The sequence below is a fragment of the Vigna unguiculata genome, chromosome 3 (assembly GCF_004118075.2).
Source record: "Vigna unguiculata cultivar IT97K-499-35 chromosome 3, ASM411807v1, whole genome shotgun sequence".
Classification (NCBI taxonomy): domain Eukaryota; kingdom Viridiplantae; phylum Streptophyta; class Magnoliopsida; order Fabales; family Fabaceae; genus Vigna; species Vigna unguiculata.
The window spans coordinates 51544861-51616949 of record NC_040281.1 but is presented as its reverse complement, the minus strand read 5'-3'; the positions used below and the strand labels follow the sequence as shown (position 1 = coordinate 51616949).

General features: G+C 27.9%; 3 protein-coding genes, 1 long non-coding RNA gene and 1 pseudogene across 10 annotated transcripts; 1 reads left to right on the top strand and 4 right to left on the bottom strand.

Moving 5' to 3' along the window:
- The first annotated feature begins 34530 nt into the window (after positions 1-34530).
- Positions 34531-36372, top strand: LOC114177160 (annotated as a pseudogene).
- A 4909-nt stretch (positions 36373-41281) lies between these two features.
- Positions 41282-44796, bottom strand: LOC114178044 (ARM REPEAT PROTEIN INTERACTING WITH ABF2-like). Its single transcript, XM_028063721.1, has 2 exons — positions 42705-44796; positions 41282-41768 (listed from the first exon to the last, which is right to left on the bottom strand). The coding sequence occupies exon 1, from the start codon at positions 44551-44553 to the stop codon at positions 42739-42741; it is 1815 nt and encodes a 604-aa protein (XP_027919522.1). The 5' UTR covers positions 44554-44796; the 3' UTR covers positions 41282-41768; positions 42705-42738.
- A 3974-nt stretch (positions 44797-48770) lies between these two features.
- Positions 48771-52291, bottom strand: LOC114179649. Of its 5 annotated transcripts, none has more exons than XR_003603509.1 (9): positions 52226-52290; positions 52097-52122; positions 51325-51345; positions 50431-51164; positions 50151-50268; positions 49771-49819; positions 49633-49691; positions 49436-49541; positions 48771-48952 (listed from the first exon to the last, which is right to left on the bottom strand). It is a non-coding gene; the product is annotated as an uncharacterized LOC114179649 (long non-coding RNA). The 5 variants fall into 5 exon arrangements; XR_003603511.1 differs by having other exon boundaries at positions 48771-49541; positions 50431-50477; positions 50941-51164; positions 52226-52286; XR_003603510.1 differs by having other exon boundaries at positions 48771-49541; positions 50151-50250; positions 50431-50477; positions 50941-51164; positions 52226-52285.
- Positions 52292-59313: 7022 nt separating this feature from the next.
- Positions 59314-60020, bottom strand: LOC114174971 (60S ribosomal protein L27a-3). The gene has a single exon (XM_028059706.1). The coding sequence runs from the start codon at positions 59946-59948 to the stop codon at positions 59508-59510; it is 441 nt and encodes a 146-aa protein (XP_027915507.1). The 5' UTR covers positions 59949-60020; the 3' UTR covers positions 59314-59507.
- A 3472-nt stretch (positions 60021-63492) lies between these two features.
- On the bottom strand, positions 63493-68927 carry LOC114176819 (DEAD-box ATP-dependent RNA helicase 20-like). 3 transcript variants are annotated; one of them, XM_028061989.1, is made up of 10 exons: positions 68615-68927; positions 68018-68523; positions 67735-67914; positions 67485-67646; positions 67235-67389; positions 65552-65644; positions 65281-65366; positions 64978-65204; positions 63976-64209; positions 63493-63890 (listed from the first exon to the last, which is right to left on the bottom strand). In XM_028061989.1, exons 1-10 carry the CDS (start codon positions 68668-68670, stop codon positions 63784-63786), a joined length of 1806 nt encoding a protein of 601 aa, XP_027917790.1. In that variant the 5' UTR covers positions 68671-68927; the 3' UTR covers positions 63493-63783. The 3 variants fall into 3 exon arrangements, with proteins under 3 accessions (XP_027917790.1, XP_027917789.1, XP_027917793.1); XM_028061988.1 differs by having other exon boundaries at positions 63493-63896; positions 68615-68925; XM_028061992.1 differs by lacking the exon at positions 63493-63890 and adding an exon at positions 64356-64443.
- Between the last annotated feature and the right edge of the window lie 3162 nt (positions 68928-72089).

The following is a 72089-nucleotide window of genomic DNA, read 5'->3' as shown; positions in this document are numbered from 1 at the left end:
TTTTTTAAAGTTGTTATCAACTTCTTGATTTTTTTTAATCTCTCAAGTTTCTTATTTCTTTATTACTCATTTTTTTTCATTAACTCCTTGAATGGTTTATTTTTATTGTTTTATTGAATTTTATTTTCTCAATTTTTTTGAATAATTTTTTAAATTTTGTATCAACTTCATATATTATTTTTGAAACTCTAATTATCTTCTTGTATTTTGTTTTGTGAAATTTTAATTATCGTATTGAGTTATTCTCTTCAACTTTTTAAATTCTTTTTCTTAAATTCTATTTTCTCAATTTTCTTAATTTCTTTATAACTCATTTTTTCATTAACTCCTTGAATTGTTTATTTTCTTGCTTTTTGGTTTTTTATTCTTTTATTGAATTTTATTTTATCAATTTTTTGAATAATTTTTTAAAATTTTTATCAACTTCATAAATTGTTTTTGAAACTCTAATTATCTTTTTGAATTTTTAATAATCTTATTCAATTATTCTCTTAAAGACTTTAAATTAGTTTTCTTTAATTTTATTTTCTCAATTTTTTAATTTCTTTTTAACTCTTTATTTTCTTTAACTTCTTGGATTATTTATTTTTATTCTTTATTTATTTATAATTCTTTTCTTAAATTTTTTTTACATTTTTTCTTGTCCTTCTTGAATATTTTATTCATTAAATTTTTTCTTGTTCTTGAATCTTATCCTTTTGAATATTTTTTGTTTTAATCTTGTTTTCTTGAATTTAATGTTTTCAAAAAAATTCTTTAAGAATTTTTAATTAATTGTCTTGTTAATTTTTTCTTGAATATTTTTTTTACCAATATTTTATTTCTTTCTTGAATTTTGTTATCATCTTCTTCAATTCTTTTTGAATGTCTAAATTCTTGTTTTTTTTTTAATAATCTTAATAACTTCATCTTTCAAAGTTTTTAAATTATTTTTCTTGAATTCAATTTTGTGAATTTTCTTAATTTTTTTAACTCATGATTTTATTTAACTTCTTGAATTATTTATTTTTACACTTTTTATATTTATTGTTATTTTCTTGAATTATATTTTAAAGTTGTTATTATCTTCATCATCCTTTTTTAATCTCTAATTTTGTTATTCAATTTTTATTTTGAGAAATTTCAATCATCATATTAAGTTATTCTCTTAAAATTTTTAAATTCTTTTTATTGAATTCTGTTTTTTCAATTTTTTTAATTTTTTTAAACTTGTCATTTTCATAAACTTCTTGAATTATTTGCTTTTACACTTTCTTTACTTATTGTTCTTTTCTTGAATTTTATTTTATTAATTTTTTTAATTCTTTTTTAAAGTTGTTATCAATTTCTTGATTTTTTTAATCTCTCAATTTTCTCAATTTCTTTATAACTCATTTTTTTCATCAACTCCTTGAATTGTTTATTTTCATTGTTTTATTGTTTTTTATTCTTTTATTGAATTTTATTTTCTCAATTTATTTGAATAATTTTTTAAACTTTTTATCAACTTCATAAATTGTTTTTGAAATTCTAATTATCTTCTTGTATTTTGTTTTGTGAAATTTTAATTATCGTATTGAGTTATTCTCTTCAAGTTCTTAAATTCTTTTTCTTGAATTTTATTTTCTCAATTTACTTAATTTCTTTATAACTCTTTTGTTTCATTATCTCCTTGAATTGTTTATTTTCATTGTTTTTTGATTTTTTATTATTTTATTGAATTTTATTTTATCAATTTTTTGAATAATTTTTTAAATTTTTTATCAACTTCATAAATTGTTTTTGAAACTCTAATTATCTTCTTCTATTTTGTTGTTTGAATTTTTAATAATCTTATTATATTATTCTCTTAAAGATTTTAAATTATTTTTCTTTAATTTTATTTCCCCAATTTTTTTAATTTCTTTTGAACTTTTTATTTTCTTTAACTTCTTGAATTATTTATTTTTATTCTTTATTTATTTTTAATTATTTTCTTGATTTTTTTTTACATTTTATTTCTTGTCCTACTTGAATATTTTATTCATTAAATTTTTTCTTGTTCTTGAATCTTACCCTTTTGAATATTTTCTGTTTTAATCTTGTTTTCTTGAATTTCAAGTTTTCAAAATTTTTCTTTAAGAATTTTTAATTAATTTTTTCTTGCTAATTTTTTCTTGAATATTTCTTTACCAATTTTTTATTTCTTTCTTGAATTTTGTTATCATCTTCTTCAATTCTTTTTGAATGTCTAAATTCTTGGTTTTTTTTTAATTTTTAACAACCTTAATAACTTCATCTCTCAAAGTCTGAAAATTTTTTTCATGAATTACATTTTGTAAATTTTCTTACTTTTTTTTAAACTCTTCATTTTCATTAATTTACTGAATTACTTATTTTTAGACTTTCTCTTTTTATTTTTATTTTCTTAATATTTTTGAATTATTTTTTAAAGTTGTTATCAACTTCTTAATCCTTTCTAAATCTCTAATTATATTCTTGAATTTTGTTTTATAAAATTTTAATCATTATATTGAATTATTCTTTTAAAGTTTTTAAATTGTTTTTCTTGAATTCTGTTTTCTTACTTTTCTTAACTTTTTTAAACTCGTCATTTAAATAACTTCTTGAATTATTTATTTTTATATTTTCTTTACTTATTGTTCTTTTACTGAATTTTACTTTCTTAATATTTTTGAATTCTTTTTTAAAGTTGTTATCAACTTCTTAATCCTTTTTTTAAATCTCTAATTACGTTCTTAAATCTTGTTTTGTAACATTTTAATCATGATATTGAATTCTTATCTTAAAGTTATTAAATTCTTTTTCTTAAATTCTATTTTCTTACCTTTGTTAACTTTTTTAAACTTGTCATTTTCATTTATTTATTGAATTATTTATTTTTACACTTTATTTTTTAAACTAACTATTATCTTATTGATCCTTTTTTTAATCTCTAATTGTGTTCTTCAATTTTGATTTTGAGAAATTTTAATCATCATATTGAGTTCTTCTCTTAAAGTTTTTAAATATTTTTTTTTTGAATTATATTTTCTCACATTTCTTAATTTTTTTAAACTCGTCATTTTCATTAACTTCTTAAATTACTTAATTTTACACTTTATTTTTTAAAGTTGTTAATATCTTATTGATCCTTTTTTAATATCTAATTGTGTTCTTCAATTTTTATTTTGAGAAATTTTAATCATCATATTGAGTTCTTCTCTTAAACTTTTTAAATTCTTTTTCTTGAACTCTATTTTCTCACTTTTCTTAACTTTTTTAAACTCTTCATTTTTAATAACTTCTTCAAAAACTTATTTTTACACTTTCTTTACATATTTTTCTTTTCTTGAATTTTCATTTCTTAAACTTTTTGAATTCTTTTTTAAAGTTGTTATCAAGTTCTTGATCCATTTTAAATTTCCAATTATTTTCTTGAAATTCGTTTTGTAAAATTTTAATCATCATATTTTTTTCTTTTCTTTAAGTTTTTAATTTTTTTTCTTGAATTCTATTTTCTTAATTTTTTTAAATTCTTCATTTTTATTGACTTCTTGAATTACTTATTTTTACACTTTATTTACTTTTTTTTTCTTGAATTTTATTTTCTTAAACTTTTTGATTTTTTTTAAAGTTGTTATTAACTTCTTGATCCTTTTTAAATCTCTAATTATGTTCTTGAATTTTGGTTTGTAAAATTTTAATCATCATATTGAGTTCTTCTCTTAAAGTTTTTAAATACTTTTTCTTTAATTCTTTATTCTAACTTTTCTTAATTTTGTAAACTCGTCATTTTCATTAACTTCTTGAATTACTTATTTCTACATTTTCTTTACTTATGGTTCTTTTCTTGTATTTTATTTTCTTAAATGTTTTGAATTCTCTTTTAAAGTTATTATCAACTTCTTGATCTTTTTAAATCTCTAATACGTTCTTGAATTTTATTTAGTAAAATTTTAATCATCATATTTAGTTTTTCACCTATAGGTTTTAAATTCTTTCTCTTGAATTCTATTTTTTCACTTTCCTTAATTTTTTTAAACTCTTCATTTTCATTAACTTCTTGAAAAACTTATTTTTACACTTTCTTTACTTATTTTTTTTTCTTGAATGTTCTTTTCTTAAACTTTTTGAATTCTTTTTTAAAGTTGTTATAAACTTCTTGATTCTTTTTACATATTTTTACACTTTCTTTATATATGGTTCTTTTCTTTAATTTTATTTTCTTAGTCTTTCTGAATTCTTTTTTAAAGTTATCATCAACTTCTTAATCATTTTTAAATCTTTATTTATGTTCTTAAATTTTATTTTGTAAATCTTTAATAATCATATTTATTTTTTCCCTTAAAGTTTATAAATTATTTTTCTTGGATTCTATTTTCTCACTTTTCTTCATTTTCTTAAACTCTTTATCTTCATTAACTTCTTGAAATACTTATTTTTAAAATTTCTTTACATACATTTTTTTTCTCAAATTTTTATTTCTTAATCTTTTTGAATTCTTTTTTAAAGTTGTTATCAACTTCTTGATCCTTTTTTAATCATCATATTTTGTTATTCTCTTAAAGTTTTTAAATTCTTTTCTTGAAGTCTATTTTCTCACTTTTCTCAACTTTTTTAAATTCTTCATTTTCAATAACTTCTTGAAAAAATTATTTTTACAATTTCTTTACTTATTTTTCTTTTCTTGAATGTTCTTTTCTTTAACTTTTTGAATTCTTTTTTAAAGTTGTTATCATCTTCTTAATCTTTTTAAATCTCCAATTATTTTCTTGAAATTTGTTTTGTAAAATTTTAATCATCATATTGAGTTCTTCTTTTAAAGTTTTTAAATACTTTTTCTTTAACTCTATTTTCTCATTTTTCTTAACTTTTTAAACTTTTGATTTTGAAGAACTTCTCGAAAAACTTATTTTTACACTTTCTTTACTTGTTTTTCTTTTCTTGAATTTTCATTTCTTAAACTTTTTGAATTCGTTTTTAAAATTGTTATAAACTTCTTGATTCTTTTTACATCTCCAATTATTTTCTTGAAATTTGTTTTGTAAAATTTTAATCATCATATTGAGTTCTTCTGTTAAAGTTTTTAAATTCTTTTTCTTGGACTCTATTTTTATACTTTTCTTAACTTTTTTAAACTCTTCATTTTCAATAAATTTTTGAAAAACTTATTTTTACACTTTCTTTACTTAATTTTCTTTTCTTAAATATTATTTTCTTAAACTTTTTGAATTATTTTTTAAAGTTGTTATCAAATTCTTTATCCTTTTTAAATCTCCAATTACTTTCTTGAAATTGATATTGTAAAATTTTAATCATCATATTGAGTTATTCTCTTAAAGTTTTAAAATTCTTTTTTCGTGAACTCTATTTTCTCACTTTTCTTAACTTTTTTAAACTGTTCATTTTCGATAACTTCTTGAAAAACTTATTTTCACACATTATTTACATATTTTTCTTTTCTTGAATTTTCTTTTATTAAACTTTTTGAATTCTTTTTTAAAGTTGTTATCAACTTCTTTATCATTTTTAAATCTCTAATTATGTTCTTGAATTTTGTTTTGTAAAATTTTAATTATTATATTGAATTATTCTTTTAAAGTTTTTAAATTATTTTTCTTGAATTCTGTTTTGTCATTTTTCTTAATTTTTTAAAACACTTCACTTTCATTAACTTCAAAAATTATTTATTTTAAAACTTTCTTTACTTATTTTTCTTTTCTTGAATTTTATTTTGTTAAACTTTTTGAGATCTTTTTTAAAGTTGTTATCAACTTCTTGATCCTTTTTGAATCTCTAATTATGTTCTTGAATTTTGGTTTGTAAAATTTTAATCATCATATTGAATTCTTCTCTTAAAGTTCTTAAATTTTCTTTCTTTAATTCTTTTTTTCTCACTTTTCTTAATTTTGTAAACTCACCATTCTCATTAACTTCTTGAATTACTTATTTCTATACTTTATTTTCTTATGGTTCTTTTCTTGAATTTTATTTTCTTAAATTTTTTGAATTCTTTTTAAAATTTTTATCAACTTCTTGATCATTTTTAAATCTCTTATTACATTCTTAAATTTTATTTTTAAAATTTTAATCATCATATTGAGTTCTTCACCTATAGGTTTTAAATTATTTTTCTTGAATTCTACTTTCTCACTTTTCTTAATTTTTTTAAACTCTTCATTTTCATTGACTTCTTGAATTACGTAGTTTTACACTTTCTTTACTTCATTTTCCTTTCTTGAATTTTTTTTCTTAAACTTTTTGAATTAATTTTTAAAGTTGGTATGAACTTCTTGATCCTTATTAAATCCCTAATTACGTTCTTCAATTTTATTTTGTAAAATTTTGATCATCATACTGAGTTCTTCACCTAAAGTTTTTAAATTTTTTTTTCTTGAACTCTATTTTCCCACTTTTCTTAACTTTTTAAAACTCTACATTTTCAATAACTTCTTGAAAAACTTATTTTTACATTTTCTTTACTTATTTTTCTTTTCTTAAACTTTTTGAATTCTTTTTTAAAGTTGTTATCAACTTCTTGATCCTTTTAAAATCTCTAACTATTTTCTTGAAAATTGATTTTTAAAACTTAAATTTTAATCATCATATTGAGTTATTCTCTTAAAGTTTTTAAATTCTTTTTCTTGAACTCTATTTTCTCATTTTTCTTAAATTTTTTAAACTCTACATTTTCAATAACTTATTGAAAAACTTATTTTTACATTTTCTTTACTTATTTTTATTTTCTTGAATTTTCTTTTCTTAAACTTTTTGAATTCTTTTTTAAAGTTGTTATCAACTTCATGATCCTTTTAAATCTCCAATTATTTTCTTGAAATTTGTTTGGTAAAATTTTAATCATCGTATTGAGTTCTTCTTTTAAAGTTTTTAAATTCTTTTTCTTGAACTCTATTTTCTCACTTTTCTTAAATTTTTTAAACTCTTCATTTTAAAGTTTATAATTTTTTTTTCTTAAATTATATTTTCTCACTTTTCTTCATTTTTTTTAACGTATTCATCTTCATTGACTTCTTGAAATACTTATTTTTAAACTTTCTTTACATATTTTTTTTCTTGAATTATTTTTTCTTAATCTTTTTGAATTCTTTTTTAAAGTTGTTATCAATTTCTTGATCCGTTTTTAATCATCATATTTTGTTCTTCTGTTAAAGTTTTTAATTTTTTTTTCTTGAACTCTATTTTCTCACTTTTCTTAACTTTTTTAAACTCTTCATTTTCAATAACTTCTTGAAAAACTTATTTTTACTCTTTCTTTACATATTTCTCTTTTCATGAATTTTCATTTCTTAAACTTTTTGAATTCTTTTCTGAAGTTGTTTTATAGTTCTTCATCCTCTTTAAATCTCCAATTATATTCTTCAAATTTGTTTTGTAAAATTTTAATCATCATATTGAGTTCTTCTCTTAAAGTTTTTAAATTCTTTTTCATGAACTCTATTTTCTAACTTTTCTTAACTTTTTTAAACTCTTCATTTTCAATATATTTCTTGAAAAACTTATTCTTACACTTTCTTTACTTATTTTTCTTTTCTTAAAATTTTTTAATTATTTTTTAAAATCTCCAATTATTTTCTTGAAATTTATTTTGTAAAATTTTAATCATCATATTTTGTTCTTCTCTTAAAGTTTTTAAATTCTTTTTGCTGAACTCTATTTTGTCACTTTTCTTAACTTTTTTAAACTCTTCATTTTCAAGAACTTCATGAAAAACTTATTTTTACACTTTCTTTACTTATATTTTTTTTCTTGAATTTTCTTTCCTTAAACTTTTTAAATTCTTTTTTAATGTTGTTATCAACATCTTGATCCTTTTTAAATCTCCAATTACTTTCTTGAAATTTGTTTTGTAAAATTTTAATTATCATATTTTGTTCTTCTCTTAAAGTTTTTAAATTCTTTTTCTTAACCTCTATTTTCTCACTTTTCTTAACTTTTTTAAACTCTTCTTTTTCAATAACTTCTTGAAAAATTTATTTGTACACTTTGTTTACTTATTTTTCTTTTCTTTAATTTTCTTTTCTTAAACTTTTTCAATTTCTTTTTAGAGTTGTTATCAACCTCTAGATCCTTTATAAATCTCCAATTATTTTCTTGAAATTTGTTTTGTAAAATTTTAATCATCATATTGAGTTCTTCTGTTAAAGTTTTTAAATTCTTTTTCTTGAACTCTATTTTCTTTTTTCTTAACTTTTTTAAACTCTTCATTTTCAATAACTTCTTGAAAAACTTATTTTTACACTTTGTTTACCTATTTTTCTTTTCTTTAATTTTATTTTCTTAAACTTTTTCAATTCTTTTTTAGAGTTGTTATCAACCTCTAGATCCTTTATAAATCAACAATTATTTTCTTGAAATTTGTTTTGTAAAATTTTAATCATCATATTTAGTTCTTCTGTTAAAGTTTTTAAATTCTTTTTCTTGAACTTTATTTTCTCTTTTCTTAACTTTTTTAAACTCTTAATTTTCAATAACTTCTTGAAAAACTTATTTTTACACTTTGTTTACTTATTTTACTTTTTTTTAATTTTATTTTCTTAAACTTTTTCAATTCTTTTTTAGAGTTGTTGTCAACCTCTAGATCCTTTATAAATCTCCAATTATTTTCTTGAAAGTTGTTTTGTAAAATTTTAATCATCGTATTGAGTTCTTTTGTTAAAGTTTTTAAATTCTTTTTCTTGAACTCTATTTTCTCACTTTTCTTAACTTTTTTAAACTCTTCATTTTCAATAACTTCTTGAAAAACTTATTTTTACACTTTCTTTACATTTTTCTCTTTTCATGAATTTTCATTTCTTAAACTTTTTGAATTCTTTTCTGAAGTTGTTTTATAGTTCTTCATCCTCTTTAAATCTCCAATTATATTCTTCAAATTTGTTTTGTAAAATTTTAATCATCATATTGAGTTCTTCTCTTAAAGTTTTTAAATTCTTTTTCTTGAACTCTATTTTCTAACTTTTCTTAACTTTTTTAAACTCTTCATTTTCAATATATTTCTTGAAAAACTTATTTTTACACTTTCTTTACATATTTTTTTTCTTGAATTTTCATTTCTTAAACTTTTTGAATTCTTTTTTGAAGTTGTTATCAACTTCTTGATTCTTTTTAAATCTCCAATTATTTTCTTGAAATTTGTTATGTAAAATTTTAATCATCATATTTTGTTCTTCTCTTAAAGTTTTTAAATTCTTTTTGCTGAACTCTATTTTCTCACTTTTATTAAGTTTTTTAAACTCTTCATTTTCAATAACTTCTTGAAAAATTTATTTTTACACTTTACTTTTTTTTCTTTTCTTGAATTTTCTTTTCTTAAACTTTTTGAATTTTTTTTAAAGTTGTTATCAACTTCTTGATTCTTTTTACATCACCAATTATTTTCTTGAAATTTGTTTTGTAAAATTTTAATCATCATATTGAGTTCTTTTATTAAAGTTTTTAAATTCTTTTTCTTGAACTCTATTTTCTCACTTTTCTTAACTTTTTTAAACTCTTCATTTTCAATAACTTCTTGAAAAATTATTTTTTACACTTTCTTTACTTATTTTTCTTTTCTTAAACTTTTTGCATTCCTTTTTAAAGTTGTTATCAACTTTTTGATCGCTTTTAAATCTCCAATTATTTTCTTGAAATTTGTTTGGTAAAATTTTATTCATCGTATTGAGTTCTTCTCTTAAAGTTTAAAAATGTTAAGAAAAGTGAAAAAATAGAGTTCAATAAAAAGAATTTAAAAACTTTAAGAGAAGAACTCAATATGATGATTAAAATTTTACAAAACAAAATTGTAGAAAATATTTGGAGATTTAAAAAGAATCAAGAAGTTTATAACAACTTTAAAAAAGAATTCAAAAAGTTTAAGAAAAGAAAAATAAGTAAAGAAAATGTAAAAATAAGTTTTTCAAAAAGTTATTGAAAATGTAGAGTTTAAAAAAGTTAAGAAAAGTTGGAAAATAGAGTTCAAGAAAAAGAATTTAAAAACTTTAAGAGAAGAGAACTCAATATGATGATTAAAATTTTATAAAACAAATTTCAAGAAAATAATTTGAGGTTTAAAAAGAATCAAGAAGTTGATAACAACTTTAAAAAAGAATTTAAAAAGTTTAAGAAAATAAAATTCAAGAAAAGAAAAATATGTAAAGAATGTGTAAAAATAAGTGTTTCATGAAGTTCTTGAAAATGAAGAGTTTAAAAAAGTTAAGAGAAGAACTAAATATGATGATTAAAATTTTACAAAACAACTTTTCTTAACTTTTGTTTTTCTTGAATTCTAATTTCTCACTTTTCTTAGTTTTTTGAAACTCTTCATTCTGAGGAACTTCTTGAAAAACTTATTTTTACACTTTCTTTACATATATTTTTTTTCTTAAACTTTTTGAATTCTTTTTTAAGGTTGTTATAAACTTCTTAATTCTTTTTAAATCTTCAATTATTTTCTTGAATTTTGTTTTGTAAAATTTTAATCTTCATATTGAGTTCTTCTCTTAAAGTTTTTAAATTCTTTTTCTTGAACTCTATTTTCTCACTTTTCTTAACTTTTTTAAACTCTTCATTTTTAATAACTTCTTGAAAATTTAATTTTTACACTTTCTTTACTTATTTTTCTTTTCTTGAATTTTCTTCTCTTAAACTTTTTGAATTCTTTTTTAAAGTTGTTATCAACGTCTTGATCCTTTTTAAATCTCCAATTATTTTCTTGAAATTTGTTTTGTAAAATTTTAAGCATCATATTGAGTTATTGTCTTAGAGTATTTAAATTCTTTTTCTTGAACTTTATTTTCTCACTTTTTTTAACTTTTTTAAACTCTTCATTTTCAATAGCTTCTTTAAAAACTTATTTTTACACTTTCTTTACTTATTTTTCTTGTTTTGAAATTTGTTTTCTTAATCTCTTTGAATTATTTTTTAAAGTTGTTATCAACTTCATGATCCTTTTTAAATCTCCAATTATTTTCTTGAAATTTGTTTTGTAAAATTTTAAGCATCATGTTGAGTTATTGTGTTAAAGTATTTAAATTCTTTTTCTTGAACTTTATTTTCTCACTTTTCTTAACTTTTTTAAACTCTTCATTTTCAATAACTTCTTTAAAAACTTATTTTTACACTTTCTTTACTTATTTTTCTTGTTTTGAAATTTTTTTTCTTAATCCCTTTGAATTATTTTTTAAAGTTGTTATCAACTTCTTGATCATTTTTAAATCTCCAATTACTTTCTTGAAATATTTTTTTGTAAAATTTTAATCATCATATTGAGTTCTTGTCTTAAAGTATTTAAATTTTTTTTCTTGAACTCTATTTTGTCATTTTTCTTAACTTTTTTAAACTCTTCATTTTCAATAACTTCTTGAAAAACTTATTTTTACACTTTCTTTACTTATTTTTCTTGTTTTGAAATTTGTTTTCTTAATCTCTTTGAATTCTTTTTTAAAGTTGTTATTAACTTGTTGATCCTTTTTAAATCTCCAATTATTTTCTTGAAATTTGTTTTGTAAAATTTTAATCATCATATTGAGTTCTTGTCTTAAAGTATTTAAATTCTTTTTCTTGAACTGTATTTTGTCACTTTTCTTAACTTTTTTAAACTCTTCATTTTCAATAACTTCTTGAAAAACTTATTTTTACACTTTCTTTACTTATTTTTCTTGTTTTGAAAATTGTTTTCTTAATCTCTTTGAATTCTCTTTTAAAGTTGTTATTAACTTGTTGATCCTTTTTAAATCTCCAATTATTTTCTTGAAATTTTTTTGTAAAATTTTAATCATCATATTTTATTCTTCTCTTAAAGTTTTTAAATTCTTGTTCTTGAACTGTATTTTCTCACTTTTGTTAACTTTTTTATACTCTTCATTTAAAATAGGTTTAATTACTCGGATCATACCCTGTTTGACTCGAAAATTTCAAAATGGTACCCGCTTTGAACTTTGTCTCAATTTGGTACCCAGGTTTTTCTTTTCTTGATTTTTCTTTTCTTAAACTTTACACGACCCAAACGGGCTTGTCGACTTAGACTAGTCGAGTGAACTCGAAGATAGAGACGAGTCGAACCGATGGCCCAAGTAGGACGGGCGAGCCCGATGACCTACACTAGTCGGGCGCGCTAGATGACCTAAAGGTGTCAGGCAGGCCTAATGACCCAGAACTTTTAAACAGGCCTAACGACCCAACCAACCCGTTGACCCAACAAGCCTAATTGACCCAATGACCTAGACGGGCTCGACGACCTTGTTGGGTCGGGCCGGCTATACGACACAGACTTGTTGGGGGTGCTCGATGACACATACAGGCCCGACAACCCATATGGGGTCGGGCGGGCTTGACGATCTAGTGGGGCCAAGTCGGGCCAACGACCTAAATGGGTCAGGTCAGGCTAGGTCGACGAACTTGACAAGGCATGACTGGCCCGTATGGACCGTCAGGCTGATTAGGCTTGTCTGGATTGTCAGGCTGACCCGGCCTAGCCCATTTGGGTTTCCTGATCGACTCGGCCTGATTGGGTTGTCGAGTCTATTTCCAAATTTGTCATGAACTCAAAACATAATTAAACCTAAAATAAATATTGTTAAAATGAAATTTTATCTCACAAGAAATTCAATTATTTTATCCAAACAAGAAATTGAAATGTAAGATATTTTAATTTCTTTATCTAAACAAGTTATTTAGAAAATGAAGGGAATCTAATTGTAAACAATTTAGATACAATACATTTCAATTTCTCAACATTGTTGAAATGCTTCATTCACATAAAGCCTACCATTTGATTTATACGGTTTCCTTTCGAAACTAGGTCAAGAATATAAAAAATCAATCTAAAAAATGGTCAAAATAATTGATTGTTTAAGAATTTTCATCGATTATTCCGATAGTATCATAGAAAATAATTTTTTTTCAAAATAATCGATTATTACTAAACATAATTGATTATTCCGATGACGTTTGAAAAGAAATATTTTTTCAGGATAATCCATTTTAGGTTTTCTGACTAAATTTAAAATTATTTTCTTTTTTTAATTATTTTTTCTTTTTATGTGGTTGCCTTTTGTGTTTTCTCAATTTTGTATTATTTATAGATAGGAAGCTCGTATGTCTCATCACACATTTATTTTTTTTCTTTTCATTCTTCAAGAAACGAGTTCCTTTTTTAAAAAAAAAAGAAAAAAAACCTATAATGTGTTTAGGTATATAATTAAACACATTTTTTTTATAATGTGTCTACTACTAAAAACTTTTTCTATATATTCCAGAAGTCCAAATTTTATTGTTATAACCTCCAAAAATAAATTTAATTCTAAGTTACCCAATAATAGTTTTCCTTGATGGAGAATTGAAAATAAAGAAGAAAAATGAATGAATATAATATAAAATATATAAAAACTTATTCTCATGAATAATTTGTTTAACATATCTTTGATTCATCCGTTGCCATGTCTTTAAGGTTATATTCTGTTGTGAAAATAAATAATTCTAAGACTTAGAATCATTTTGAAATTTGAAAAAAAAATTAGATAAAATTTATCTTGTGAAATTTTTATTAGAATTTTTAGTCTTTATTATGTTAGTTTTCAAATCAAAATGATGAACTTTCCTATATTCTTTTTAGATTAATTGTGAATATAGGTAAATTAAAGTTTATTTCCTTTTCACATTTTCAGATTTATCAATTTTTCGGTTAAATTTTTTTAAACATACAAAAGATTAATTTTCTGATTTTCATGTCTAAATCATTGAAGGACATTAAAAATATAATTCTCCATTATGTAAATACAACTCAAAATTTTAATTTTCAGATTGAATTATGTGAAAATATTACCGATCAATCAATCAATCTAAATATTTTTACACTATATTAGAGTGCATGCAGAAGTTATATAGGTGCAGGAAGAAATAGCATAGAACAAAATTTTGAGAGGCTTGAACCATATTAGCCCATGGCTAAAAGCCTGATAGTTTAGTCCAATTTTAGGTCCAATACGGATATATACATGATACTAAGTGGTGTGGCGAACTAAGTTCATGTTAGTATGTACTAGTTTTTTTACCCATGCGAATGCTGTCTACTTAAATTTTAATATTTTAATATTACAATAAATATATTTAGATAAGTATTAAATTATAGTATATGATAAGTATTTCAATAAAGAACGATAAGTATAATCAATGAGCAATTTGTATTAAAATTTAATACTTGAATCATATGATGATCTTTGACTTTGAATAATTTTAATCAATTTTTGAGTCATTGATTTGGTTTTCTTATTCAATATTATCATAAAAGAATATACTAATGTAAAAAAATTCTAAAAAATAGATTTGAAATAAATCATATATAACTGTTAATATAAGTATGGGCAGCCGATAAATGTGCCCGCGGGTATTTTTTTTCACTGTTATAAATATTAATAATAACTTTATTATGAAATTGATTCACTTTATGTATTATATTTTTGAATTAAAATAAAAAATTATCAAAAAATTGTATACATATTAATTTGAATCATAATTAATTTTTTTTTGAACAATTTGATGCAATGCAATGTGTTAGGTTTAAAATAGATTAAAAAAATAAATAATTTTATATTAAAGAATCATTATATATTAGTTGTAATAAATAATTCAATATTATTCATAATAAATTATTTAATGTTTTAAATATTTTTTTGTAATATTTTGTATATTTTTAACTAAATGTGTTTTTTAATATTTATAAATGAAAAAAAAATTCATATTTGTACATTATATTGTAAAAAAGTCATATTGGTATCGAATTTGTTCATGTTATTCTATGTATTTTATAAATACTAAAAAATATGTTTTTTTAATTAATTATCATGTATATGTATTTTAAATATTATTATTTCTTTTTATCTAAATACAATTGTTTTATAAATTTTTAAGCTTAAAATGATTACTTGAACTAGCACACACATATGTTAACATATCCGTATATACGTATGATTTTATATTAGTAAGCGATGATATTATAATGATAATGTCATTAAGTTAATATACAAAGCAAAATTATATTTATTAAGAGCAAAATAGAATGAATAGAGAAGAGAGGAGAAAATAATTATTGATGAACTGAGAAAAAAGAAAAAAAGAATGTAAGAATCGTTTTCTGAAAAATATGTAAAATTAATTATTAATTTTTAAAAAGTAAATAAATATTATAAAGGGTAAAGTATGAATAATAATTGTGAAAAAAAAAATTCTTTTTATATATACTTATAAATAATTATAAATATATAGTTATAGATAAACTAATTTTGAGGAGGATTTTTTCTGTATTCACTTACATCTACGTGTAAATCATTAATTTATTATCCCAGATTAAAAGAATTATTAAAATTATATCTAAAATTAACAAACCAGTGCGTAAAGTTATATATTTCTGATTAATTTAATCAATTAAATTACAAACCAACCAAATTAGTTCCTAGAATTAAAAAAATGGCAAAAAGTTCCTAAAATGGTAAATTATCAAATAATTTACTCTTTTAACACGCTAAGGAAATATTTTACTTACTTATTTGTTTTTAGTTTTAAAAATATGAATTCACAATTCTAGTAGAAAATTATGATTTTTTTTTTTATAATTACTTATTTAGTCTCATATTTTATTGGTTTGGTTCCTTACTTAATTGTTGGTTCCATTTAATCTTATAATTATTTAAAATTATTCAATTTGGTCTTCTCTCATTCGTTAAGTTGGAATAAATATTGTGTCCATATATATGATATGTTTCAACCCATGAAATCTTCATTTTTTTTTAATTTTTTCTATTTTTAAAAAAATATATATAATGTGGTTAAATTACATATTTAACATGCTAAGCAAATATTTAACTTACCTATTTTCTTTTTTTAGTTTTGAAAATATGAATTCACAAGTATAGTATAAAGTTATGATTTTTTTTTTTTTTATATTTCAAGAATGTTATATTGTTACTGTTTAAATAGTTATGTTTTCAAGAATGAGTCTGAGTTAAGGCTCATGTCATATAATCTCAATAAACTTATATGAATATCATATAGTCTTTTACAAAATTTTAATGGTAGGTATTTGCCGGATTTTAGTAGTTTTTTTATTTATTATTATTATTATCATTCGTATATAAATATATTATTTTTCCTTTTTAAAAATGAGTATGAGAAAATGATTATTCACCAACAGTTCAGACAATACATTGCAATGGTTATTGTTTCTCAATCTCTTTTACTTTTAAAAAAATTTTCAAGAATATATATGTTTTGGTAAAAAAATACAATAAATATCATACATATTAATTCGAGCTATATCAATAATTTGTGGCTCTTCTTCAACTAACACAAATCGATTTCTCTTAACACACTTCTAACAATTTCAGGACCTCATGTGATAATTTCAATGATATCATGTAAATTTAGGTAAAATCAAAACTTTTACTATTCTTTGTTCTCAATCACACACAAGTATTCTAAAATTCAAGTGTCACTACCTAATGATAACAAAGAATGTGTTAATGTTGATAGAAAAACTTATAAGTTTCTTGAATTGAGTGATGTGTTATATATTCGTTTTTTCTCCATCAATCTAGTTTTTATCTCTAGATTGTCATAAACAAATGATAAAAACAATTAGCTATGTTATTCTTTCATTCTTCAAACTATTTTATTTTCTTAGAAAAACCTATGAATATTAATTGGTATATATGAGAGGGTGAAAATTTTATATATGGTGAAAACTTCCAAGTATTTATTTTATTCTTCTACACCAATATTTGTATGAAAAGAAGTAAAACTAAAAATCGTAATATGAGTCTTTCTTTACAATGTAAGAATTAAAACTAGCTTATATCTTGAAATAACAAAGTTCTGACATTGGGATATGCTTCATATGATTATCTAACACACTTTATTTTCTCATATTAATCTTCAATTTGTTCTCCTTGTGATATATGTCACTTTGCAGAATAAAAGAAGTTATCTTTTTCTCTTAACAATATCATGTTTACGAAATTTATTGAAATATTACATGTTGATATTTGAGAATCACTTAAAATTTCCTTATAGGTTACAAATATTTTATTACCTTGATGGATGACTTTACCAATTTTAATTGGATACGTTTGTTAAAAGGAAAAATACGAAGTAGGGACAAGTTTAGAAACAATTATACTTAAACTAGTTGTATTGAAATTCTGCATCAAAATGACATTGTAGGATGGAAAAAACATCAACACGTTCACATTATGAATGTTAGTTGTGTTCTCATCTTTTTCGATCAATTTTTTTCCACAACTCTTTAGTCATTTGTTCTTATACACGTTGTTCATCTTATTAATATGAAACCAACTCCTTTATAATAAACTCCATTTAACACTATACATGGTCATTCACCAAATTTTAATCATTTAGTTTCTTTTCTTTACATCTAATCTTTATTGACAATTTCAATGTCTCAAGTGATTTTAGGTATCGCATGGTGTTGTTTCTTTTGTGGGATGCCTTGATTGGTTGGAAACCCAAAAAATAAAAGACTGTATTTAAATCCCTGTATAAAAGTAGTGTTAGAATTAATTAATGAATTAATTGTGTTATGTGATTTATTTGAAATATTATAATGAATCCAATTGTGATTTAATAAAATATACGAACATATCGGTTATTATGGAAAATTATAATAAAATAAAATAAATTTTTTTTGATGGATGTTGGTTTACAAGAAAGATTGGGTCTGGTCATAAGATTTTTTCACAGCAAGTCATACAAAATGTGTGAGAGAAGTAAGAACGACAAAGAGATAAATTAGAAAATGGTGATTGAAAAACAAATAAATTGAAGAACGCATCCTCGTGAAATCTTTGAAATCTTTTATAAATCAAAGTTAATGTTCTATTATGTTTTATTGTATGAAAATCTTGAATCTTAAATATCCTAAATTAGTTTTCTATAAATAATAAATTATGATCTTATGAAAATTACCAATTTATTGTACATATGAGTCTAGATGATTATAGTTTCACTCATCATTGATCTTCCATAGTAGTATTATTTGTCCAGTAACTTTCATTCTCTTAATTCCTATTTCTTTTGCAACCTTTCTAATAATAAAGCAACAACTATATACATGGCCAGAAATCCTACATTTCTTGAGCTTACAAACAAATTAAAGTTAATTGTGATTAATAAAAAGACAAACTTGAATATGGTCTCATTTTAAATTTTACAAATAAAAAATGCTGCTACGTTCCATAAAGTAAAAGCATGTGTACAGTAGAAAGCAATGAATGGGAAATTTGGTTATTGGGGATAGAGAAGGAAGTTTAATAAGGGGGACATAATTATCTCAGTAATTTGATGTTTCGTTAGACCACATGAGAAATGATTATGTTGGTAAGAAATACAACCAGAGACATGTTTACTGGGGATTTGTGTATGGTTAGAGGGAGGGACCAGGGAATCTTCAAACTCTTAATCTCAATCAAGAGGTTGACACTTGTTGATAACCCCAATTTGAAGTTAACTAGGCAATTAATGTGACAAGATGGATCATGTGCATTATATTCCACTGAAACAACCCAAGAGAAACCAGACGAGACTATGACGTCAATCCCACATATGGTCCCATGCGTGCACATCGACATGCATAACATAACCTAACAATTCATAATTGTATTTTAATATTTTCTGTACACACAGACACATATCAACTTTTTCTTTAATCGAAATAGAAAAATGATATTTTAATCTATTTCTTTTGATTCACTTTTAATTCATTATTTCAATTATTATTAAATTATTTTTTTCAATTTTTTGTAGTGATATGATGTGATAATTTAATGGTGATTGAAGTGGTAGGTTAAAAGTAAATTTAAATATCATTGTCTATCGAAATATCTCTCCATCACATTTATTATCTTTTGAGTTATTGATATTTGTTTAAAGGAACTATCTCTTGTAAATATATAAAAAAACCTGAGAATCAAAATTTTAATTACATGTTAAAATCTATTATTACATGTTAATTTTTTATCAGAATAAATTTTAATTTATAACTTTGATATTATGTTAAAAAGTAACTTTTAAATTAAAAAATGAAGTTTGTTCCTATTCATATATTATTAGTTGACTATATTTTTAATCGATGTGAAACTTTAGACACACCTCCTCACACTAAGACATATACATATTGTGTGTAAAATTATATATTAATGAGTGATCTGATAGCGAGTTGAACAATAGACCCAACAAATAAAAAATGTTTTTCTAAGGTAAACTCTAACCCATACTATAAATAGTATCATGTTAAGTAAATTTTAACCCTAATTCAACCTTAAAAATTGACTTATAAAATGATATTTACACACATTTATAAACTATAAATTAGTTTTATCCTTCGCCAAAGGGACTTCCAACATTATTTTAAGTAGTGCATAAATTAAATTAGTTTTAAGGATGTGACCAGAAATAATGTATTATTATATAGTCGAGCTTTTTCATTGTTAGTCCCTTGTATTTTAATGAAGAGAGGCAAAAGTTTAAAGGGGAGGCAAATGGCTTAATCATTTGGGGGAAGGATGAAGGGAAAGAAATATGGTTTTCCAAGCCTTTACTTTCACTATCATTTTGTGATCATCATCACTTGAAAAGGAAGCTTTATAGTTGGTCTTGCTTGGGAGTACTGTGTGAAAATGACAATGCTTTTATATAGGAAAGACCAGTAGCTTCCAATCCTAATCCACCCCTCTCATACTTCTGTTTTAGGCTTCAATCATACAAAAATACTCAAATATATATTATCAATTAATTTATTGCATTAAAAAAATTATATGATGTAAATTAAGTTTATAAAATTTGATCCCATGAAGGCATTTTTATGAGAATTAATGAGATGAAGTATTTTGATAACATGAATGAACATAAAAGTTGATCATGGACATGTCCTACATAGTGTCGCATCGTTGAGTAGGACAAGGTAGATGGTTAAATCACATACATGTCTCTGGATTTGATTGTCAAAAATGCAGGCTGGAAATTGCTGATAGATACATTGAAATGTACTGCCATAGCAGCGTTGTCATTTTCTCATTTATAAACACTAAATCAACTAAATAGTACTGCTACAAGTAAACCAAATTAATTTGGAATAATAGTCAACTTTCCCAAGAGAAAGAATACCCCATTCTCAATGTACTTGTCCTTGTTTCTTTTCCTTACTTTTCAAAACAATCAATGGAAAATTGTGTCTAAAGTGGAGTTAACAAAATTTTCCCTCCTCTTCTTACTGTCTACTTTTGTTAACACTGAAAGACAAGGGATAAGGTGTGCATCAAAGTCCATGCCAAGATCCAGGACTTGTTTGTCACCGCATGCAAAAGTAACCCTAACACAAGAATGGGTTGAATACACGTTACAAAAGTTTCAAAAGTTCAACCAAACAAACTACACCTTCTTATAATTCTACATTACATATAATTAATCCTTCTATTTATTATCAATTATATATGATAAAGTACTTTAATTGTATACCTAAACCACTAATTAATATCTTAATTTGGATTTAATACACGAGTTGATTTATTTGTTCCCTATTTTGCAGCACTGAACACGCATTTAATATACCCTAAATATATATCGTGTTTATACCCTTGGAATGTGATGGATAGTGTTTAGAACGAAAGTGAACTTGCTCCAATCTTGCTTTACCGAAATTACCATCAATTAAAGAATCATAAATGTGGGAGAAAAATGTGGATGAAAAGGAAATGTTTTTAAACATGTTGATGTCTCTTCCATTATGTCTCTATTCAATAGTCTTACCTTAACCTAACCCTTTTCTGATTTTTATTAACACATAAATTTTGATATCGTTCAACATTTTTTTAATGCGGAAATAATAAAGTCATGCAAAATTTCTTGGTACATTATACAAATAATTATGTCTCTTATATGACCAGGAATTTTGATATTCAAATTTAGCACGAAAAATACATAGATAATGAAGATGAACTTTCTGATGCTAAAGTTTTAACAGAGGATATGAGTAGATGTAAATATAGTTCTTCTAAAAAAAATTGGAATATTGTTTAGAAAAAGAAGAGTTCGAATTTGTTTTTTTTTTCTTTCTACGTCTCATTCATGGATTACTATTAGAAATATATGCACTAAGTGAATGTATATCTACTTTTATCTCAGGATAATAAAACAATAAAAATGAATTTTTATTATTAAATATATTAAAAAATATATGAAAATGGAAAGTAAGCATAAAATAAATAACTTTTATAACTTTATTATAAGTAGGTAGTTTTTGTTTTCGAGATAGTTACTAAAATTAAATAAACGGTTCCAAAATTAGAAGTATAGAATAATAAAATTATTTAACTTAAAAATTGACATTGAAATAGTTATAAATATCAATCACAAAATTAAAGTAGTCCCTGACACCAACCTACCTAATTATTTTTATATTAATTTTAAATTGATTTTTAATCATGAAGATAAATTGTAAAATAGCAAAGCTAACCATGTATTTTCATTTTAATATAAGAAAAGAAAAAACTCAAGTCAAAGGCGAGAATATTTCAAGTGTGAGTGAAAATTTTATATTGGATAAAATAAATAAAGTTAAATATTATATAAAAATAAAAATTCATAACACCATTGTCTTAAAATTTTTGAGTAAGAATGGTGTCAAATGACTTATATGCATAAGACTTATGGCATATATATATATATATATATATATATATATATATATATATATATATATATATATATATATATATATATATATAATCCACAATCTCTCAGTGACAATAATCATAACCCATATACGAAAAAATATACACCCAACAGTGGTATCAGAGTCGATGGTTCAGAGTGACTGATCGCATAACCATAATCATAACAAAAAGAGATCATCGAAGTAACTGACCGCATAACCAATTACTTATAAAGATTACAAACCATAACACATTACATGTAATCAACGTTATAAGGAGTCAAGTCAAGTATAGCACCTACTTGCTACTCGAGTTGCCAAAAAAAAAAAAATCAACCTATTATCCATCTATTTACTCGTCGGATACTCATTTAGAAAATATTCGAAGATTTTTTAAAAATTCATGAGTATTCATAGATACCTATAAATATTTTAAAAAAAATATTTTATAAATGTTTTAAATAAAATTATAAATTAAATATAAATGAAATTTTAATTAAATTTAACCTAATAAAATACAAATTAAATTTTTATTTTAATTAAATTAAATTTAATAAAATATAAATTAAATTATATTTTTATTTTTATTTTTACATATAATGGATATATGTGAATACGAGTATTTTGATACTTGCACCCGATCCGTTTACAAATGAGTATTAAAATATATCCACGTATATGTGTCCACTTATATTTAGCATACTCACACATCAAACAACAAAGGTGAGATAACTTCTATAACTCAAAAAGGAAGGGTGTTCCCAGATTAATGAAATAATTGAGTTTTCTCTTTGATTGCTATACGAGGGAGTGACCTTTGGTAAAAAGAAAAAATGTGATCTTCCATAGTAAAAGTCGTTTCGTTGTATAACATGTTTAATCATTCTCCTTCAGTTTTTGTCCTCGAGTTTTTGTCCTTTAATATATTATGAAAATAAACATTACAAAAGAAATCATTTTAATTTTTTTATAGAAATTAAATTAGCGAGAAATTTAAGTACATAATAAATGACATTTTTTAATATTATGGATGAGAGTTGGATCTCTATTTTTTTTTTTTTAAATTTATACATGCTAAAAGAGGATGTGTGCACAAAGATTCGTTGAATGGTATCACATTGTTAATATGGCAAATAAATTTGTTCTGGTAGATATTCTTTAAACACATTGAATTTATAAATAATCTAATCTAACATTGATTAGGTACATATGAGTAATATTTTATTTTTTCAATATGATAAATATATATATATATATATATATATATATATATATATAATTATTTTATTGATTTTTATTTTTATAAGAAAATTTCAATTAGATCCTTTTTTTTATTTGTCTCAATTTAGTCTTTATTTTGATAAATTTGTTATAAAAAGAATGGTCATATGTCAAGTTGACATTGTGTCACATGATAGAGGTAGTGTGATGTGACAGTGTCACATATCACTACTGAATGTGAAAATTCTCAATTTAGTCATTGTATTTGTTTTTTTTTTTCAATTTAGTCCCAATTGTTTTTAGAATTGAAACAATTTCATCCCTATTCAAACTGAGACAAAATTTAACCTTTATATAAATGTTACAATAATATTTTTAACCAGATTGAGTTTATATTTTACATAAAACTTTATTTGAATATTGTTTCAAATATTTATATATCAATAATTTTTAGACAAATGTTGTAGTTGATTTAAAAATAACAACTTTATAAATTGGAATGTAAAATTTTAAATAAATATATTTATTTTAAATTGTTATAAATTTTTTTAAAATTTTATATTTGATATAAAGTTTTATTTTTAAAACAACTCTAACATTTATCTATAAATTATCGATATGTAAATATTTAAAACAAAATTTAAATAAAGTTCAGTGCAAAATATAAATTTAAATAAACTTAATTTCGCTAAAAATATCAACTATAATGAAAATACCATTGTAAAATTTAAATAAAAATTAAAGCACATGTCAATCTGAATAGGGAAAAAATTGTTCTAGTTATAAAAAAAATGAAACTAGATTGAGACCGAAAAATAAATACAGGGTCCTTATTGAGATTTTTCACATTAAACAGTAACACGTGGCATTATTACATCACATTACATAGTGGCAGATCTTGACCATTTATTTTGGAAAGTCAAAATAATATACTTACAATTTATATATTTTATCATTATTACTAACATAATAAAGATGATTGTGTAATTTAATATAATTATAGTTATAAAAGTAATCGCTTGTATCTAATATATTGTTGTTTGTTTTTTCAAACTATTGAGCCTATCAATAATTAAATATAAAATTTTCAGCTATTTATTTTTTCAATGTAAATAATCATCTTGTCTACAGGAAATTTATCTCTTATTTTATTTTTCAATCTTGTTTTGATTAATTATTATAGAATTTTTTTTAAGTAAAATGTGGTTTCTACTCTTAACAAAGATTGACATAATTAAAATATAATTGGTAAATTTTTTAAAAATTTGATAGTTATTTTAAAAATTTGATAGTTAGGAGCATCTATAATAAAATAATAATGTTAATTTTTAAAATAGTTTTTTTTAATATGATATTGGGAACTTAATAAAAAATTATTAATCGATAACAAGTAAACAAGTAAAAAAGTAATTATAAATGTTATCATCTTACTTCATGTTTTTAACTTCAATAACTATTTGAGTTTTATTTATAAACAATTTTTTTGGATATTCATATTTTAAAATAATGAGAATATATTATTATATTTTAATAAATAGTGAAAATTTTAAGGGTGTCAAGACTTTCTTATATATCAACACAGCTCTGTCACTGTCATTTGATATGAAGATGAATTTTTACTTCAAAAATCGGAATGAAATAACGAAATTCGTCTCTAATCATGTCGTGGTGTCATCGTAAAATCTAATATCTAATAATAGATAGAAGGTATATTAGAAACAATAATATTGGAATGAGATAATGAGAATAGTCTCCGATCTGATTGTACTGTCATCGTAAAATCTAATATGTAATAATAGATAGAAGATATATTAGAAATAGTAAATCCAAAAGAACATATAAACTTACCGGAATATGTTGATGAATAATGGGATAATTAAAAATTCGTCCTTATCCCACTTTATTGTTATCCTAGAATTTAATATCCAATAATGAATATTTAAAACATTAAATTCAAGGGACCATGGAAACTCACTAGAATATGTTATTGAACAATATGTGTGGCCCCTTCAATCTAAGGAGACGTCTTCCCTTTTTATCTCCATTCAGTTGAACAAATTATAATAATCTATCTATGATATATTATTGGATATATTATTGGGTTAAATATGTTTTTAGTCCCTTAATTTTCAGTTAATTTTGAAATTAGTCTATTTTGAAACTTTGGACCAATTTAGTGTTTCATCTTTCGAAATACATGAATTTAGTCATTTTAATCAAATTTTATTAGGTTTATTTGATGTTTGTACGCATTTCAAGATTGTATTTGAGTTGTTTATACTCTTTAACACATTTTTGCTTTAATGTTAAGTCAAATATTATTATGAAACACGTTTGAAATGTCAAATAAACTTTACAAATTTGATTAAAAAGATTAAATTTACGTATTTTGAAAGATGAAATACTAAATTGATTTAAAATTTCAAAAATGAACTAATTCCAACATTAACTGAAAGTTAAGGAACAAAAACATACTTAACCCTATATTATTTTATGAAATACATCATATATAAAATTTATATATAGGAACATCTTGAAAATTTTAGGAAACAGGAAAACTTATTTAAAAGGACAAGTTGATGTGATTATTACATTGGTTTTACATATACAATCTTCGTACTAATACCGAGACAGTGAATAATACAAAATAAAAATACAACACAAGAAGATTAATATAGAACTTCCTAACATAAACTAAGAACAATTACAGTTTTGACAATTGTCAATTTATATTATTTTCACTTAAATATCTAACAAACTTTTTCTTAACGCTTCAACATGTTCCAACACTTCATTATTTTATTTTTTGTTTGCTATTTTCCATAGAATTTCTAAAAGTTATATTTTTTAACTCGTTAACCTTCAATTAGTCAAGAGCGTGTTGTAGAAATTGGATTATGGTAATGTATGGTTCAGAGAAAATATTTAAAAACTCAGAAAGTTAGATAATAACATCGAATATAAAAGTCAAATAAGAAAAATAAATAAAAATCTTATTTTCATTGATTGAACAATGATTATACAATAATAATCAATGATCATAATTAAATATTTTGATTTAAAAAAAAAAATTCAACATCCTAATTGAATATCTTTTTTTTTTTTAATTTTCAAAAACCTTTTTAACTGAATGCTACAATATATAAAAAGTCTTTTAAAGATATAAAAATCTAATTGAAAACACATCCCTCATAATAATTTTAACACTGAGAAATATAAAAAAATTTATTTTTTAAGCTAACTATATTTAAACTAACATCTAGTTTTTTAAAATGAAGAATTGATTATAATTTAAAATTCACAACTAAAGTTGATCTGAAATACTTTCTATTATTTGTTTTATTGATGTTTTTAGACTATGATTTAATTTGCTAAAAAGTGATTGTTTTTCCATCATATAAAAGGAGGCATTTACGTAACAGAGGCGTCGATTATTGTTGCATTTGTTTGTTTATTTGTTTATGGTTATAATCACTGCTCACATCCCCTAATTCTAATACCTAATTGTCTTAACCATTATTATTTTTCAAAGGTGTGAACTTACGTGTCGGTCATAGTGACCGCGGTGACGTCTTCAAAACAACCCTCAGATCCAATCATTGGAATCCACCTGAGAGAGAGAGAGAGTTTATTCTATCGTTCTGATGGAAAAGAAAAGAAAAGTAAAAAAAAAAATTAATGAAGTCGTCCAAAATGAGAGACAATTGAAAATTTATGGTGTAATGAGTGTGGACTTATTTTCTTTCCTATGATGAAAGTGGAAAAGATAAGAAAGTTTTCCATTTTTTGTTAAAAACGAAACACTACCTACTCCCTCTAAGTGCTGAACAGATGGAGCAAATTTTAGTGTACTACTTTTCTTTTCCACTGCTCAAAAGCACCGCCTCTTCTCCACATTTCATCACACCAAACTAATTCTCTTCAAATTACTCACATTATGTTTTCATTATTTTTTCTCATATATTTTCTTGTCTTTCCGGATTGTTTGAAAATATTTTCTTCATATTCACTCTTCAATTTTTTGAAAGTGCAAAAAGTGACATATAAGAGATATACAATAGTTTCATCTATACGTGTTTATTTAAGATATTTATTATCTAGAGAATGAGAAATGAATGATTTGAAGATAATGAATGTGTTCATTTGTAGGGATTTGAGAAAAAAAAAATGAATTTTAATAAAACTAATGACTAAATAAAAGTTAATATAAATTTTGTAATCACTTAAATAATTGAAGGTATTTTAATAATTTAAAATGATGACAATATGACGATGGAGATAAATATAGAGATAAAAATAAAAATAGGATAAATAAATACATACTATTTTTATTTCTATATTTAATTTAAATTATTTGTATTTATATTCAAATCCGGTCAATAAATATTTTTCATCAAAATTAGACTAAATTATAAAATATCCATAAAAGTAAGTTTATCTACCATTTAATTGAATAAAAATATTTTATTTAATAAATATAGTTGAACTTAGAATAAACACTTTTTATCATTTTCTTGTGCAATCTATGTATATAAATAATATTTTTTAATGAATTTTAATTTTAAGGAAAGCAAATCTTTGATACATATATATATATATATATATATATAAATGTTTTCTACACAATAATTTAATTTTAGTTTTTCATCTATTTAGCTTTTTTATATTAATTATTTTAAAATATATCTATTATGAACTTTTATTGATTAATGATATACATATTTTTATATTAACAATGAACCAATTTAATATTTTTAAGAGATGAAATTTAAAAATTTGCTTTATCATATATCAATACAAGAAAATGTCTCATTAACAATCAATTGTGGTGATAAAAAGTTATTATTCACTATATTGACCAAGTTAGATACCAATTTAAAAAATAAAAATTATTGATTACTAAAATAATCATTATTATGAACAAAAAATTATAATTGACTTATAAATTTGGTTTCTAAAATTTAACTACCAAAATTTTAACTAAGAAAGAAACTGATACTAAACATTAGTTATCAAAGTTTTTATAGCAAAAAAATTAATATTTAATTAATTAATACCAATTATAATTTTTATTTATTTATAATAGTGACTATTTCGATAATTAAAATTTTTTATTTTGTAAATTAGTATCGAAGTTAATCACTATAGTAACCAACAACTTTTACACACTAAAATTTGTTATTAACCCTACATTATAATTTGTAGTAATGTAAAATTTATTATATAGATAGATAATTTTTTTTATAACATTTCTCCATACTTTCTCTATACAGAGGACATAGGGAACAAATCATTTATCTTCAAAGGGTAGATGATGGAAGAGTAACTATTGGATCCAAATCTTCTATCTAAATTGAAAACCTGGTTGAGTAACATTCTATCCAGTTTTGGTGTCTTCTTTAGTTATTTTTATTTTTATTATTATTATTATTATTTTACTTTTGTGGGAATAAAAAATATTCGGACATCTCAACATTTACAATCTTAATGTTTTTCATCTGATTAGTTTCGTATTCGATTGTTAATTGTTATAATTATGAAGAAATAGTAGTAGCTATTTTCCACGGGTTCACATTCTTCAATGTTCTTTGGGAAGCGACTTAATTATTGATATAGTATATTGGTCAATGGGTTCCGGATTCCATGTACTTGTGATGGAAAATACATAACAACTTCCTTCTAATTAAAAAATTAGTGACCGATAGATAACACGTATTACTTCCTTCTTCTTCTTCTTTTTTTCTTTTTTTTATTAGTTATCGTTCCTTACTAATTTTTCTTCTTTTTTTTATCAGTTATTTTTTAAATTTATAATAATATACATACATATATTCAATTATATCCTTATTTCTATTTTTTTTATTATATACTAGTATGTCACGCATATGTGTAAGTATTTCTTAAATATACGTAATATTATATTAGTAGATGATGACAATGTAATGTTATTAAATTAATATATAAAATAAAATTATATTTATTAAAAATAAAGTGAAATATATAAAAAAGATGAGAGAATCATTGTTGATAAGTAGAGAAAAAGAGAAGAAGTAGAGATAGACGATTTTATAAAAAAGAGTATAAAATTAACTGTCAATTTTCAAAAATTTAATAAATAATTATATTTTAAAGGGTAAAATTAGTATTTTAAAATATGAACACAACAGAGAGAATCATCTTTATATATTCTTATAGATTATAAAATATTTAAACACAAATGGAAAAGGGAAAGAGAACACTAAACAAATATAATAAATAACCTATTTAAAATTACATTAAAAATAGAAAAATTAAATGTTTTTTTAAAGACAACCAATTATTATATGGAAAAAAAATAGAACATTTATTCACACTAACTATATGATGTTTACGTCAAACTCATTAACGTAAGTATGATTAAATAAGTACAATATATCATTTAACATGATCTTTTATTATACCTCTCTTGCTAGTGCTTGAGTATCGGTGTTGTCTTGCTATCCCATTGATTGGACTATAATAACTATAACTTAATCATCCCATTCATTATAGCACTCTCTATTTATAATTGAAAAGTATATTTAAACCGACTATACACCGTTTAAAATATTTCACTTCACATTTAACCAATTCTATTTATGTTTTTTAACAAATTCCAAAAAGAAAATATACTATTTCAAATTATTATTTCATTTATTCGACTAATCCGAACTACTAAAACTAAATCAGTTCAATATGATTAAGATGAGTCACCGATTAATTGTTTTATCAAATTTTAATATCACTGTTAAGTACTAATCAATTCTATGGGTCGAGTACTTTCCTTTCCCTTCTACTTGGGTTGACTTTGCAAATTTTGCAGATGAAGTTGCAAACTTTCCTATTGTATTGTATTTTCACAATGAACAAGTTATTCACTTTATATAATTATATAAAGTTGGGGGAATTATTATAAAAATTATTTAGAAATCGATATCAAGTCCCAAAGTTATGATAATTTCCAATACCTCTTAATAAATTCAAACGTCAGAAAGTAAGAAGATAAACAAATTATTCATACCTCTTAACGACCATTAATTGTTCAGACAAAAGAAAAAACGTAGTGTAAATAACTTAAATTTTATTGTTTGCATGAACTTTTCTACACATGCAGAATGATAAACTCTTGGTTTAAAGAAAAATAAAAGATAGAAGAAAAATACACACACAATATCTCTATATATTAATGCCTGTAGTTATTCTTTCAATTTCCAAGTCCCTGCTTATGAATGTCTTGGAAGTTAGCGTTATGTTCTATTTTCTAAAGAAAGGGTCCCTGCAAAAAATAGGAAATGTCGATGGCATTGTCCGGTACACACATGAAATGCTTACACATTAAATCACATTAATAAAGGTAGTGTATGATATGTCCTCGTCATAGTAAAACTCAAGAACACTTAGAATTAGTGAAAATGTTTTGAGATAAATGGGTGGGATAATTTGTCTTGTTATCTAAAAGTTCGTGATAAAATCCAACTTACAGTAGTGGAAGAACTAATAAGAATATAAGTATAAGTTAGAAAGTTTTATATTGAATAAGAATAATAAAATTGAGTGATATAAAAAAAATAAGATCCACAAATACTAAAATTTTAATATCCTATGGTGATTCATTATAAGATCCACAAATAATAAAATTTTATGTTGAATGTGGTATCAAATCTATTATGGACAACTCATAAAGCTGTCAAAATGGGTTGGAATCCGTGAGCTAACCCGATTCATCACGGACTTGGGCTGGGTTGGGTTGAATTTTTTTTACAAATTTTAATACGGGTTGATTTTTTACCCGGCTCACCTAGAATCTGGCTCACCCGGATTGAACCCGTGGTGAGCCGAATTGGCTTACAAACCCGCAAATAAAGGGTCACACAAGTATTTTTTGTTAAGTTGGACTTTGTACTTAGGTCATGTTAGATTGTTTTTTTAGCAACACATAGATAATTTGTATTTTTGTGATTTTGGTTTGTATTTGGATTGTATTAAAGTTTATTTAAATTTTAATTAGAATTATAATCTAGTTTTGACTAAAAAAATAAAAAATAAATTGTATTTTTTGTAATTAAGTGAGACAAGTGAACCAACCCATTTAACCCATCAACCCGTGATGGGCCGGATCAAGTTGAAACTTTTTTGGCTCGCTAATAATCAGTGAGCTGGGTTGGGTTGACTCACTAAGTGATCAACCCGTGGTGGGTCAAGCCGGGTCAGACCGAGTTACCCATTTTGACAGCTCTATATTTAAGTGGTAAATATTCTCGGTCTATCTTAACTAAGAACTATTAAACTATTATTATAATTAATTTTGTTAGTTTTTACTATAATAATATGACATAATAATATATTAACAAGTCGTTATACTCGTATACAAATATATTTTTATCTGTTCTTTTCATAAAAAATATTGGATACATCTTTTAGCTTAAGAAATATATGGATTTATTTTTATATGATGTTAAGTACTAGTTTTTTGTTTTTTTTTTTGTTTTTTTTTAATTTTTTATATCTTATTAGGCACTCTGTGTTAACAAGATTATATAACATATGGTAATAGAGATTAAAATAGTCTCAGCTCAAAACCCAATCTCACGTTTGACATTTCTTTTTCAGAGTAGATATAAGAGTTGATGTTGTTGAAGATTAAAATAGTAATTTTTTTCATATCCTTTATTTATATATCACTAAAGATTGAAATAGAGAAAGAAAGGAAAGCAAACAAAATGAAATATAGAATCCTAATAAGCATAAAAAAATAAAATAAAAATTATACACATTAAAATTTGGCTTAATTAAATTATAAGCTCCTTATAAATTTTGGTATTTTTAATTTAATTTCTATTAATTTTTGGGTTAAATATGTTTTTGGTCCTTAAATTTTAGTGAAAATTAGAATTAGTTTTACTTTGAAATTTTGGACTAATTTAGTTCTTTATCTTTTGAAATGTGTGGATTTAGTCATTTTAACCATATTTTGTTTTATTTGACGTTTCCAACGTATTTTTCAGCTAATATTGAAACATAAATGTTTCAAATAGTGTAAATAACTCGAATGTTATTATGAAATGTGTTTAAAACTTAAAATAAAATTAAAAAAATTTGGTTAAAATGACCAAATTCATATTTTTAAAATTGAGGAACTAAATTATGTCAAAAATCGAAAATAGACTAATTCCAATTTTCATCGAAAGTTAGAAGATCATAAATACATTTAACCCTTATTTTATTTTTTTTTGTTTAGTGAGTACCGAAAATTTTACATTTTTATTTGAGTATCTACCATTTAATTGTTTTTTTGTTAATTGAGTAAAGTGACTTTTATGTTATGTGGTTAAGGTAAAATAACAAATGGTTTTTTATTACATTTACTTGAAGATGGTTGGGATAACAAGATATTCTCATCGTTATCCAATATATTTTTAATTAAAGTAATAAAAATTGTTTATTGATTATATCATTTTGCATTAACGAAAATCCATCACATTTCTTAATACATGGAGATAAATAAACAAGATGATAAAATATGATAACAATTACATCACCTAATTAAAAAAACAATTAAACGGTGATGACTTAAATAAAATATATAAAAATTAAAATATTTAACAAAAAAAGAACTCAATTGAAAATAGACCAAGAACTTAAAATTTACATTAAAATTAAGAGATTTGAAAATAAAAGTATACATAATCAGTTCTATAATCTTTCTGTACAATTAATTATTCTTTGCATTTATAATTGATTATTTAGTAATGTTTATTAATAAATATAATATCAGAAACACGTAATAGTTCATATTTAAATAATTAAAATAATATGATTTAAATAAAATAAAATATTAGTAATATATAAACTTGTTTAATGTTTTTAATTTTCAATTATATTATTTATGTAAATAACTTTGTTTACCCTCATTTTAATGCAAATTAAATATAAATGACTAGTTTAATTTTTTTTACATCAAAATTGGTTATTGGTAAGAAAATAATCACGTCTTAGAATTAGAAGGGATTCAATTAGTGTGTTGATAAGAAATTGCTCAAACCATTTAATTAATAATAAAAATACTTTAAAATAAAACTTAAATTTATGGTACTATTAATTAAAATTAAGCATTCTTATTAATTTTAATAAATTAATTATTTGTTTCTTACGATAAAAGTTAGAGGATATATACGATATTAAATACATCAAATATACTGATATACATTAATCTATTTGTGCATAAACATTGTAATATTTATATTAGTATTTTAATTGTTGTGAAACAAAAGTTGTATTGATTTACAAAACAACTTAATGTTTAACGTTGTTTTATTTATTAGTAAATGATAATTTTATATATATACCAGTAACAAGCATGAAACATTACGGACAAGAATCTTTTCTTATTATCTATGTCAATTGTGAAGGCTAATTTTGAAAGGAAAAAAAGAATGCTGAATTAGATGATTGCTTGGTGTTGGTTCGATGCATGGCGACAAAAATCTTCTCTGAAAGATAAAGAGGCTTTATTTAAAAATTGAATGATCAACTAACTTGTATTATAAGCTAACATAATCAGAAAAACGCAGATTATACAAAAACATTGTGCTAGGTAGCATTGTCATACATGATCTATTATTGGTTGGAGAAGAACTTATCTGTAAATATGATTGCCATCATTGGCCAAACTCGCTGAGAGAGAAGTTATCATGGCAATTGCAGAAAATGGTAAATTGGTAAGATAGAAAAGATGTTAGGGAAGAAACCAGGGTTGAAAATTGCATAGCTTTACTCTTTTTATCGGACTCTCAAATTAATAAACCACCATTTCACTCTCTTTTTTCTTTTTTCTTTTTTTAATTTAGAGTCAATATGTCCTCCTTCGACCCCACAAACCTTTCCATGAACCGCTGTCGGTTGATTTTATAGTATTCTTAACGTTCACAGAACTAAAAGCAGACATAACCAACAAATATGAAGAAATAAAAAACTACGAGCAAAAAAAGTGATTTTGTTCTCATTATTTTTCCCATTTCAAAGACGGAATTTTGTGGCAACTCTAAGTTGGTATTGGTAAGAAGATTATAATATAATAGTGTTTTGAAAGGCAAAATTAAAACAATTAACAAAGTAAAAGTGAATCCGTGGTAAAAGGAAATGACAGGTAACAGTTATCTACGTCTTAACATCTCTTGTCCCACACTAAACATAAGTACCTTAGCCTCCTTATTACATCTTAATTAATTCTAATAATCCTAAGACGCAACCTTCTCAAATGACACATGCATTGGATCACATTGTCAAAGGGTAAAACTGAAGATGAATTATGTGGTATGAGGTCATGATTGGTCCATATTGTTATTAATCAAATAAAGCGCCAAAAGGGTCGAAATTTAACATGCAGAATATGTACATGATTATCATTTGCTATATGAGGTTATATTTCAGACGGAATCGAAAATAAAACAGACTCAGTAGTTAGTGCTTAATTGGTAATTAATAAAAATCAGGAATCACACACAGTGGATGTTTATAGACTCATTCCCTTTAATTATTTATTTTTTTTAATTTTCTAGAAATAGAGATATCTTAAAAACCAATCTATTCCAATGCAAAAGCAGCACCGGATTTGCGTAAAACCCACTTGATTGCTGCACCTTCCTCAGGGTTCTACATTCTCTCTCTCTGTCTCTCTCTTAACTTGAATCCTAAGTATGATTTATGATTTAGCCTCCTCTCTTTAAATGAACACAATTAGTTTGGGTTACTCGTTTTCCACCCCACAACATAACAATATTTCTACCTCGTGAAACATTTATAAATGACAGAAGCACTGGGTAATATTTCACGCTATATAGAGCCACTCACCACTTCAAAGCTCACATTCTTCCTCCAATATTAAGTAACATCGGCATTCCCTCTGTTCTCTCTCACAGATGGGTCGCCATTCCTGTTGTGTAAAGCAAAAACTGAGGAAAGGTTTATGGTCCCCTGAAGAAGATGAGAAGCTCTTCAACTACATAACCAGATTTGGAGTTGGATGCTGGAGTTCGGTTCCCAAACTAGCTGGTAATTAACAACTTACATATGTTTCATAATACACAAACCTTTCTCCTCTCTACTATTCTTTCTTCTCTTTCATTGCTTCAAAACAAAAACATTTCATCAATCGCAGGACTGCAGAGATGTGGAAGAGTTGCAGGTTGAGATGGATAAACTATCTGAGGCCTGATTTAAAGAGAGGGATGTTCTCACAGCAGGAGGAGGATCTTATAGTCAGTCTCCATGAAGTTCTTGGAAACAGGTAATGTATATTCAAGGATGTTCAATATGATATAAGTAAAACATATTTTTTTTTCTTGTGAAAATGGTTAACCATGATTGGTTGTGAAATTGTTTTGTTCTGAATATCAGGTGGGCTCAAATCGCAGCACAGTTACCAGGGAGAACAGATAATGAGATTAAAAACTTCTGGAATTCATGTCTAAAGAAGAAGCTTCTGAAGCAAGGGATTGACCCAAATACACACAAGCCTTTAACAGAAGCCCATGTTAAGGAAGAAAAGAAAATCACAGAGACAGCAGCTATGCAGACACCACTGTCTCAAGGCCTTTCAGTTCCATTAACTTTCCCTTCATCACAGGGATCAACACTTCTAATAGATTCCAATTACTATGATGGAGGACTAACTGAAGCTTCAAGAGAAATTTTCTTGAACAAGCCAGCATTGGACCCGTTATCCTACTATGATTTTCCAATGGGTGGTGCGCAGTCTGGTTTTAGCTTACCCATGAGTCAGTATCAGACAAGCCTTAAAGCATCTGATCAGAGTCCTTTTGGACCCAATTCAAGCTACGGATTCCTCTCATTGCCAAGTCTAACCAATTCTGATCATGGGAACGTGTCGGTGACGGAGTTTTCAGACAACAATTCAGCTTCCAAAATCAGTTCATTGCTCATGAACGACCAGGTGAAAGAAAGTTCCAGCAATAGCTCAAACATGAGCACCATTTACGCTGGTGGAGGGTGTCATATCAGCAGCATGATGGAAAATGCAAGTTTCTCGTGGGAAGGTGACAACAAATTTGACCCTTTGTTTCAGTTCCAAGTAAATGCCACAAAATCCGAGGATTTCAAGACAAGTCCATGGGAAGAGGGGCAGCTTCAGACTCGCAATTCGATAGATTTCACTAGCTTTCCATTAACTTCCCTTTCAGAAGATCTAACCGGGGAAAATTTTGATGTATTTCAGCACATATGAACTGTAAATTCTTTCTTTTTGATTTTTTGAACCCTTTTTCATGTTAGTAAAAAATAGAATGATGTTGATAGTACAGGAGATTTGTAGCTAAAGATTTGTGACGATCCCCCTCCCCCGCACCTATTATTCCTATTGATGTATTTGTTTTCATCAGCCAAAGTTTGAATAACGATATATTCTCCATGATTATTGAGTGCTGCTAAATTTGTGCAAGTCAGTGAATAGTTTTTTTTTCTTTTTATCAGATGCAGTTATCTTCTTCTTTTTCTTTTATCTCCTTTATCCTTGTAGTAGCTGTCTTCTATATCAGGTGGTCAAAGAGTAGAATACGATAAAGAGGAGAAGCACCCATACAGTGCACCAAGTTACGAATTCCATTTAATTTTTGGCTGATCCTTCCTTTTATAATATATATGATATTATTATATATCACACATGGGGACACACGCTCGTGTGTTTCTCAAAATATACACGATGTATATAGTGGGTTTTGGTAGATATATATTAGCGCTGGCAGTGTTTGAATAAGAAGATTATCCTGTCCTATCGTATAATGAGAGGATGATGCTTTCGCTGGCATATGACAGCACCATGCATTTGGTGAATCCCTCCAAAAGGCTAAAATTGGCTCCCCAAAATCTCCATTATTGGAGAGAGAGAAGTTCATATATAACTGATTAAAGTCTAAAGCTATAGGGTCCTCTCCTTCTGTGTAACATATACGGTTCCAAATTTAAACCACCTTTAAAATCATCTTTAATATAGCAGTCACCCGAGTAACCACTCCATGCTTATGCATGCGGCCATGATCTTATTTATTATATACACATATAATAACAGTTGTTCGGGGTTCTAAGGGTTTGAAGAAAATTATGCTTTTCAAGCGAGAGAGGATGTGACTGCACAGTTTATAATAACAGCTGAATTTAATTGCCTATGAGTTTGGTTGTGTTTCTTATATATACATGTTCTCTAATTATGAAAAAGATAACCAATTAAAGCAAATGAAATGAGAGAAGAACCCACACAATGACGTACACCAACTACTCTAGTACTTGTTACAACCACATATGCATCAGGCATAACATAGGCCATTATTGAGTCATAAATCAGGAAAGATTAAAGCTGCTCTCAATTCTCACGCAAACCCTTCCAAAAAAGTCAATCGGTCCTATGGTGATGGTGATGATGATCGATGAGATGAGAGATGATGGATGATGCTAACTGTTTGGACATAGTGCATGTAATTTTGATCCACTGTGTTGACTTAGCTAGCAAACAAAAGTGTGCAGTAACTCCGGTGAGGACCACAGATGGTCCTACCCTAGGTTCCTACTTTGCCATATACCAAATTAAGACGGTGAAAGTCACTATTACTTCAATTAGAACAGCTGTGAACTCAGGCATAACCACACCATAAAAGCAAGAGAGGGACAGTGCATAACCACATCATAAATTAATTAGCTTAAGCGTTTACCCTATGCTCACGCTTCTGATAGCCATAGCGTAAAACATGCATAATTATGCTATCTATAATCATAAATTAGAGTGTTAAGTTTTACAGTGGTTTATCATGTATGGCTGTTTGGGCAAATTATGATAGCCATAGCCAAAAACATGCATAATTATGCCACACCTAGCTTCGCATATACACATATATATTATTGCAAATCACCAAAGCTCCGGAACCAGGCCTCGCTAATTACCAAACACCTTCTCATTGTGGAGGCACTTATACGTTCTCTAGGATCAGAAGTCATTTAGATTCTCAGCAAAATCAGAACATTGCTGTCAAAAGCACCTTCTAATTTATGATTATAGAAACCACTGTAAAACTTAACACTCTGGATCTTGAAATATAATTGTCCAAATAACCATATCCATATCATATGATGGATAATATTTTAAAGGTGATACACATATGTTGAAGTTAAATAGCACTTGGTATTTTATTTTCACATATAAATAAGTGTGAGTGCCGACGCGGTTGGTAGTTAGCTACCTGGAAACTGGAGCAGCATTTGAAGTGTGATGATAAAAGTGAAAAAAAGAAGTATAATTAAGAAAGACAATGTGGGAAAAGGGAAGAGAAATATCAAAGATATGGTTGAAGCGAAATACTAAGTAATGTGGTAGCCTTTTCGGGTCAACTAACGGTGCATCCGACAAGTGATATCAAAATGCTTTTGGTGAATAATGACTTTTGAACTTAGCAAATTTCTGAACAATATGATATAGGGACACCGACAAGCGCTGTCTCGTGCGTAAAAGGAAAAGAAATATTGCCAACTTCTTATGATGTTAGTCAAATATATACATTTGTTTTCTTGATCATATTATACACTTTTAAATCTCAATTTCAGTCGTACGTAAATTAATTTTTCACATGCTCTGACTTTACAAACACTAAAAACCACGCCACATCCTAAACAATGAAGATGAATTAGTTAATATATATTACGCATCCACATATGTAAAAAGTGTGCATACATTTGTTGACTGTCAAATATTTATCTCATGCAAGCTAAAGCGCAACTTTGGAAACTTACAGAAGAAATAAGATAGTTTTTCTTTTAATTCAAGAAAATGGTAAGATTCAAAGAAAAATAGAAATAGGTAACTTTTGCAACATTAATATGCTTTGGAACTAAGGTTTTGTTTTGGAACACAACTTATTCATTTATATAGTTTTTCTTTTTTTAATATTGTTATTTTAATAAGAATTTAAGAAAAATGCCCCAATCACGTGATAAAGCCCACAATTTTGATTAACTAGTCAAATTTTGATTGGTGGAGAATACTCCTGAATAGATTCTTTGATCCTTACCTATGACTAGTAAAATTATTTGTAGTTTAAGCGTCTTCTGTAGCAAGGTTAGACTTTTATTGACAATTCTAAAATGTGATTTGCTTCTCTGGGCTCACCGTTCTACACTTGCCGTGAATAAAATATGAAAAAGTTAGCACAATTTACACGTTGAGGTTGAAATGATAGCTAACAAATGATTTTCGTTTGCAATTGGTAATGGCACCAAAGTAAAGAAGTGGAGAAATGGAATGAAAACGAAGTTAGGTAGAAGCCAATGATGCATGGTGTTTGGGCTTTAAATCGAATGCATGAGTGAGGCGTTGAACTTAACCTCAGAGCTTACGCTTCTAGAGGAAATGGATGGACCATGCCATTCAGAATCATGAATTTGAGTCCCCCAAAGACCTTGCGATCATAAAAGAAACCAACCCTTTGAATCATTGCAAAATATCTTAACGATTATGTTTGACATTTCAGGATTCTTTAACCCTGTAAAACTTGCTACAGTACTTTTTTTTACCAAATGAATTCAGCTTTATGGCTTGCAAGTGATTATGACCTTAACACCGCAAAGGAAACAGGATACTTTTTTTTTTTTTTCATTTCTCCTTTTTATTTTGGGCTGAGGAGAAAGTGAACAAACTTAAAAGTACATAAAGCATTCCTTAAATTGAACGTCTTAATAATGGCTACTCATCAAATATAAGCTGCAAGTTGACATCCATGGAAATGTGTTTTTCACTGATTGCGCTTTCCTCACTCAAACCACGAAACTTCTGATTGCGTATTCATGGACCGTCTTCTATTGCATATACGACTACGACTGTGACTTTCTAGTTTCATCACACTTCCAATGAATTACTTGGCTTAACTAAGCAAATAGCAAGTTGAAATAATTCCCTTCTTCCTAAAGTTACTCTCAATACAAGTCACCAAGAATAGGCCAGAAAGAAAAAAAGTTTACAGTGTTTGCAAGAAAATACAGGCACAAATATACAAAAACTCAATGACATGGTTTCCCAAGTGTTTTAGTTAAGAATGCAGGTGATAATTTGTGTAAAGTGTAATCTCAAACTATTGGCAATGGACAAAACATACAGCATGACAGTTTACAAACCTTTATTTCTTAATGAGTTACTCAACCCTACACCATCATTAGTAAATAAGTGACAGCAGATCCGCTACTTTAGATAAAGGAAGAATGATTCCCTGATGAAAGTTCAGTGTGGAATAAAACATCTGTCTTGAAATTTGATGTAACATACTTCTTTATTAACAGGCAGAGGCCCGTTTGATTATCTGTCAAATGGGAATTGAATTTGGGGGATCAATCTCTGTGGAGGACCATTTAACGAAGTGTACGCTTTGTGTGCAATTAAATATATAATGATGTGTTTTCAGAACTTAAGAGTATTAGATACGTAATCGAGCAACTAAATATTTTTGGTCACGTGCTTAAATGGTCTGTGCAAATTGCAATCAGTTAAAGCCGAGATACGTAATTGCATATTGTTTTCTGAAAACCAGTGACAGGGCCTGTACAACAACAACAACAAAATATTTAGCATACTGAACCAAATGGAAATTCAGGGTCTCCCCTGCTCTAATAATCTCATTTCATCCGTCGTCTTCAATCGGATTACTATGTTACAACCAACAACAAGATCAGGTTCCTGGGATCACATTAAATAACAATTAACAGATTAGGTCTAACGAAGTTATCACACTAATTCCACGAAAGATAGTATCTTCAGCCTTATCGCAAGTATCTTCTGGATAGAAATACCTCAACTTACAGCAGAAAATAGAAATGCATTCGGCCGTGTTGGGGACCAAATCACCTACTAGTCCACATTACTGTTTACAACTTGGTCAAAGACTATTAATCATTTTTCTGTGTGTATAATGCATTCAAAAGCAAAATGAAAATGATTCGGAATAACTTGCCAAAAATGGACGCCGAGTGAAAGAAATAAATACAGAATAAAACTACGCGTTCATGGCTTTAAACATGTTTGTAAAAATATTTACGTCAGATTGCCTCAAGAAAGGTAGGTAGCTTGGTTTGGAGACATTTTTAATCCCTCAGATTTGCATAAGCTTCGGACAGTCTGTTCTTTAGATTTATGCAGTTTATAAATACCCAGGAATTCTTTAGAACTCTTACATGATAATTTCTGAATCAATGTTGCTAGTAATATCACGTCTTGAACTCCTCACCAATACTTCTCAAAACATTGGATTGGTTGCCAGAACATCTCAAGATATAAGGTCAACTTTTATCGTCAGTGATGTCAAGCTGATATTATGCTTCCACAAAAAAAAATGCAAAATGTTCATGCTCACTGTTTAAAACAACAAATTTGTCCATATATTTTTTTACCTAGGCGATCCAGACGCCAGCTGCAAACATCGAAGACAATCAAACCCGTGACATGACAACTGTGTACAAACTTTACCCCATGCATTATATGTAGATTTACATCGTGAACTACAACAAGGAACTCTACAGACATTGTAGCCAGAATAAAATTTGAATCAAAACTACCACTGCCAACCTAGGTTGGCTCTTCAAAAGTGCATCCCAAGAGATCTCGCCAACTTCCATCATCAGTGGTGTTGTACAAGCTCCTGTTATGCTTTAATCAAACAAACAAAATATCCATACCAGGTTAACAAATTTGATTTCTAGTCTTCTTTTTTTCTTCTAAATTTGATAACAGAAGTAGTAAAATCTGAGGAATACATGGCCTTAGCTTATTATAGAATCCCTGCAGGATTTAGATCTCTAGAAGGAAGTCCTGAACAAATGGACATTTAAGTGATAAAGTTTGTCAGTACAAATGAATTGCAATTGCAACTGAAAGAAGTTAAATGCATTGATATCCATGAAGTGAATTTAAGCATTTTTCTTCCCAGGTTAATGACTAATCTTTCTTCTGATCTTAGACAAGAGTTTCACGACATATATCAGAATAATAAATTTAATGTAGATATGAACGCACGCAGACTCAAATAAATCCGTAATCCTATGAGTGCCGTTTTCTAACCTTCGGGAAAATAAAAACGCTTGCATTACTATCACAAGCAGCTAATTTTAGCTTCCGGAAAAGTTAAAAAAGAATATAATTTAATGATTACAATTAATTTTGCACATGTTTTTGAATTACAAAACCACTTTTGCCTTAAAAAAGCGAACACAAGCAGGCCCTGAATCAACATGTGGGAAGAACATAAATTCAGAGGGAGAAATGCACAGTAAAATTAGCGATGCATATTGACATAATTTAAGGCTTTGTTTAATTTATTTTCTTTTAAAGGAAAGGTCTATACCGTGCTTTAATCTACATAAATAGCAACTATTGCTTTGTACATTTGTAAACTGTACACAGAATTCAAATACAGAACATAAGTCTATAAAATGGAATCAAATCATTGCAGTGATATTTATGAGGAGAAAAAAAGGAAGGACAAGAAATCACTAGAATTAGAAAAGTTGGTACATCAAATATAACCAAGTCTAAATTATGTCATATGCAACATTTCCGAATTTATATTCGTAAGTTTACTCATCTCGTTGAGACATCCAGTCTTGTGTATATAGTTTGGATGATCAGTCAATTAATACCACAAATAACAGAGGCTAGGCTACTGAATTGAAATTTGATATTTTCACAAATGTAATAAATCATTTTCTAAGTACAATACACTCTTACTTTTCCATTCAAAAAACTTACAAGGCATTATTTTGATTAACGCAATCAGTGGCACTTACAGCCCCAAGGGCTGTCTGTGCAATTGAGCTCCTGGCTGATAAAGAGTGAGGTGGTGTATAGCCTTTGCAAACAGGTCCTTCAAATCAGGATATTGTGTTTGAACAGGACGAGCAAACCTCTCTAAGGTATTCAAGGCACGTTCTTGCTCAAGGACCTTACTGTTACCTACATTTAAGGCAAGGTAACAAAGTAATTTCAGGCCATGAACTTGTTGGCGATCATTTATCTGCAGCAGGCTCATTAGCTTCGGAACCCCATCAAGCTCAAGTATTGCTTTAGAATGGTCAACGCAATTGTAGTTGTCCGGGCTGACAAACTTTCCCAATGCAATGGCAGCCTCACTGGCTACGTCAACATCTCTGCTACCAAGCTGAGCAACTAAAGGACCAAGAACTTGCGGAACCTTTCCAGAGAAGTTTCTGGCCAAGGAACCAATTGCCTTAATGGCAGGAATCACCAGTGCCGGATTACCCTCTTCCTGTACCACCCTCAACAGCTGATCCAGTACCGCCTTTGCCGCTGGCGCAGTTCGCTTAAAAGCACCTCTTCTAAGATCAGCATTGGACTCTGCCACAGCAGCAATCTCCATGACAGCCATAAGACAATTAAGTTGCAATTCCCCACTCTCAGACTCAATCATCTTAGCCAGACAAAGCAAACCTTTAGTCTCGGTAATCTTCTTGCAACTTGAAAGACACCCTTTGGAGAGTTTCCAGAGAGCCTTAGCACAACTGATTTTGACCTCATTCCTCAACTCCGGGCTCTCAACCTCTCTTTCCCTTTCCCTCCGATGGTGGCTGGAGCCACGGCTACTCCCATCCGAATTTGTCTCCCCAACGTTGGACAAATTCAGAACAAGCGAATGGATGCTAGCACGACCGGCCATGGGGTCAGCAAGGACAGTATCCATGGACAACAACGACACGAGGGGCCTAGTCACATTGGCCCTCACGAACTCCTCGCGAGCAAGTTCATTTTGCTCAGCCATAGCTGAGACTAAATTGGCAACAGAGACACGAACCCTCATAGGGGAGTCACCAAGGACCTGAACAATAGTGGGGGCAGCATGGGACTCTACGACGTAGCTAACGACACTCTCTTGATTAGTAGTAACGTTGACAAGAGCATTGGCAGCAGCAACCTGAGCATCAGGGGAAGAAGCTTCCTTGAGAAGCTTGAGGAGAGGAGGCACTCCACCTTCCTCCAAGATGATGAATTTTGTACGCTCGTTTCCTCTGGCGAGGGAGCCAAGTTCTGTGGCGGCTTCCGCGCGGTCCTTTGGCTGACCCAATTGAAGAGTGTAGGTGAAGGTCCAGACCCATGCAAGGATGGGGTCGTTGCTGGCGATGGGGGGAAGGGAGACATTGGTACCCTCCTTCGAGTCCAAGATGGTGAGGAGCCATACCAAGTCGCCGTTCGAAGATTCCAGAAGGTTCCAGACCTTGCGGAAGTCGGCAGTCGTGGTCATGGAGAAGACCTGGCGGAGGACGCCACCGTGTTTCTTGCACTTGCGCACGAACGCTAACGTGCGCTCTAGGTTTTTGGAGACCTCGCCGACGATGCGGCGTATGGGGCGCTCGTTCACGCACTGCGTCCCCGACACCACACGCACGACGGAACGCAGGTTGTCGCACACCACCTGCACCTTCCGCGCCAGCTCCGTGCAGTCCACCTTGGACGACTCCGCCTCCTGAGCCAGTTTTATGATGCGGTCTCCCAGTAAGATGGGACCCAACAGCTCTTCTTGGAGCCTCTTTTCCTTTTCCGGAGCAGGATTAGGGCTAGGGTTAGGGTTAGGATTGCCCATCATCGGAAACAATACGGAACCCCTCGCTCTTTGACCACTCCCTCTGTTATCTTATCTATATCTTCAACCCACTGAAGCAGAGAGAGTATAGAACAGAAGCTAAACAAGAAAATGGGAAATTGAAGAAGAAACCGAGCAAGAAGCTGGAAATATTGTGCTCCTCGGAGTTCCAGAGTTGAAGGGTCACTGCAGGAGCTTGCTCCTTCTTACACGACTCTACCCTCCCCGGATTATTCACTTCACTCCCAGAATAGTGAGTCGTTCATTTTAATAATTAAAAAGGATTAATTATTAATAATACACACAGCAAATATTAAAATAAAATAAAGTAAAGACAAACATTCATTCTTTCCTGCTTCGGTGCTTCTTACCCTGTCAAAGGGTGAAGCTTTTCTATTGAATTAACCTTTTTTTTTTTGGTTTTGTTTGTTACGCAGGGACGAGGAAGGAGAGTAATAAGATATATGAGAAAGAACAGAAAAAAGGATTGAGATGCGAGGATGGATCCTCCTTTACTCTGTTAGAGACTTGGACTCAAGTCAACACATGGTTGTTGTTGACTCAACCCTACCAATGCAAAGCCAGATCAATCTCAAAATATTCACATTTTACAACGTAATTAAATTTAAATAATGGTATGTTCCGTTACTAATTTTCTGTTTTATCAAACAAATGTTTTATTACTACTCATTATTATAACAAAAAAAGTCTTTGTAAAAGGACCTTATATTTTATTTTCATCCAAAAAAATTTGAGTTTACTAAAAAGTTATTGAAAGTTACTAAAGAGCTTTTTTATTTAAAATAATTTTTAAATTTAGAAAAAGGAAAGTACGGGGGTAGTTACATTACTTTTGTTTGTTCATCATGGGGACTTGGACAGAAATGGTGGCGTAGAGGTGTAACCCGCTTATTACGTCTTCCATGGCACGGAATGGCTAAAAAATTGTATTTATGAATGGGCGGGCCCAAATAGACTTTACTCCTTTTAATACCAATAATTTATTGCTTTATAGGAACAACATCAAGCACACAAAAGTCTCTCACTCAAAGTTAATTACCACATGTTACTAAGTATGTAACTCAGTGCAAATTATTCTTACATAGAGTTCAAAGTAATTTGAATTAATCTCAAGCCTAAGTTCCTGTTGTTTTGAGGAGATTTACTGATCACGAAGATCGGAGAGAAAAGAAAGATATGAAGAGTGTTTTGGTTGTAGGTTGTACATGTGCTTTTTCAAGTAAGTTGTAGGTGTTTTAGTTTAAAATTTAAATATATTTTTAGTATATAAGAATAATCTATTTGCTTTTATTTCAGCAACAGTATATCAGGAAGTTTTAAGTACAATATTTCCTAAGCCGTTTTATTTTACTAAAATATATTAATTAAAGTAATAATTTAAAATATTTTAAATTAAGCTAATTTCATTTTTTTATTTATAATTTAATTAAATAATGTATGTATTATTTAATATAAATAAGATAAAGTTTTTAAAATTTAAAAACACAAATTATTTTATAAATACAAATATTCAATTTTAGTTCATATATATATATATATATATATATATATATATATATATATATATATATATATATATATATATATTAATCAATGACACTACATAATAATTCGTCACATGACACCTTTTAGAAAATTAGTATTATATATTTCACTAGTGTATTATTACTTATAGCAATAATGGTTTATTGAAATATTTAAAATTCATGATAACAATAATTAATTATAAAATTGAAAAATTATAAATTAATGCAATTATGGAAAATAAATTCAAATGATAAAAAAAATTAAAAGAGTTTACTCCTTACTCCTCATGTAGTTAATTTATTTTGTCCCTAATTGAAAATTGTACTTTCGGCCATTACCCAATATGTCAAGATGGGTATTGAACATTCAAAAATTGACATAAACTTTACGGATAGAAATTAGGCCCAATTCCAGTCTTATATTTAGTTTAAATATTATTAACGTTATAATAGAGATATGATATGTGATTATTATGTGTAACTTTTATATATATATATATATATATATATATATATATATATATATATATATATATATATATATAATTTGTAGTCGGAACAAAAATGATTTTCGATTTTCCAAATATAAAATTGCTCATCGGTAAAAAATAAAAAATATGTATAATAGAGAAAACATCAAGATAATTAAAATAACATAAATTCAATAAAAATCTTCTTCACCTAATCACCATGGAATGATTTGAAGGTGATATATTTGTTCACTTTTACATATTTGAGAGGGAGAGAGAAAGGAAGGAAGAGGGAGATTTCTCTATTTTACAATCATCTCTCATATGTTATGATTTGAAGGAGATATCAAACAAATTACATTTATGGCCTCTAAATTCACTCGCTATTACTTCTAAATTACTTACAATGAACAACACAAATTTCACCCTCTAATCCACTCAATCTCATCATCTCCCTCAAATCAAAATCTTTACAAGTGATCAACGGCTAAGGCAAGATGTCTTGTATGGTGTTCCTTCCAAGTTTGATATTTCTATCCATATATTTATAATTGTTTGATTTGATTTTTTTCTTTAATTAATTGTAATGTTGTTGATATAATATAGTGTAATCGATAAACCGGCTCATATGGGTGCAATTAATATATAATGCAATGGATGACAATCATTATGCATGCTCGTATTACAACTAATTGGGAAACGATAATATATATTTGAATTAAAATAAATACTTTGCAATATTGTCTTTCTATATATTAACTTAAGTTAATGTCTTATTTTGCAGACATTCAAGAGTCTTACGCCAATTCTCGCGAAGTCCATAAAGTTTGGTAGGATAGCATGTGCCAAATTTATAATTTAGATGTACAATAATATTTATTAGAATATGTATTTGGATTGTGGATGATTTTCCAATTGTCTTTTAAATGTATTTGGATTATGGATATTTCATAAAATATTTTGTTCTTGTTTGTGCTGATTTCTGAATAAAAAATACAGGTTTAAATGTGGGAATAACTATAAAATAGAAAAAGTATTTAAAAAAAATAGTATATAGGTATCGATTTTTATCATACTCGAGGCAAAAAAGTGGTTTATGGTCTCGGTTCAGACCACAACCAAGGCCAAAAGGTATTCGAATTTTAAAATTAACTAGCATGAGACCCGTGCATACGCACGGGTCGTCTTTTTGATTTTTAAATTTTTTTTATTTAGAAAAAAAATTTTAATATTATTATCAATAAATTAATAATTTAAATTAAAAGTTTGTAAAGTTTTAATTGCCAATTTAAATATATTCAACAATAAGATTCATTTAACAATGATATAATAATATATTTACGTATAATTAATTATTGTTATATATTATGTGTAATATGTTATGTATTTTTAAGTTATTTGGAATCATCCGTGATGAGATAGATTGTTATTTTGTTTGGATTAAGAAATGACACTATCACGTTGATTAGAAGTTTAATAAGAAAACATTGTTTGTGATGCACGGGTCGTGTTTTTTTTCGTTTTATATTTTTTAACATTTAAAACAGATTTTATTGTTATATATATAAATTAGTGATTTGAATAATTATTATTGTTATTGGTTTAATTGTATAAGGATTAATTTTATTGTTTAAATATATTATTAATTTATTTAACTATAACAATTTGTAATAATAATTGGTCATTGTTAAAATAAAATGTAGATATATTATGTAATATGGTATTGTATAAATGAAATATAATATAAAATTGATGTTAAAATTTTTAAAAAGAAATATTGCATGTTATATTAAAATAAGATGCGTACTGTATATGATATATTAGAATAAAATGTATATGCACAAATCGTTATTAAAGTAAAATGTATATGGTGTTATATGGTATTCACAAACCCAATATTTTACAACGAAATATAACAAACACCTAAGTGCAGAGCAAAAACATAAGTATATAACGAACTCCCCTCCACAGTAACATTACAAATACAAAAAAAAAAATCCAAACTACAAATTTTTTATACATACTAAATTCATTAATTGTGGAAGAGGAGGGAAGTAAAAGTTTATAGGAAATATCTAATAGAATACAAAATAAAAAGCCTCTAACTATTAATCAACGAAATAAATTTCATTCATCTCAATGAATAACTAATAGAATACAATATAAAATAAGTTTCATTTATCTCAATGAATATAAATGACGTCATGTGAGCACCAATATTCATAATACATGTTGATAATCCATTTACATGACTGCTGCAATATCGGTCAAGTGAAATAAAATAACACCTTATGAAAATGTTAGAAGCTAATTAAGAAATCCTGACAAAGAAATCACTTCCAATTTTACCAGATATTGTATTGATTGTTCTCCACCAACCCCGTCCTACAAATAAATTTCATAATCACAATTCCAAATATAGATTAAAGATATCACGACCATTATAGCACAAAGGATTTCTAAACCAAGAGAAGAAAGTTTGAGAGTACGAAAATTTGAACAAAGTGGTATGCAACAACTTTCAACCGTAACACTTGGTTTTATTTGGAAAGTAAGGTTACAATATTATCAAGAGCAGCAACAAAACAATTACAACCACAATGATGAATGTGTATCATTTCAGTCATTAATATTAATAGTCATCTATACCTGCAATCATCATATGAAGTTATAACAGCAAGTCCCTATATGGGAAAAAATTAAGTTTGGGTCCATTCTAAAATGAATTCAAATAAAAAACGAAAGTCATTAATTAACGTCAATAACCATGTCTACCAATAAAAAATAGCTATAAAAGTAGCAACAAAACAATAAAAAAAATGAAAAGAGAATAATAAAATACTGATATCATCATGAAACTATACTTACTTTCAAATCATTAGCGAGTTTTAAATTTTCTTCAAGATAACCTTTTTGTCAAGCCAAATCATTAGACGCACAAAGAGATAACTTCATTTTGCTCCTCATCAATTGCCTAATAAAAATGTAACATTCAAAGTTTAAGATTGATATCATATAAATAAAATGGTAAAATACAACTATAATTTATGAACATATTTACTAACCATTCTTAGTTCAGAGAATTGTCTCTCCAGTTTGCATTTCTATTCAATAGCTGTAGTTCCTGCTGCCATTAAATTTAGTCAATTTCCATAAAACCTGAAGATGTAGATAAACATAAGTGACACATTTATATTTTGTACCTTTGTGCAGAAAAAAGCAATTTGTTCATGGAGGGATCTCCTCTTCTTCCTGCTTGCGTGTGAATAAAGTTCTTTCAATCAAACATATAATTTGATGGAATTGTATGAAGTACTCAATATCTTTCAAAGAAAAACATACATGAGTGTTTATACTTTTCGAACATTATGAAACTTCCAAAGTAAAATTGATCAAAATCAGGAGCAATTTCTTATAGGATTAATATTATTTTATCACATTGTTAACTTTGTCAAGTAAGCATGAACACCTACATATTCATAGTAGTGAAAAGATGAATCACATCTCATCTTTAAGTTTCTTATGAATTTGATAAATAACTGTAGTAAAAAATAGTCTTGATTATTATCATTCTCAGAATCACCTGTAACCATAAATGCTCCTTCTGTAGTAGTGAGATTAGTATCCATGAGCTCAATGCCAAAGTAATTGAATGTCTCCATCACCTTGCTGAACCTTCCCCTCTATTTGTGCCACAAAGACTTATTTCAGAAAGTAAGAGTATTAACATTAGTTATAAAGAATTTTTTGGATCTTTTTAGAGTATACCTATCATTGCATTCATACATATTAAGAATATATATGAATTTAGAGTGATTTCAATTTAAAACCATGAAAGAAAAATATGGAGGAGGCAAACTTACAGTAAACCTTCAGCAACTCCAAACACACAGATCAAGGATTATGCTCTCTAAGGTTTCATAAGGACAAAGAAAGGAAAAACATTAGATACACATTCACATGGAAAGGCTTTTTTGGATTACAAAAACATATTCAAGATACAAAACAAATAGAAACATCAAGATAGAAAACAAAACCTTAATAACAAAAGCCAAAGCAAACTTTAACAGTAAAAGCTAAAGAAAACCTTAACAACAATCATCTCATGAAAGAAAACAAAACCTTAATAACAAAAGCAACAAAGCAAATCAACCATCAATATAATAAACAAATACAAAAAAAAAAAAAAACTGCAAACCCATTTGATAGATCCACGAAAATACGGTAATAGGAGATGGAAACAAAATAATTGTAAGAAATGGAAACAAAACAATCAGTTGATTAAGGAGAACAAAACCTTAACAGATAAAAGCCAAAGGAAAAATAAATAAATCATGGGCTTCAAAAATATGAGCAGGAGAAAAAGGAGGGACCGTTCGCGAGTTCATTCCACAAAAGCACCACAAAATATAGAATTTCAGTCGTGGCTAGAAGCCTCCTCGACAATTTTTTCATTTTGAAAAGAAAACTATATCACGTCCTCTACAATGTTGGCACCATTACAAATGCTACGCTTAGCAAAAGTCCAATTGATTTGCAAAGGGCCTTAGATCCTTATCCATAAGCCTTATTTTCCTCAACGTTATAGCACTTCAATCTGAAAAAAAAAATCAAACCTTTCATAAAGAACGATCAACGCAAAGTAAAAAAAATAATAACAGAACACAAAGTAAAGAAAAAATAACTGAGTATGAAGAAAAAGAAAGAAGAAGGATCCACAAAGAAGAAGAAAAGGAAGAAGAACAGCAAAAACTAACCTTCTTGATGAACCAAACGTTCTGTTATGCATGAAAAAACAATAAACAGGAAGTTAAAAAAATATAACTTCATATGAAGAAGAAGAAATAAAAAGGATCGACGAAGAAAGAAGACGGAAGAAGAAGAAGAAAAACAAAAGAAAAAATACCCACAACTTCTGTAAACCTTCAACAACAACAATCACAAAAAAATGAAACCTTTCATGAAAAAAAGAAGAAGAAGGAGCACATAAGAATTAAAAAAAAATAAAACCATAAAAAACAACAGAGAAATCTGAATATGGCTTTCGATAAAAGACTAACCCACTGCTACAACATATTTAACAGAAAAAAGTTACAAAAACATAACCTTTCAACAGATCTCAACAACAACAAAGAGATCTCAACAACAAACCACAAATAGACGAAAAAAAAATACAAAAGAAGACCACCAACAAAAACATCATCATCCTCACTCATTCATTTTGTTCAAAAATACCTTTTAAAAATGAAAACTTGAACCTTTTCTTCAACCCACAGTAATAGATCTACCAAGTATAAAAAAATAAATAGAACAACACTATCAATAACAACAAAACATGTTCAAGATTTTGTTAAAAAATATCTTCTAAAAAAATCAACCTTTTCTTCAAGACGAAAAACATTGCAAAAATTAAATTTTTCACGAAGAACAATCAACACAAAGTAAAAAAAAAAAATAGCAGAGTAAGAAGCAGAAAGAAAAAAAGATCCTCGAAGAAAGAAAAAATTAAGAAATAGAAGAAAAAATTACCTACACCAACCAAAACTCCTGTCAACCTTCAACAACAACAAATAGGAAAAAAAAAAACTTAAGTTGGTATGAGAAAGAAGAAGGATGGAAGAAGAAGAAGGAAAACAGGAGAAGAAAAAAGAAAATGACCTCGACGAAGTTCATTGCATTGGAGAAGAAAGATCCTGCTGTCAGCCAATATCAATCAACAATTAAAGCGTTTCAGCAGCAAAACACCACTACACCAAAAAGACAAATATAACCTCTATTTTAGATACGTGTCAATTAAATAGAATGTCTATTTCAATAATTTACCTATACTAAGAATTTCTTAGATATATAGTAGATTAAACAATTAGTGATTGTATGACTTCGGTTCACACTAGAACCGAGACAGAAAAATGGCTCTATGGTTTCGATTCATCAAAGAACCGAGACAGAAATGTGTGTTTTGGATTCGGTTCACACCCGCAGACAAAAGTCATCCCCTTTTGATATCGTCCTAATATGTCTCGATTCTAGAACTAGAGCAGAATAACAAAATGTTCTGCGACCAAAAGTCCTTACTACATTAGTGAGCACACCATAAACCACCCATAGGGTTCACACCATATAAAACACATATAATACAAATATCACTATATATATATATATATATATATATATATATATATATATATATATATATATATATATATATATATATATATTACATCAATAATGTGGTTCATTCTCATAAATATACATATCTCTACCATATCCCACATTTACCATAAGCTAACTTGCTTCCCAAAAAGCTTTCTTACTTCAGCAATCTCTCACTACTTAAATGAGGCAAGTTCATATATCAAAATTAGGTTACGTGTCGTCTTTGCTAAAACATTCATTTCTGGTTTGAATGTTTTCACAGCGCTTAAATATAAAATACTTTTTAGATCTTGCTTAACTAAGTTACAATACATAAAACACATTGTTTTTACTTGCACTTGAGCAATGGTGGCGTCACTTAAGGTGCCATAACATAGATGTATGGCCCACTTCCATATGCAAAAAAGTATACATTTCTATTTCCATGTACATGTAATTTATCAACCACATTCTTCATACATATCTCATAATTGAAGTTTGAAACTGGACGACAGAATATCACCCATATTTTTCTCTCACGCCAAGCTGCAGAGTCCAAAAGACAAGTGTCAAAATTTTTTCCACTAATTCCTTCATCTTTTCTTTACAATCCAACTCGTGAACTAGCTGGAACATCTACTGCAGGAGAACAGTTGAAGAATCCATGAGGCTGCAATACCACACCAAATTAAGACCAAAAAAAAATATCAATTAAACGTTACAAAATAAATAGCCATCAAAGTTACCTAATGTCAGTCACCAAGTTTTAAATTTACAATTCTAAAAAACAGTTAATGTTGTCATGATCTTAAGAAAGTGTAACTATTTGATTGAAAGATGTACCCAACAGAAGTAAACTGTGTCAAAGACAGTAATGATGCCGGATCAACATTGATCTTCTAGTGTCTCTCTCCCACTCCTTGGTCTATGTTCGTTTCAACTAATTTGAATAATCAGCAGATTTGGAAGCGATGAACTTTTAATTACATTAATTCATGTTCGATTACGGTGAAATACTGTGATTTGAAAAGATGAATTTTTCAAATATAATAAAAACTTCATCTTCTCATTTATGAGCAGATTTGGAGGAATAAAACTACATTTTACCAATTTATCCCTTACACGTATTTCTTTTTCCTCTCATTTATATACTTGTCATTAATAATATATCTATATAATAATTAATAATTATAAATAAATATATATATAACATAATAATTAATAATATATAATTGTTATTAATAATATACGTATATAATAATTAATAATTAAAATTAAAATATTAATAAAATTTAATATTTTTATTTATTTAAAAATTATTTAATTTTATTTTTATTAAAAGGGTAGTTTGGTAATTTTTGAATTTTATTTATTATAACTTCTTTTTAATTTATCACATCACTCAAATCACTTACTAACTCTCACAAAATTCATCTTCAAATCCATTCACTTTACTCTCTAAATCCATTGAAAAAAACACACATATTTATCTACACACATCCATATAAATACATCTTCACACTCTCTTAAATCTATCTTCTCAAACGAACAGAACCTTAGTTCTGAATAAGAGTATGAAAGGAAAGAACATAATATTATTCAAAGAATGTTCAGAAAAACGATCAGCATCAAGGGAATTACCATGAGCATTAAACCGATGCGTTCTAACAGAGGGATGTGTGTGTGTCTCATTCCAAATACATACCTGAAACTAACCAAGTAAGTCTTCGGAGAAACTAGGCACCGTTTTTTATTAGCAAATCAAGAAAGTGAATTTGAACAACAAAATAGCTAAACTTGATTATTTTGTACATTTTATACAATAGATAAAAGCTTGACTTCTGGATTATACTTAAATCTTATTATATAGTATAATAATGTCCAAAGTATAAACCACTAAAGAAATCATTTCATGGAATTGTTGCCCTGCTTAAATTACTAGACTCATACTTAATTTGTTTGAGGTTTTTAAATTAATTTTTTAATTGGATTTTTAGCCATGTATTTTTTATGAAATTCCTCAAGTTTTTAAGTTTGTCAAAAATTATTATTTTTTTGGGTTTTAAACTGCTATAAAGGGATTTCACGGACTTTTTTTTAGTTTAGGAATGGAGTTAAAACAAATTTAGTTGCCTACTTTAAATGTTTGTAATAATTTAACCATACTATAACTAAGAAACATCGAGGACAGAAATTTTTTGATAAAAGGGATGTGCGTGAGAGAGAGGGCCAACAAACTATATCAGTTTCTTCCAAAGATCGGTTAGTTTGAACTAGGTACTCTTCAGCATAGAATGCGCTATTGTGCACATTATTCTCCCTCGGTACCTCTACTTTGACATTAATCTCCACGACCTACCAAGCATCCTTATGGTGTAAGAAAGAAGACATGCAATGGAAAAGAAATAAAGACGTAATAACATTCAAATGAAAGATAATTAAATCCAGATCTCAAATGCGAAAAAAAAAAAACAATCGAAATGGGTACCTATAGAAAAAATTATGTACTAAACAAGTAATAAAAGTCAAAATTGTCAACAACCTAATCTACGAAGACCTTACAAAAATAAAATTGTTCTTACTATACACTTCCAAACAAAGTTCACACCGGTCAAAACAAAGCATCGTATGTCTTGGAGTTACGGTCAAAATTTAAGTTTGATCCGACAATTAACGAAACGAGAATTCAAAATTGATCAAGATGACTAAGAGCTCCTAACAATCTCCCCCTCCTCGGCTCTGATACCACTTGTTAGGTATAAGATCTGAGCCTAACCACATAAGACACTGACACCACTCTCAACCCAAAACCTTAAGGCAATGGGTTTATGGGTCTTTATTCTTATATAGTGCTCCACTTTCTCATTTCTAACCAATGTGGGACTTAGACTCACACTTGGATTCCTAACAAACTGGAATGCCCAACAAGTCCGCATAACATAGAAACTCAAGTTCATCGCGTCAAATGAACCTAATACCCATTTTAAGTCTCATATAAGTCGGAAACATTTTCAATTTCACGTTGTAACCTCAAATTCCATTAAATTCATCTTAAATCACATGCATTCAACAAAACTTCCAATTTTGTTCTAACCCGTACATATCAAAACATGAAGTTAGGGATTTTTCATCTTACATCCACGAAAAACAACATCAACATATCAATTTGAATATCAAACCCAAAATCAACATGCAATCAGACATTTTAACAAAATTATCATGCAAAAGCAAGATTTAGTTTTCCTCACCTTCAAAAATAACTCGAATTCTAAGAACCTTTAAGGTATTTTCGAATTCAACCTCAAACAAGAAACTGATTGGTAGGAATCGAAGGCCTTACTTCAAGGAACAACCTGACGGTCTGGATTCTAGAAACGAATAATAAAAAAGTAATACATGAGAGTTCAAAGATAAAGATGGAGGAAATAGAGTTGAGTGAAAGAAAGAAAGAGTTTTGTTGCTTTAAAAAACAAAATGGTTGGGATTTTGAGGTTATTTTGAAAGAAAAATAAAATAAAATAAATTTACAAGATTTTACACTGTACACGGATAAAAAGTGGAAAGACAATCACACCAATATAAAAAATAATATAACTGTCCACATATTATACATATAATTAAGTTTACGTTACATTTTATAATCAAATTCTTTTCCATATAATTCACATTTTTTTATTTATAAAAAAAATAAGGCGGCTTGATAGAAAGAAAAAAAAAAGTACACATCCAAAAATCTTGCATTTCTGCTCGCACTAATATTACTAGTTTAAACAAACTTATTTAGGAAAAGATCAGGAGAAAAAAAAAGTAACTTATTTCTTAAATTAATTGATATCTAAACTAACTCGTAAAAGTTTTCTTATAAGTTTTCACATTTTTATTTTTAAATTATATTTTTTTTATATTTTTGTCTTATAAAAGTTTTTTTTAGAGAAGTTTTTGAAACATGTAAAAATGAAGAAATTGAAAGTGTATATAAATTAAAAGTGGTTGAGTTTCACTAAGAGTTAATAGACAATATGAAAGTTTAGTGATTGAGTGAGCCACATGTATTTATTGAACCCTCACACTAATATTGTGGTGTGTCACCTACCAATTGGATTCATTAGAAAGTAAGAAATAGTATTAGGGGACCAATCCTAAAGACAATGCTTAGCCATTACCTAAAATTAATACCTTTAAACCATAAACTTTTGTTAGCCTTAATAAGTACAAGCCAAGCATTATTAGCGCATGAGTTATACTCAACCCACTCTGCTTTACAAAAGTATATAAAACAATTTAAGGAACTGTTATTTCGATGGATGATTAAAATTGATTTTAATGTTATAAATTGAAAGATCGAAAAAGATGTCACACACGGTTGAAGTACAATTTGGATAAACATGAAAATTTGTCATCAACATGAAACTATTTTAAAACGTTTTTTTGTGGAAGAAATGACAAATGGACATTAAGAGAAGGTAGACCGTCTTAGGAAATAATAGTAAAAAATAAATGTTTAAATTATGTAATTTCATATTCGGGATGGTCATTTGAATATTATTCATTCAAATCTTTCATAATTGATATTTATTATTTTTCATTCTGTTAATTGTGGAATTACTATAAATTAAATGATAAGATTCCTTTGCATTTAACGTAATTTACTTTCAAATATTTTTTTCTTTCAACTTTTTGAAGCATTTTTTAGTGTATCTAAGATTTACACTTTTATTCTTAGTCTTAAAAAAAATGCATATTATTTTGATATGATTAGGTAACAAAACAATTTCCATTAAAGTAAACATTATATTTTAATTAAAGCAATCAAAAAATTTTGAGACTGAAAAAAAAATTAATTGATCGTATTTTGTTAAATAAAAAAGTTAAACTTATAACCTCTCTCACTTTTTTTTTAAAATCCAACAAATTAACCAATTGTTTCATAAACATTAATTACATAGACTAATTCATCTAAATGAAAATATTAGATTATTAGTATGAACAAAAACAACTCAATTTATATTTGTGATATTATTTAATAAATTTTACTTTTTAATATATATATATATATATATATATATATATATATATATATATATATATATAAATTCTCACATATATTCTCGAAAGGTCGTACAATGCTGTGGCGTAGGTCTCTCTGAGCTTGGACAAGCTATGTCCCTCAACGCATTTTCAATATCATCTCATGGCACGAGATTATACTTGATCCAACCAAATGCAATTTAAAACTTTTTCCACTTTTCTGAAATAAGAGCTACTTTTCCAATAAGGTTTAAAATCGGTCAGGCAATCATAAATTTTCTTAACATGATCCTTGAAGGACTTGAAAGTTATTTAAACCTTCGACGCTACCCCCGAAACAAAAGTATTATTTTGGTTGCACTGCAAAAAAAAAAAAAAAAATAGATCGAGAAAGTTAAATCCCAATCTTCTCAAAAACAACAATTTGTATGGATTCCAGTCTACTTCTTCAGGCCACGTATTGATTAAAATAGGGTTAGTCCATTTCAAATTCCTAAAAAATATCCGTAATTCTTATTTAAAATCAAACAAAATAGCAAATCATAAGTATAAGGTCAGGTATCCTCTTCACCGTGACAAATTTTGGGCCTGAACCAAAACAAGCTGAACATTCATTAGCAAGCTATTCGTGAGTTCACCTTTCCGATAAAAAATGTACGACTTAAAGCCTATTCTCCTGGACTAGGTATCAATTACAGAATGGTTTACGGTGCTTTACCAGAAATTGGAAAGCGTGTAATACACCTCTAAATGCACACCAAGGTTGATAGTGGAAGGAGAAAACTCCTGCCATTAGAACCACGGGAGAAAAACTAGCCATCAATCATGCATATTCATCAAGACTGAGCTAACAGTTAACAAAGTTCAGCGTTTAACTACATCCCCACTCACCAATACACGACACCAAAGGGCTTCTGTTCACACAACCGATATCTCTCCCAAAATATTCAAATGTTCATCTAGGAGAAGTAGGTTGTCGCATAATATAACTAAAATAATTTGAAGTGTGTCCACAAATTACAAAGCCCAACAAGTAACTAGTTTTAACACCCGCAAACAGATTTAAACTACAATTACACTTACACCTCGATTATGCATTACACCAATTCAAACAAAAGATAGTAGCAGACACAAAAAAATTAACACCAACTTACACAGACAATTGAAAGGAAGGGCTAATAGGAAACGGCAGAGGAATGTTGAAGCTAAGTATCAATTACACATGTGTTCTTTTTCCCTCTAATTTAAGTATATGAGAGGGTACAAGTCTTGTTTCCGTTCAATTGTAACAATGAAACAGTAAATTCATTCCGTTTTGTAGTGACTCAATCCTCTGAACAATAAATATAAACATCAAATAACAAAAGGAAATACAAATGCATCTTAGGGTTAACAGAGATGACATTCAAATGAATAGAAATCCCAAACATTTACGTGTAAGCAAAAGCAAGGCTCAATTTGCCCAAAACCATTATTTGATTCCCAATATCGCTGCATTGTAACTGCCCTGAATAAAAATATATGGATATGTTTTCCAGCGAATGGGGATGCATTTGAAAAACTTGTACGAATGCTAAAGCACAATCAATCAAGAGGTTCAATTTCGTAATGTAAAACACGGATTCGACAAAAATAACAGAAGCAAAAAATATATAATCCGGAACATTGAGAATATAAAAACCATTTAAACTAATCGGGTTCAGACAGATAGATAGGAACAAAAACCAAAATCACATGAAAAATAACAGATCTCAAAATCCTTTTAAACAAAAATACCCTAAGCGGTGAGAACAACGGCGCCACCGGCCTCCTTGATCTTCTTCTCAGCGATCTTGGAGACAAGTTTGGCCTTCACAACGAGAGGCTGATTCTGAGGCAAAACACCTTTACCCAAAACCTTAAAGTAGCCGAACTGGGTGACATCGAGCAAGGGAGCCTTGTCGGCGGTGGCCTTGTCCTTGGCCTCCTGGGGGAGAAGGGACCATAGCTTGTCGATGTTGACGATGGGGCAATAGAACTTGTTGCGGAGCTTGTGGAAGTAACGCATACCCACCTTACCGAAGTAACCTGGATGGTACTTGTCGAAGAGGATACGGTGGTGGTGCATACCTCCGGCGTTACCGCGACCACCGGGATGTTTTCTGTGCTTTCCGATACGGCCGTGCCCGGCGCTCACGTGACCTCTCTTCTTCCTGTTCTTCTTAAACCTAGTCGTCATTTTCTCTTTCTCTCGATTCCTCTCTCCCTCACTATCTATCTAATGGAGCGGCCGTTCAAAGAATTAGGGTTTTGAGAGATATATATAACATGCTTCGCTTGTTCTTTTACCGATTTACCCTCGCTCAGTCATCCTTTTCTTTTTATTTTGGTTATTAAAATTTTAAATTTTCACTCTCACATTCACACACGGCGTTTTTTTCTTTTAAATTAAAAGGATTAATGTGTGTTAAGAATATATATTAAAAAAACTAGTGCATTACTGTCATTTAAAAAAAAATATTAAATAGTTTTATTATTAAATAATGTCCAAAATTGAATGTAAGGCTTGAATCTCAAAGCCCATTTTCTTTTCTGTCTCTGTTGGGTTTTCTTGTTTTTTTTTATTCATGTTTTTTTTTTTCTCTTTATCTCGATCCTTTTCTTTCTCTTTTAGTTCTGGAGTTGATTCTCAAGTTTTTCATGAGTAGATTGTGCGACGTAGAAGGCAGCTGATTATGGAACTATTTATCTGATTAGAAAATAGAAAATAGAATTTAAAATTTAATATTTTTTATTAAATTTGGATTAAATATTTTAAAAATCCAAATATTGGGCCTATCGGGGTTTAACACAACGACATCCTCATTAAATTTATCTTTCCAAATATTTAACATAACTACATGTCTAAGGTTCAAACATTTTATAATTAAGTTAAAATAATATCATACTCATTGATCTATGTATTGACTGATAAAAAACATTGTCACTGGTCGATGTTCAATGACATTAGAAATGAAAAAAAAAAAAAAAAAACCTTTATGATGCTGGGCTACTTTACATATTTTAATTATATAGAAATGTGGTTTAATTTTTGAACTTAAACGAAACGATATTATGATCTAATATTTGTAAAAGCTAGCGTTATTCAACGTTTAAAACACATTTTGATACCAGCAGACATCTAATTAAGATAATTACATGTTAACACGTTATTAATTCAATAATAGTAAAATTATTATCAAAATCAAATTTAAGCATTTATTAAACGATTGTCTAAAGAATAATATGCAATAATTTAAAAATAGTAAATTTATTATCAAAATAAATTTTATATATTTATTAAATGATATGAAAAAAACATTAAAATACTGTTAAGAAATACTACTTTTTAATACACATCAATTATCAACTCTCAATAAATTATTTAACCGAAAATAAGTTAGTCTTATTATACTTTTAGCATGGATAGCAATGCAAAGGGCATGTAAAGTGTAAAACCCACTTCTTTTTTGTAAAAAATTTTGGGCCTAACTTTATTAGAGGGTTCAAGGTCAGCCCACTTGTTTTCCTTCGGACCCCTTTCAGCTACTCACTTCTTCCATTCTGTCTTTTCTCAAAAACAGTTCACATTCTTTCTCTCCCTTCTGAAGCAGAAGTTGTGCTAGGGCAGCTATGAAACCCTCCTCCCAGTTAGCAGTTAGCGGAATTGTCCTTCCTCCATAGAAGTTGAGCTCAAACTTTCGTTTTTCTCCTTTTCCAGCTTTGTGCATTGGTTTTGTCACTGGTTCTTTCTTAGAACCTCATCTTCGTTCTTGTGTTCATGTTTTTTTTCAGCCCTTTAATTGCTTCTGATGCTGTGATGCTCTTTCTATTAGTGCGTTTCCCCCTCAAGTTTAACTCTCAGTCAAGGTAAGGGAAGTTAGGACCTTAAAATCTTTTTTTTAGTGTCTCGTGTGGTTTTGAATTGTGCTTAAAATGCTGGTTTGGTGTTCATGGTTGTGTTTTTGAGTTCTGTTGTTTGGGATTTTGGGTTTTTGCATGTTGAAATCGGTGAAAATCTGTTATTTTAGCTTAAGTGGAAATTTTTAGCTCAAGCAAGATTAGTCTAACTAAAACGAGGATTTCTAGCTTAAGCGAGAATAACATAATTTCACTTTGCTCTCTGTTCAAATTTTAATTTAAGCGAGATCAGTCTAGCTTTAGCGAGACCAGACTAGCTTAAGTGAGAATTAATTTTGGGAGGTATTTGAGCCTAAGACATATTGAAATTAACCTTGTGATTGATTGGGTAATAACCCTTATGGCTAGACTCCCAGAGTTTAGAAATCATTGCAGGTGCATACTTGCTTAGAATTCTATATCAATAGTATAATTCGGATATTACGTCAAGAGGAGTCAATTAGGTGTTTAATTTAGAGAAAACTTTGTGAGTTAATGTTTATTCTCTCCATGTATGTGTTTGTTGAGTTATGTACTTATGTAACTATATCTACTATATCTACGTATAAATGCTTAAATACACTAGCTTATCCTTCCTTCTTTTTGTGTTTGTTTCTTTGTTGTAATTTTTTTTTTTGTAATGATTACCAAATGTTGGTGTGAGCAAATGTGGAAATCCTTAGTAATCATCAAGACGACGAAGATTTTGTTATGTAGTTTAGGCTTGTTGGTGATTGTTCTTTTGAGCATCTTTCAAAAACTGGTCTTATGTAATTTTATGCTCTTTTGAACAATTTTTTGTCAATCTGATTTATATTTTAAAACATGTCTATGACATTGTTTTGTATCCATGACATTTTTATTTTATGTATATTTTAGGATGAATGTAGTGATTAAATTTTGATATACATTTTGCTATTTGTTCTATTTTATTATGATATGTGATGTTTTATTTATTAGTTATTTTACTAAATGAGATGCCATATGAAAATATCTATAAGTCTACAAGAAAAAAATTGTAGGGTTGGTTGGATATTTTTATTTGTTGGTTTACTAAACTCACTTCATATAACTTGCGCAATAATCTATGGAAGTTAAAAAAAGGGGACGAGACAAAAAATTTAGCTTAGTTCGTGATATATAAATTATTAATTAAGTTTATTTTTAGAGGCACATTTTTGAGTTTTAGTTGTACACATATGTTGTAAAATTTTAAGAGACTATTTAAAAGTTAGAAATCATAAAATTATGAATATTTCATATTTTAAAAAATAAGTTTATAAACTTTATTATTTTTATAAATTTAATTAAATGAAAATATTATTAAAATTAATATTATGTTATACAGATTAAAAGAATTAAATATATGAGAGGTTAAAGAAATTATCGGTTACATTGCAATCTCTAATTTTAGAAAAATATATTTTAGATAATTTAATTCGGTTTAAAAAACAATCTGCTTAATGTATTAGACTGCTCGTGTTGGAAAAAAAAGCAACAGATAATATAACTTTAATTTATATATTATAGTCGTGTTTGAGTTTAGTTGACTTTTATATAAAACAACCCTTAAGTCAGTGATCGGTCCAAGAAACAGTATAATTTGAATTTAAACCTTAGTTATTTATTAGAGTTACATCATCTACGCATTAACCGTAAAATTGGTAAAATAAGAACTTATACTGCCTTTGAGACTCATTGGAAACAAAATTTTACGTGCTAACCTTTTTTTTTTTTACTATTACCAGAAATTTTAATTCAGAGCATGTATTTAATCTTCTTTTTCTGCGCAATTTACCGAGGGAAAAAAGGCCATATATTTCCCATTCTTCTCTGAAACCAAATGATAATTAAAGAAATTGAACTTTTCTTCCATTCTTCTCTTTCCTCCGATGCCAAACGAGGGTAGAGATATTTTATATTTGATCACCTATTTTCCAGATTTACTGCCCTCATCAAGTCAAAGGAGGAAAATAGGTATATACATGTATCAATCATCCGCGACATATGCGTTCCAAACTTTAGTCCTAAATCCAACAGTGGGTTGTTTCAAATGTAATAGTGGTCACATGCAAGCATGCTCAAAATTCAACCACCCCATAGTAAAACTCAATTTCTGTAAAGCAACATCGAAACTATAGATAATGCCAAGGCCTCTTCGAACCTAGAGGAATGGCATTGGAACCTGATGTCATACCTCGATTCCCATAGCCTCCACGTCCTCTTGTGCGAAAACTTCCCCCTGATCCTACAAAAGTATAAGAACTACTTACAGGCCATCCTAATAAAAACCACAAACTTCAGCTTCAACAAGAAATTCTTATTACCAAATTGACCAGAACCAGCTGATCGAACCATTGCAGACAATGCAGGACTCACATCCTGACCAGCATCTTGTAAAATCTTGATCAGATCCCTGGCAAACTTGGCATTGGCATGTGTAAAAAATGTGTATGCAGTTCCTTTGGCTCCTGCACGACCAGTTCGACCAATTCTGTGTACATAATCTTCCAGGCTTGATGGAAAGTCATAATTGATCACACATTTAATGTCCTTCACATCTACAAGCAACATAACAAAACATCATAAGAAATTAAGAGTAAGGTTTAAAAATGGAGAAAATTGAAAAAACCCTTATCCCTGAGTTGTAAGATTCTAGAGGTCAAATAGATCAAACTCAACACATTCATCACATCAATGTGCCCACCTTAACCTTTCCAGGGATAAGGAGCTACTTCACCATCATGCCATCTACCACATCCAATTATTGACTAAGCATGCATGAGTCGACCGGGCTGCAAATACAATCAGCTCCATAATTGTGGATGGGGGATCAATCAATTTGACTATGTCCTTAAAAAACGTATGACAGGCATATGATCTATATCTCTTCAGTCTACACTATCAAATTATTGATAACTAACCTTCTTCAGCCAAGCATGTAAACCACCATGCATTAACCCATTCTATGAAATCTACAGGACCACACGTGCTATGTTACCTCAGAAGTTATAGATCAATATCCGAGCCATATCAAAGGAACTCTCTGACCCAGGAATCCATATAACTTGACACCTAAAAAGTTAGATCCCAAATTAACAGAAACATGCAGTCTACTGATTGCAACAAAACAATTTCATCCCAGGATGCAAGTTAGTAATCCCTTGGTCAAGTTACAGGCAGTTCCAACATACTGACAATATGGCCCGTAAACACCCAAACCACAAATTATATTAAGGAGAACTGGACAGCAGCCGGCCAACTTTCCCTATGGTTAAAGTTTTAGACCTAGATAAAAAATCCTAAGCTTCTAAACACAATGATCCTACCAAGACCCCGTGCAGCAACATCAGTGGCAGTCATTATTGGACTTCTGCCACTCTTAAATTCAGCCAAGACCCAATCCCTTTCAGCCTGGTTTTTATCACCATGGATGGATAGTGCTGGCCACCCATCAATTCTCATTTGTCTCGTAACTTGATCACATCCCTTTTTTGTCTCCATAAAAATTAGAATTCGGCTCCCATCCATCACTTCTTTCAGCAGTCTGATTAATCTGCATGTTCAAGCTAAAATGTTAATTTGGAAAGTATAAACACTTGCCACCGTCTGTTATCAGTGAGGACACAAACCTATTATATTTCTCCATGTCTGTTACAACTTCAACAACTTGATTGATAGATTGATTTGCCTTCAGGTTTGGTGACCCGATAATTACCTATAGGATCATGATAACCCGCAGGAGAATGCACTCATCAATAATCAACCAAATGGCATCTAAATAAGTCAATTCATAGCACAAAATTATTGTTTTCTTTGAAGAAATAGCAAATACAAATTTAGATATCCATAAATATAGATGATAGAAAAAATAAAAGAGAGTGGAACAACTATTGCATTAACCTTGTACGGATTGCGCAGAAACTGCCTTGCCAGAGTTTCAACCTCCCTTGGCCATGTAGCACTCCATAATAATGTTTGCCTATCAGGTCGAATCTAATATTTTAAATCACAAATTAATTAAATGCTCCAATTATACATAACCAATTTGAAAACCACACAATCATATAAGAATGTGATAACCATAAATGTAAGTCATACAAACTATTCATGAGAATGGTCAAGAAACAAAATTAGAAATTACTTAATAATACAATCACTTAAAAAGGTTGTGCGTATTTATCCATCTTGATCATTTAAATAAGATTTAGTGGTTCATACTGACTGTTCGTATTTCTCAGTACTAAAAAAATAAATGTATTTTATACTATTATGTGCATTGCAATGATTAGTCAGTCCTTCTCTTTTTATGTTGTAGGAGTTTACATAAATGCAAAAATCTGCCCTCTTGTAATCACAAATGTACTTCTTTTAACTTGTTACACACACATATAGAGCTCTGAGTAAAAAACTAAAGCTTTTTCCCTGAACACTTCAGATTAGTTGATATTGGAGCGGGTTCCAATCCAGCTCTGCAATATTCCAGTCACTGCCGTCACTTCTGCAGTCAAGAGCAGTGGAAAAACTATCTATCTTGGTGAGAAAAATATTACTGAAATGCCATCAAATAGTCAAGAGTAGTGGGAAAAGCTTGATTTTCAGCTGTGTGCTTGGTTTTGGCAATCTATGGAGTCTAAAATTTTAGGAACCTTGAGAACCTGTAAGTCCTTTTGGATGAGAAGGCTCAATATCTGCCACAATATTCAATGGTCATATGATTCAGCTGGAAAGTTGACATCTTTCAAGTAATCTGACAATGGCATGCTTTCATTTGTTGCTCAAGCCCAATCTGAGGTTAAAAAACTGAAAATATTTTCCGAAGCAGGTTTTTTTTAATTAAAAGAAGAAACTTGATAAGTTGTACATGGTATTAGTCACGGGTGCCAAGATTTTGATCATATTTGTTACCAAATTTAGATAGGTCAAGATATTCCTTCACCGGAAAACCTTATGATTGTCCCCTTTGGGTTCCAAGGCTGAAAAATAGTGAGAGTTTGTATACCTCAGGGTTATTGATATCGGATAATAGAAAATATCATCTATCTATAAAGTTGAAATACAAATATGATCAAAAGTAACTAGTATGATTATTATTGCTATATTTATGTATTAAAATGTTACATAATTATTGTATACTACAATCTTTAAAGGTCGGTAAGGCAAGAGGTTTGATTGAGAAGGAGTTTTGTGCTGGTGTCGATCAAATTTAGAACATTTTCATTATCTGGTGTTGAACATTTTCTATTTACCGGCAGATGGAAGGCAAGGAAAATATGGAACAATGGAATTCTTCAGACCCTTAACTACAACTTTTGAAATAATGTTGCTTTTAATTATCCTACTATTTAATTTAATATCATTTTCTCCCATGATTGAATTTTTTATCTTCATTTCCCAACTTTTCATTACTAACATTCAAAACGCAAGCCATATCCCAAGACACATAAACCACAACAAAGGGGACTTCAGCAAGAGGGGGTCTAGATCTGGTTGGCAAACTATAGGAAAAACAAATGGAAATAGATTCATGGATTTTTATCCCAAATACTTACTAATTACAAGTCACAGGTTAGTTGAAAATAATACCTGGCCTACAATTTTCCGTATCTGAGGTTCAAAACCCATGTCCAGCATTCGATCAGCTTCGTCTAAGACAAGGTAAGTCACTCTTTGAAGGTTTGTGTGCTGAGCTTCCAACATATCTATTAGACGACCAGGTGTAGCAATAACAATCTCAACGCCTACCAAGCACCAAAATCTAATCATCATGTTCATGTTATTCCAAAATTAAGATCAAAATACAGTATGTTCACACAAGTAAAGCTGAACCATGTACCTCTTCTAAGCTCGCGAATTTGGGGGCCCTTTGGTGCACCACCATAGATGCACGTACTTCTAATACTTGTTCGAGACCCAAATTTCAGAGCCTCTTCTTGAATTTGAATAGCTAGCTCTCTTGTCGGTGCTAATACTAAGACAATGGGACCGTCACCATGTGCTGAAAAAGCAGCAAACACATTTATCATAACATAATAAAATGGAAACTTAGCATATGACATAGACAACGCAGGGAATTTAACACATACCCAATCGAGGTTGAGCGTTGACGTGCACTAAAGCAGGAAGCAAATACGCCAAAGTTTTACCCGAGCCAGTCTCAGCTATGCCAATTAAATCCCTACCCTTCATTGCCATGGGCCAACCCTGAGCCTGAATTGGAGTGGGCTCTGCAAAACCCAGATTGGCAATGACCTCAAGGCAATAATCTGACCCGACAAACAACATCACACTCAGTTAGACACAAAAATCAAGTAGTAATATAAACAAGCACAAAAAAAGGCAAGGCAAGAGAATAAACAAGTAAAATACCAGGAAAATTCGCCTCGTGAAACATCCGTACAGGTTTCGGCACATCATGGCCTTGCACGGTGATCTCTCTAGAAGCACGGTAATGCATAATTTCTTGCTCAGACATGGCTCTCACCGCAGGGCACTCAACGTAAAAATTCTTCTCAAAAGGGACCAAATTCTTAAAACTCTGCTTCGGAAGTGTAATATTGTTCAAATCGTCCCTAGAAGATCCACCATCGTGTCTACCTCCTCTCCTGGAGCCCCTAAAACTGTGAACCCCGCCTCTACCGCCGCCACGACCTCTTCCACCGCCACTACGACCTATGTCGTGTTTTCTATCACTCAGGTGACCATTGCCCACTCTACCACTACCTCGTCCTACGCTAAAACCCCCAGGAGGGGGTACAAATGGTGGAATCGGAGCAACAGGTGCGGATCCGAACCCGTTGGACCTAAAGGCGCCATAGGGAACCGCGTCGCCGCGACCGCCTAAAGACGGCGGAGGAATAGATCTAACGATATCGCTACGACAAGAAAACAAAAAAAAACATTTTTTTTTTACGTTCAACGATTGCAAACGAAAAAAAGAAAAAACTAAAGAATAGGAGAACGTACCTGCGACGAGCGTGAAAAGAAGCGGGATCAGAGTATCTATTGTCGTAGGGGTTCATCTCGCAAGACGCTAGGGTTCAGAAGAAAAAACCCAATCAAACGAATGTTTAGGAATTGATGGGAGAAAGAAAAACGAAAACAGAAAGAATGAGGGATTCGGAAACAGCAGCGCTCAGGTTGCTATTTGACAGTGGACGGAAAGGGACTGCCTTCTTTTACTTATACACACGGTCTTCTTTGCTGGTTTCCGTCACAGCTGCCCATTCAAAATCTCATCACCACCCTTCAAACCTCTTCGCATTTATGTACCAACATTTTTTCCTCACAAGTTTCCACTTACTCCATTTCTAATAGGATTTTCCTACTCCAAACGTAAAAGAAAAAAAAATTGTAATTCTGAGAATAAAAATAATAATTTATTACGATTTTATGTCAAATAAAATTAAATATCGTATTCATAAGTTTATTGACATGGGTCAACTAATTTTATTTTTGTTTACATAAAAATGATAATTTTAAAATAATAAGGTGCGTAAAATTATATAAATTAAACTTTTAACCATTTAGTTATTTGTTTATTAAATTTTATATTGTTTTTAAACTTTTTTATTTTCTTTATTTTTCTCTCGCGTTTTTTCAAATTACTTTTTTATAGATTTCTTGTGTTATGAAGTAATTAAGAAGCATTTACATCAAGATTAATATATTCTGCTCTGAAGTAAGTTTTTTTCTTACTTTAATTTTGTTTCTAGTTTTCTTTCTTTGGTTTTGTTTATAGATATTCCAAAGCCTAACTTGCTTAGGTGGTGTAATTTGGAACTTAGAAAGATTGTGAGATATTTTCAGTTTTTCTTTCATTTGTGTTTCTTTGGGGTATATGATGTTTACGATAAAATAAATTCCAGCATAGTGTTTTTTCTTTCATTTAATTGAAGTGGTTTTAAGAAAAATAATTTTTAAAATTTTATATTTTTTATGTAATTTGTTTTTTAGAGACAAAGTGTGTCTACATTAATATTTGTTAATATTTATGCAATTTTATTTGAACTATACTTTAACATTATTTTGTTTGTATAAATTTATATTTTAAAAAATTATTTTTAAATAATTTTATTTTAAATAAAATATAAATATAAAAAGTATTTGTAATATCCATGGGTAACGTGAGTTTTTTTTTTTCACAATAATAAACAAAAATATTTGTACAAAAAACAATGATGAAGATGACGAAGAAATGGAGTCAAAAGTCATCGAAATACTCTCTAATGGATAGGCGCCTAGCCTTCTTTTTCTTTGTGCTTCCTTCCTTTTAGTTCATCTAGCTTTCTTTTTGCTTGACATATACGGACTTTCAAGTCAATGAGAGAGCCTTATACAAGTGACTCGCAAAGTCAAAAACTCTGACTAGTTAGACGAGGTCTTTAAATAATGTTTTCACACTTACCACCTAAAGGGTTTGTTAGAAGAAACCTAATGATCAAGATTTTTTGCTCTTTAGTCCATGTTTCAATGGAGGAAGGAGGAGGTTGTTTGAGTGCAAAATCATTTTATATAAGCAAGGAATGGTGTTGGTTTGGCTAACTTTAATTTTTTCATGTTTATTTGTTTTTTCATTTTTTTTTATTCACTAAACCCAACCAAATGAGTTTTTAAATGTTAAATTGTCTATAATTTTTTGTCCAGTAATTATGAAAACTAAAGATAAAATTATGAAAATAATATTAAGAGGAAATTAAATAGATGAATAGTATGCTCAATAAATTAAAGCATAAACAACATTAATCACATATATTAAAATATTGATAAATTTGTAATTTCAGTTATACAAATATATTATAATCGAAGTATAATGCATGTTATAATGGATATTTATTGGTTAAATTGGTATTGAGAAATTGTTTATGCAATCTAGATATTTTGTTATTTTTGTGTGTATTGTTTGAGCATCAAATTGTTGACTGAGTAACAATGTCCATACAAGTATATAACATTATCATTTAAACATTTGTTTAGTCAATCAAGAGGTAGAGTTCCTCATTCAAGCTACGTGAGGACTGAGTGAAAGAGAAATCACATAAATTATTTTTTACCTTTTCTCATAAATTATCATTGATTAAAGATTTTGCATGGGTTCTCAAATAATGATGAGTCAAGTTGGTACAATCAATTTTGAAACTTAGTAGGTTGTTATGCTAGATCAAGTCACTCAAGTGCTAATTTGACACTTGAATGATGATAAAGTTAGTTTTGTTTCAAGCTGAATGTCAATTACGTTATTATTCATATGTATAATGTATGATTTTTTAGAATGACTATGAAATCACAATGTGCGATAACCCAAATAATATTATTGTGATATATATATATATATATATATATATATATATATATATATATATATATATATATATATATATATATATATGCGTGTATGTAGTAACAAAGGATGTACTACTAAATTATTGTTGCATGGCATATGTATTAAGTATAAAGGATTTATTGAGATATTTAGGTTTTAATGATATATTGAGTCAAATAGGTAAATATATCATGTAGCAAGACTCAAAGAAATTTTTAAACATTAAGTTTGGATAAAAAGTCACAAATACTCAACAAGATGTGTAAGAGATTATTTTTCATGAGAGGTCGCTAGATGTGATATATACCAAAAAAAGGTAAATTGTGAGGCAAATCAAATTAGTATGATAAGTGTTGTTCCTCCAACATTATCATTTGTTATTTTATAATGAATTAACCATATATATTGTGTAAGTTCTGAAGTAGAAGTTTCACATGTTCGTTTTCAATGTATTGAAATTTGTTATAATGTGGTTCTTCATCAATATGAACTTGTTAATTCGAAGAGTGGAGTTATCTCTTCAAAAATATTTTTTTGTGAAATAACTTAACATTCTATAATTTAATAAGAGTATCTCAAATCTCCTTTTTAATACTATTTTTTCGTAATATGGTACAAAACTGCACATGTTATTCTTAAGTACAAATTTGTATCATGACCATTTATTCATTTTCGCTCCCAGTTCATAATGTTGTTAGGTTTTTCTTCAATTATATGTCTTTATCTTTAATTTACACGATGATAAATTATAATATTCAACTTTTTTATATTATATTTCATTGATTCCGGTATTAGGTACTAAAGTAACAACAACATAATTTACATAATTAACAATAGATAATAATATAATTTTGTCCAATAAAAATAATTGTAAAACCTCCTTTAATTAAAAGAAATTTCTTTTTAAAGTAATATATATATATATATATATATATATATATATATATATATTTTATTGAAAACGTCTTATAAAATGGGTTTTCTCTTCTAATTTTTTACTCAAGTATTAAAGTAACAAGAAAACATAGGAAATATTTTTATTGTATTTTTCTGAAAAGAACACTTTTTTAATAACAAGAAAAATATGCATCAACTAAATATTTTTGACTTATAAGAGAT

Bases quoted from the DNA above. Each gene is read 5' to 3' on its own strand.
- LOC114178044 (XM_028063721.1), bottom strand. From the start codon at position 44,553: ATGATGGGCAATCCTAACCCTAACCCTAGCCCTAATCCTGCTCCGGAA.
- LOC114174971 (XM_028059706.1), bottom strand. From the start codon at position 59,948: ATGACGACTAGGTTTAAGAAGAACAGGAAGAAGAGAGGTCACGTGAGC.
- LOC114176819 (XM_028061988.1), bottom strand. From the start codon at position 68,670: ATGAACCCCTACGACAATAGATACTCTGATCCCGCTTCTTTTCACGCT. The intron at 67,647-67,734 runs GTATGTGTTAAA...CTGCTTTTTCAG, and splicing joins CAACGCTCAACCTCGATTGG to CACATGGTGACGGTCCCATT. The intron at 65,205-65,280 runs GTTTGTGTCCTC...TTGAACATGCAG, and splicing joins GACATGGAGAAATATAATAG to ATTAATCAGACTGCTGAAAG.